We start from the raw sequence: 72,089 nt of genomic DNA on the forward strand, positions 1-72,089 counted from the left end.
ACAATCTCCGCTCGATGATGAGATAGCCAATCCATCCCAATAACAACGTCGAAACTACCCAGTGTGATAGGAATAAGATCGATAGAGAAAGTCTGACCAGCTAAGACGAGGTTACAACCTTTAACTACGTGTGTGGCTTCTAGACTTTTACCGTTAGCTAGTTCTACCGTGTGTTTGGTGTTCAGAAGTGTTGGAGTGCGCTTAAGCATTTGGCTAACTTTTACGGACACATAACTAGTATCGGCACCCGAATCGAACAAAACAGTAACAAAGAAGTCGTCCAGAAGAAACTTACCCATCACAACGTTGGGATCGTTCCTTGCTTCTCCCTGACCAATCACGAACACACGACCTTGGGCGCCATTTCCATTATTGTTACCTCTATTGTTGCCTCCGTTGTTGTTTCCATTGTGGTTCCCGTTTCTTTGGGTATTGTTCTGGTTTTGGTTCAGCTGGGGGCAGTTCCTCTTAAAGTGGCCCTCAGCGCCACACTGAAAGCATCCTTTATTGCCCTGTTGATGCTGCTGTTGGTGGTTCTGCGGAGCTTGTTGCTGTTGTTGGCGATTCTGATTCACAGGACGTGGGCTCCTGCAATCCTTTGCTTCATGACCCAGCTTGTGACACCTCTGACAACGACCCTTGTTGCACTGGCCGCTGTGGTGCAGATTACATCGATTGCACTTAGGGTGATTTCCCTTGTACCCACCCTGACCTTGATTTCCAGATGACTGCTGACTGGGGCTCTTGTACTCATCTGTCTTTCGTTGCTGAGATTGAGCTGAAGTAGAACCCTTGCCCAGATTTCCATCCCACTTGCGCTTATTGTCGTTGGGAGCATCAGAAGTAGTGGCGTTAATACGTTTGGGCAGCTTGTTCTGCTCAACCGCCTGGTCAGTGAGACGATGAGCTAACTTGACGATTTGCTGTATAGTGCCAAGGTTAGCTGAGGTTACGTGGCTTTGAACTTCCGGCACCAAGCCCTTAAGGTACAGCTCAATGCGTTTGTAAGGAGGGTCCACCATAGTAGGACACAGGATGGCCAGTTCGTTTGACCTCTTAGTATACGCCTCAATCTCAGACCCCGTCATCTTCAGGTTGAAAAATTCCACCTCTAGCTTGTGGATGTCGTCACGACTGCAATACTCTTCTCTAATCAGTTCTTTGAAGCCGTTCCATGGGGTGGCATTAGCAACCGCCAACCCAAGCAATTGGACCTGTGCTTTCCACCAGGTTAATGCAGCTCCTTCGAGTGTTCCAGTAGCATATTTCACCTTACGATCTTCCGGGCAATCACACATCTCGAAAACAGACTCAAGCTTCTCGAACCAGTGAAGAAGGCCTACAGCACCTTCTGTGCCGCTGAAAGTGCTTGGTCGGCAATCCATGAAGGTTTTGAACGTACACACAGGAGGCTGAGCATGTTGACCTATGGTGCGAGAATAAATGACAAGGTTAGGCACGAGGGTAGGTTTGCAAAGGTAAGATCTAAACTTCCTAAGATAGGTCGGAGTAGCAGGTTATACCTCCTGCAGGAACAGCTGCGAGTGCCTCAGCAACTCGTTTGTTGATCAGAGCCGTCAACTGGGCTTGAGTGAGGTTGATACGTCCTCCGCGTCCGCTCATGATCTTCATCACGAAGCAACGTAAGTGAGAAAAGTGTCGTGAAAGTGCGTAAGTGTGGGACGACAGTAGAGAGTAAGCACACAAGGTTCAAGTAGCAGTTATCACGTTAACTAATGCACAGTGTGGGCTATCTAACCGATAATCTAACATATATCATACCACTTATGGTGTCGAGTCTTGCACGTGGAGCGAAGCGTCGTTGTGGATCGTTGAGCACTGTACAGGTTATAGTCTGGTTTTATCAAAAATCTTTTCCCATTTTAAAACCAAGTTCACTATAACCAATGGCTCTGATACCAATCTGTCACACCCCCAAAATCCACCATGCGGAGTACCACCGCTTGGAGGCGTGATGTGACCAGGATCGAGCCACCAATCATATTGAACAATGTATTTAAGTAAATAAAACCAACCACAATACAATTGGTGACCAAAAGCCAGTTAACCAAGTTTTAAATTTAAACAGCGGAAGCATAATACGTGATACCAAAATATAAGTTCATAGACCATGGTTCATAAGTTTAAAGTCCAAAACGTAGGTTTAATAAGTTCATAAAGTTTATTTATTAAATACGGGACATATCAGTTCGCATCCCACAACGACCACCTCCATATGCAAGCTCCAAGCATTTAGCGACCTGTAAGGCATGTAACAACGAGTCAACAAAATGTGAAAACAAAAGTCATTAGAAAACAAGGAAACCCTAATACTCTCTCTAGCAATGGCGATTACTGATCTTCACGCAACTCTACCTCTTTCATCGTGATTTCTTAATCAGATTAGTCATTAGAGTCTTACATCTAATACGAATTCTGGTAAGGATCTGATCGATTTTGTCTAGGGTTTTTTTGTTCTCTTTATCGCCGCCCGCAATTCCCTTGTTTGAACTGTTGATTCGTTGGTATATCAGCCTGATTAACCAATTCGTATATCAGATTTATGAGATTCATGGGTTAGGGTTTCCTGCTAGTTTAGGGTTTCTGGTTTGCTTTTCGTTTTGTTGGTTGGTTTGGATTGTTTGGTGCTTTGCGGCTGACTTATCATAGTGTTAAAGAGAGTTTTGCACATCAGATTAGGGTTCATCAGATTCGGCTATATTCAGATTTGTTACGGCTGCTAGGGTTTTCAGCCGTCATATCTTCAATTTCTGTTGACTGTCACTAGGGATTGATCATATGGCTGTTGATAAGGATGAACAAACTGAGGATAATTCAAACGTTTTTGCGAGAAAGATCCGTAGTATCGATGGAAAACCTTTTGAGCCAAGACAGAATTCACAAATTCCTACGGTTTCAGAAGTGGGTAATAAGAAGGTTCGGTTCATGTTACCGCTGAATGATACTGACTACGTTCTTGGCTGTTCGGATTCACCAGATGAGGATTATGCAATGGTTTTTTATAGGCGAAAGGTATCATTTGTGCTCCCGCTAAATGATGTCAGCCCGTCTCGTGTCCGAAAGCAGGAACAGGGTGAAAATGCTCGAATTCAACAACATTTGTATGCTGATGTGGTTCTAAACAAACAGGTTGAGCAGAGTGGTCCTAAGTGGGTTGGTAATCCAAATCAGGCTCAAAGTGAAGAGGAAAGTGCTAGGAAGACCAATGATGTGGCTAACCAAGTTCTGAAAGTCAATTTTCGAAAGCTAATCTCAGATGCCTCTTTGGATGGTGTGGATGTAGTGCTTCCGATTGACTCTGTTCGTCAAGTTAACAACAGGTTAGCTAACACTCTTTATGGTTACTTCCTGGGGGATAGAATTGCATATCCGGTTGTTGATTATGTGACAACTCGAAATCTAGAACCTTTCGTTGTGTCTTGATGTAGCTTGCTTGTACGTTATGTGACTAGTTAACCGGTTAAACTTAATGATAAACGTGAACTTTTATGTGCTTTGTTATGTGTGCATTTGTATGTATATATGTATGTGTTATATGCGAGCCGAGAACCCAACACGAAACAACAAGGACCCGACTCGAGACCATGTGGTCTCGAGTGAACCGTAACCATTAGGCCGGTTTGGGCCTTTGGCCGGTTGGGCCATTTGGGCCGTAAACCCTTAACCGAACCCATTAAGGGTGCAACACTTGGAACTAGCATATATATAAACCACCCTTAGTCATTTTTACCATTCGTTGAACAAGAACACACACACACTCTCCTATCTTCTCTCTCACTAGAACTCTAGAACACAAACACACCTCCAAGCTCTCGGATCCAATCGGTTGGCACAAGAACTCTCGGGTTTGGAACTTTGGATCGGCACACACACACACTTCACCAACCGGTTAGTATTTCTTGATATGTTAGTAGTTCATGTTGTGTTTTGGTGCTTGGATTGATGATTATGACAATATGATTTATGCATGAATGTTTCTTATTAATTGTTGTCAAAAAGAATGATATCACATGAATGATGTTTTATGTGTGTTAAAAAGTTTTAATGATTGAATGTGTTGCTAAAGAACTCATGATATCTTGTGTTAAATAGAGTTTAAACTACTAGATTTTGATGATACATGAAATCGGGTTGCACTTGTCATGAAATCGGACTTATATGAAAACCGAGTTGTGTGTTATGCTAAGTGTTTTGATGCTTGTTCATAGTTTTGGTTGAATAAGTGTTAAATATGTTATGAACTTGATGAATATGTGTTTGAACATAGGAAGAACAATTTGAATGATAGTTGAAGATGTGAAAACCCTTGTGATTTTGATCCATTTTTTCTAATAGCCTGATTAGGAAAACTGTTAGTGGAATTCTATTGGTTGTTTCCTGATTTGGGCCTGATTACATTGTACCATTAAGCTGACCATACCTGAATCAACACTGAACGTGAAAATGACAGCATACCGACTCGCAATCACACGGTTGCGACTCGCAACCACAGCGTGACAACTCGAGACCACGCGGTTGCGACTCGCAACCATAACAGGACAAGCCGAGACTACAGGTTACGAGTCCCATTGCGACTCGAGACCTCAGCATGATTAGCCGAAACCATGGTCGCGACACCGGTTGCGACTCGCAACCATTTATGATCAAACAACATGACTCGAGACCATGCTTGCGAGTCCGGTTGCGACTCGAGACCACACTTATGGGCCTAAGTTGGTGGGCCGGCCTTGTGGACTTCTGTGTTGACTGATTAATACGTGTATTGGGCTTAGGTAGAACTTGTGGGCCAAATGTGATACTGTGCACTATTGTTAAACTGCCATGATAGAAACTGTATGCCGTAACTGCTACTTGTACGTGCACTGCTTGGTTTGAATCTGATTATAAGTGATATCCGTGTTAGGACATTATTGACTACTTGCGACTTGATTGATCTTTCTGTGATTAACTGCCGAGCAAACCAAGGTGAGTTCACACCCTCTACAAAGCATGGGATTCCCTGGGTTGGGAACGGGGTTAAGGAACGTGGATTCCTCGTCCTCCTTGGGTAGGACGTCAGTAGTTCAGGAATGTGATTCCTCGTCCGGACGGACGGATAAACGTACTAGACTAAAACTCTATCACGAAGTCCCTCCTTTTTGTATCGACTAATCGCCGGGCCAATGGCGAGCGGGTCATTAGTTAGATAGCGCTATTTAGGTCTGACAAGCCTCACACCGTGCCGCAGAGGACGGGCGTGAACTAATGGATCTGGGGCACGTCAATGATGATAGACATTGATGTTTTCAGGGCACATAAACATGACTACAGTCAGCAGTCGATATGGTAACGAGTCTAGTGTACGCATGGGGTAGCCCCCACGGCCGAAATGTCTGATAACTAACATGGGGTAGCCCCCACGGCTGGAATGCCGGAGTAACTGGGAATGAACATGTCACGTTTTCAAACTATGGGGTAACCCCCACGGCAGGATGCCAGTTAAAGGAAACTGTTTTCGGAATAACTAAAACAAACACCCAACCGTGAACTCACTCAACTAGTTGTTGACTCGTTACTACATGCTTTGCAGGACCATAGGTACTCAGCTGGAGCTTGCATGGAGGAGGATCGTTGTGGGACACGGATTGCTGCGTGCTATGTTAAACTTGAAACTTTTGAACTTATGTTATAACTTTAAACTTATGCTTCCGCTTGCAACTTAACTTGTCTGTTTTGAAACACCAATCGTATTGGTTAACTTTTATAACTGTTTATATGCTTGTTCAGTATGATTGGTGGCTGGATCCTGGTCAGTCACGCCTCCAAGCGGTAGTACTCCGCAGGTGGGATTTTGGGGGTGTGACAGATTGGTATCAGAGCCATTGGTTATAGTGAACTTGGTTTTAATAAAGGAGAAACGTTTTTGTTAAAACCAGACTATAACCGGTTTAGTGCTCAACGGTCCACAACGACACTTCGCTCCTCATGCAAGGCTCGACGTTCTAGGTAATATGATGTATGTATATTGCCTACTTGTTAGTTACGTAGTACATTGCTCATGGTATGCTTGATTAGTATAACTACTGTTGTTTGAACACGTGTGTGCTTACTCTGTCCTACTATCGTACTTTCGCGAACCTCTCTCACACGTATTACTCTTATTATGAAGAACCATGTCTGGACGCGTTAACATGACACAAGCCCAGTTGACGGCTTTGATCAACGAACGAGTTGCCGCAGCGCTTGCAGCTGCAAACGCAGGAGGTATATCCTGCAGTCCGAAATTGTTCTAGGGTCATTTGGATCCTACCCTCGTGAACCAACCTTTGTGTTAAACTCTGTCTTTCTTTCACCTACCTTAGGTCAATATGCTCAGGCACCGGTGTGCACTTTTAAGACCTTTATGGACTGTCGACCCACTACTTTTAGCGGCACTGAAGGAGCAGTAGGTCTCCTACACTGGTTTGAGAAACTGGAGTCTGTGTTCGAAATGTGCGAATGCCCTGAAGCGCGCAGGGTGAAGTATGCTACTGGTACTCTCGAGGGTTTGGCCCTCACGTGGTGGAATGCTCAAGTGCAGATGTTAGGGTTGGTTGCTGCCAACGCCACCCCATGGGAAACTTTCAAGGAAATGATCAGGGAGGAATACTGCAGTCGTGACGACATTCACAAGCTGGAAGATGAGTTCTACAATCTCAAGATGTCGGGGTCAGAGATTGAGGCATACACTAAGAGATCGCATGAGCTTGCCTTGTTGTGTCCTACTATGGTGGACCCTCCGTATAAGCGAATTGAACTCTATCTCAAGGGCTTGGTGCCAGAGATCCAAAGTCATGTGACTTCAGCAAACTTGACTACTCTCCAGCAGGTTGTACAGTTGGCTCACCGTCTTACTGACCAAGCGGTGGAGCAGAACAAGTTACCGAAGCGTATAGGTGCTGCAACTACTTCTGGTACTTCTAGTGGGGATAAACGGAAATGGGATGGAACTTCAAGCAGGGGTTCAACTTCTGTGCAATCTCAGTCTCAGCAGAGAAAGACGGACGATCACAAGAGCCCCAGTCAGCAATCGTCCGGTGGTCAAAGTCATGGTGGATACAAGGGGAATCACCCCAAATGCAATCGTTGCAACCTACACCACAGTGGACCATGCACCAGGGGCAACTGTCATCGGTGCAACAAGCCTGGTCATGTTGCAAAGGATTGCAGGAGCGCATACCCCGCCAATCAGAATCGTCAGCAACCTCAGCAGAACCAGCGACAGCAGCAGGGTAACAACAAAGGGTGCTTTCAGTGTGGAGCTGAAGGCCACTTCAAGAAGGATTGTCCCCAACTGAACCAAAACAACAACAACAACAACAATCAGGGGAATGGTAACAATGGGAACAACAACAACGGTGCTAGGGGACGAGTGTTCGTGATTGGTCAAGGTGAAGCAAGGAATGATCCCAACGTGGTGACGGGTAAGTTCCTTCTCGACGACTTTTATGTTACAGTCTTATTTGATTCGGGTGCCGATACTAGCTATGTGTCACTAGAAGTTAGTAAGATGCTTAAGCGTATTCCTACACCCCTGAGCGACAAGCACACAGTAGAGCTAGCTAATGGTAAGAGCTTGGAAGCCTCACACGTAGTCAAGGGTTGCCAGCTTATTCTCGCTAACCAGACCTTCTCTATCGATCTTATTCCTATTGTCTTGGGTAGTTTCGACGTTGTCATTGGGATGGATTGGTTGTCCCAACACCGAGCAGAGATTCTTTGCAACGAGAAGATCGTTCGTATTCCTGGTTTAGGTAGTGAACCTCTCATGATTCGTGGCGACAAGAGAAGTGCTGTTGAGAACATCATCTCTCTTCTTAAGGCCCAGAAGTGCTTACGAAAGGGCCACACTGCGATTTTGGCTCTAGTTACTGATACCACAGAGAAAGAGAAGAAGCTAGAAGATTTTCCCGTTGTACGCGACTATCCTGAGGTATTCCCTGAGGAATTACCTGGTCTTCCGCCTCATCGCCAAGTCGAGTTTCAGATTGAACTAGCTCCTGGAGCCGCGCCTGTAGCCCGTGCACCTTATCGTTTAGCGCCATCAGAGTTGGAAGAACTCTCCACGCAACTACAAGAACTCTTGGATAAGGGTTTTATTCGTCCTAGCTCATCGCCTTGGGGAGCTCCAGTACTTTTTGTGAAGAAGAAGGATGGTACCTTCAGAATGTGTATCGACTATCGCGAACTCAACAAGGTGACTGTGAAGAATCGTTATCCTCTACCGCGTATTGACGACTTGTTCGACCAGTTGCAGGGGTCGAGCTACTACTCAAAGATCGATCTGAGATCGGGATATCACCAGCTGAGAGTTCGAGAAGAGGATGTCTCTAAGACGGCCTTTAGGACTCGATATGGGCACTATGAGTTTTTGGTCATGCCGTTTGGGCTGACGAACGCACCGGCAGTTTTTATGGATTTGATGAACCGAGTTTGCAAACTGTACCTGGACAAGTTTGTTATAGTCTTCATCGACGACATCCTGATCTACTCTAAGAGCAAAGAGGAACACGAACAACATCTACGACTTATTTTGGAACTCCTTCGGAAGGAACAGCTTTACGCAAAATTCTCGAAATGCGACTTCTGGCTTCGAGAGGTCCATTTCCTAGGGCATGTGGTGAACAAGGATGGGATTCACGTTGATCCATCCAAAGTGGACTCTATTAAGAACTGGCCTGCGCCCCGCACACCTAAGGAAATTCGCCAATTTTTGGGATTGGCAGGTTACTACAGGAGATTCATTAAGGATTTTTCTAAGATTGCGCAGCCTCTGACCTTGCTAACATAGAAAGGCGTTGTCTATCATTGGGGAAATGCACAAGAGTTGGCTTTTCAGCATCTAAAGGATAGACTTTGTAGTGCACCTATCCTTTCACTGCCAGAGGGCACAGACGATTTTGTGGTTTACTGTGATGCATCAATTCAGGGTCTTGGTTGTGTATTGATGCAACGAGATAAAGTCATAGCCTACGCCTCACGACAACTCAAAGTTCACGAGAAGAACTACACGACGCATGATTTAGAGCTGGGAGCTGTTGTTTTCGCACTTAAGTTATGGCGGCATTACCTATACGGAACCAAGTGCGCCATCTACACCGACCACAGGAGCCTAGAGCACATATTCAAGCAGAAGGAACTGAATATGCGGCAGCGACGATGGGTCGAGCTGCTGAATGACTACGAGTGCTCTATCAGGTATCACCCGGGCAAGGCCAATGTTGTGGCCGACGCCCTGAGTCGGAAGGACACTGCGCCTAAGCGCGTAAGAGCTTTACAACTCACGATCCATTCTAGTCTACCTTCGCAGATACGAGCTGCTCAGATAGAAGCACTGAAACCAGAGAACGTTAGAGCTGAAGCCCTACGCGGGTCAAGGCAACGCTTAGAACAGAAGGAAGACGGTGCTTATTATGTAACAGGACGCATTTGGGTCCCACTCTATGGCGACTTACGAGAACTTGTGATGGATGAAGCGCACAAATCCCGCTACTCGGTACACCCTGGTTCGGATAAGATGTACCACGATATTAAAACTACGTATTGGTGGCCTAGCATGAAGGCCCACATAGCAACTTATGTCAGCAAGTGTTTGACTTGTGCGCGAGTCAAGACGGAATATCAGAAACCCTCAGGCCTACTTCAGCAACCAGAGATACCACAATGGAAATGGGAGCAAATTTCCATGGATTTCGTTACTGGCCTACCTAGATCACAGCGCAGAAACGATACTATCTGGGTGATCGTGGATCGACTCATGAAATCCGCACACTTCTTGGCAATTAAAGAAACAGATAAATTCTCCACTCTGGCGGAGATATACCTCAAGGAAGTTGTTTCGAGGCACGGGGTGCCCACTTCTATCATCTCTGATCGAGATGCACGTTTTACTTCGGAACTATGGCAAGCAATGCACAAGTCTTTTGGCTCACGTCTTGATATGAGCACAGCGTACCACCCACAGACGGACGGGCAGTCCGAACGAACTATTCAAACATTAGAAGACATGCTTCGCGCTTGTGTAATCGACTTTGGCAACAGCTGGGAAAGGCATCTGCCACTCGTGGAATTCTCGTATAATAACAGCTACCACACCAGCATTAAAGCTGCTCCGTTTGAGGCATTGTACGGACGTAAATGCCGGTCACCCCTCTGTTGGGCAGAGGTAGGAGATAGTCAAATCACTGGTCCAGAACATGTGGTAGACACTACTGAGCGGATTGCTCAAATACGACAACGCATGGCGGCCGCTCGTGACCGTCAGAAGGCCTACGCCGATAAGGGCAGGAAACCACTTGAGCTCCGGGTTGGGGAGCGGGTTCTACTCAAAGTTTCACCCTGGAAGGGTGTGGTTCGTTTTGGTAAACGAGGCAAACTCAACCCACGATACGTTGGACCTTTCGAAATCCTTGAGAAAATAGGCAAGGTGGCCTACAGACTGAACTTACCAGCAGAACTCGGTGCAGTTCACAACGTTTTCCATGTGTCAAATCTGAAGAAGTGTCTGTCAGATGAGACGCACGTAGTTCCTCTGAAGGAACTCACGATCGACGAACAGTTGAAATTCGTCGAGGAACCAGTCGAAATCACGGACCGGGATGTTAAGGTCCTCAAGAGCACTAGAATACCTCTCGTTCGAGTTCGTTGGAACTCACGTCGCGGCCCAGAGTTTACCTGGGAGCGCGAAGATCGGATGAAACAAAAGTATCCCCAACTGTTTGAGAACAGTACAAACGCTACTGAGGCTGAAGCTACGGAATTTCGGGACGAAATTCCAGATCAACGGGGGGGTGGATGTGACACCCCAGGAAAACCGGGAAAACCATGCAACTTGACTAGCTTCCTCAGTGAGTGCCATCAAATTTCGGGACGAAATTTCTTTCAACTTAGGGATGATGTGACAACTCGAAATCTAGAACCTTTCGTTGTGTCTTGATGTAGCTTGCTTGTACGTTATGTGACTAGTTAACCGGTTAAACTTAATGATAAACGTGAACTTTTATGTGCTTTGTTATGTGTGCATTTGTATGTATATATGTATGTGTTATATGCGAGCCGAGAACCCAACACGAAACAACAAGGACCCGACTCGAGACCATGTGGTCTCGAGTGAACCGTAACCATTAGGCCGGTTTGGGCCTTTGGCCGGTTGGGCCATTTGGGCCGTAAACCCTTAACCGAACCCATTAAGGGTGCAACACTTGGAACTAGCATATATATAAACCACCCTTAGTCATTTTTACCATTCGTTGAACAAGAACACACACACACTCTCCTATCTTCTCTCTCACTAGAACTCTAGAACACAAACACACCTCCAAGCTCTCGGATCCAATCGGTTGGCACAAGAACTCTCGGGTTTGGAACTTTGGATCGGCACACACACACACTTCACCAACCGGTTAGTATTTCTTGATATGTTAGTAGTTCATGTTGTGTTTTGGTGCTTGGATTGATGATTATGACAATATGATTTATGCATGAATGTTTCTTATTAATTGTTGTCAAAAAGAATGATATCACATGAATGATGTTTTATGTGTGTTAAAAAGTTTTAATGATTGAATGTGTTGCTAAAGAACTCATGATATCTTGTGTTAAATAGATTTTAAACTACTAGATTTTGATGATACATGAAATCGGGTTGCACTTGTCATGAAATCGGACTTATATGAAAACCGAGTTGTGTGTTATGCTAAGTGTTTTGATGCTTGTTCATAGTTTTGGTTGAATAAGTGTTAAATATGTTATGAACTTGATGAATATGTGTTTGAACATAGGAAGAACAATTTGAATGATAGTTGAAGATGTGAAAACCCTTGTGATTTTGATCCATTTTTTCTAATAGCCTGATTAGGAAAACTGTTAGTGGAATTCTATTGGTTGTTTCCTGATTTGGGCCTGATTACATTGTACCATTAAGCTGACCATACCTGAATCAACACTGAACGTGAAAATGACAGCATACCGACTCGCAATCACACGGTTGCGACTCGCAACCACAGCGTGACAACTCGAGACCACGCGGTTGCGACTCGCAACCATAACAGGACAAGCCGAGACTACAGGTTACGAGTCCCATTGCGACTCGAGACCTCAGCATGATTAGCCGAAACCATGGTTGCGACACCGGTTGCGACTCGCAACCATTTATGATCAAACAACATGACTCGAGACCATGCTTGCGAGTCCGGTTGCGACTCGAGACCACACTTATGGGCCTAAGTTGGTGGGCCGGCCTTGTGGACTTCTGTGTTGACTGATTAATACGTGTATTGGGCTTAGGTAGAACTTGTGGGCCAAATGTGATACTGTGCACTGTTGTTAAACTGCCATGATAGAAACTGTATGCCGTAACTGCTACTTGTACGTGCACTGCTTGGTTTGAATCTGATTATAAGTGATATCCGTGTTAGGACATTATTGACTACTTGCGACTTGATTGATCTTTCTGTGATTAACTGCCGAGCAAACCAAGGTGAGTTCACACCCTCTACAAAGCATGGGATTCCCTGGGTTGGGAACGGGGTTAAGGAACGTGGATTCCTCGTCCTCCTTGGGTAGGACGTCAGTAGTTCAGGAATGTGATTCCTCGTCCGGACGGACGGATAAACGTACTAGACTAAAACTCTATCACGAAGTCCCTCCTTTTTGTATCGACTAATCGCCGGGCCAATGGCGAGCGGGTCATTAGTTAGATAGCGCTATTTAGGTCTGACAAGCCTCACACCGTGCCGCAGAGGACGGGCGTGAACTAATGGATCTGGGGCACGTCAATGATGATAGACATTGATGTTTTCAGGGCACATAAACATGACTACAGTCAGCAGTCGATATGGTAACGAGTCTAGTGTACGCATGGGGTAGCCCCCACGGCCGAAATGCCTGATAACTAACATGGGGTAGCCCCCACGGCTGGAATGCCGGAGTAACTGGGAATGAACATGTCACGTTTTCAAACTATGGGGTAACCCCCACGGCAGGATGCCAGTTAAAGGAAACTGTTTTCGGAATAACTAAAACAAACACCCAACCGTGAACTCACTCAACTAGTTGTTGACTCGTTACTACATGCTTTGCAGGACCATAGGTACTCAGCTGGAGCTTGCATGGAGGAGGATCGTTGTGGGACACGGATTGCTGCGTGCTATGTTAAACTTGAAACTTTTGAACTTATGTTATAACTTTAAACTTATGCTTCCGCTTGCAACTTAACTTGTCTGTTTTGAAACACCAATCGTATTGGTTAACTTTTATAACTGTTTATATGCTTGTTCAGTATGATTGGTGGTTGGATCCTGGTCAGTCACGCCTCCAAGCGGTAGTACTCCGGAGGTGGGATTTTGGGGGTGTGACAGATTACTTTGTGAGAACAAATTGGAAGAAACATGGTCTTCAGAAATCGATGATGAATTCAAATGGGTTCTTTTTCTTTAAGTTTGAAGATAGAAAGGGAATGGACGCTGTTCTTGAAGGGGGTCCTTGGATGATCCGTAACAAACCCTTGTTTCTCAACATTTGGTCCCCTACAAACACCCTTAAAAAAGAAGAGTTGAAAAAGGTTGCAGTTTGGGTAAAGTTACATGACGTCCCTCTAGTGGCTTATTCTGATGATGGGTTAAGCATGCTGGCTTTAAAAATTGGATCTCCTGTGCGGCTGGATTCGTATACTGTTGATATGTGTAATGAGGCTTGGGGACGGAGCAGCTATGCTAGGGCTCTCACTGAAATATCAGCTGATCAGGATTTGAAAGACACTGTAACCATGGCTATTCCTGAATTGGATGGAAACAAATATGTTACCGAGACTATTCGGGTGGAGTATGAATGGGAACCTCCGAGATGTACTCACTGCTGTGTGTTTGGGCATGACTCTGAGGAATGTCCTACACGTATTGGCTCAACATCCAAAACTCCTATTAACAGGCCAATAGTAGACGAGGATGATTTTACTGAAGTTCCGGTTAAGAAGAGTGCAAAGAAGAATGGCTTTCAAGTTAATAACCAGAAGCCTAAATTTGAATACAGATCGGTGGATAGGAAGAAAAAGGCCGCTACTTCTCAACAGGTTTCTACTTCCCATAAAATCCAAACTCATAATCCGTTTCCTGCTCTTGAGTGTGTTGGGAGACGGGGTGTTTCAACTCAAGATAGAAATAAAGGGGGTAGACAGGTTCATGTGGATTTAGATGAGGACGGGGTTGAAGTTGTCTATGATGAAACCAAAGATTCGGGTACATATCCTTCGACTCCTAGTACAGGGGCAAGCACCTCTTCCACAAAGATCTCCAATGGTTAGTTTGTCTTTGGTTCGTCTAAAGGGGCTGCCGGTTCGTGGCAACTTCATCTTCGATGATGGAGGTTGAAGATTTTGGTTATGTATTGTTTTGTCTGCTAGATATCTTTGCATGATGTGTAGTAGGCTAGGTTTGATGTGATGTCATAGGTTCTTTTATGATTGTTGGCTTAGATATATGGGGTATGTCCTGTATATGAACTAGTGTGGAATTCATCCTCACTACTTGTACTTATTTGCGGTTTATAATAGATTCACCGGGGTAACCCTTTACCCAAAAAAAAACAACGAGTCAACAACAAAGTTGAGTGAGTTCACGTTTGGTTGTTTAGTTTTAAGTTGTTTTCCGAAAACGTGGTTTGTCTTTCGTTGGCGTAATTGCCGTGGGGGTTACCCCGTAGTTGAAAGAAAGTTTAACCAGTTCATTCTTTATTACCCATACCCTGTTCATGATTAGTGGGAGCTTCCCCATGTGAACCACTAGACTGTACCATATCGACTACTACGCAAATAAGTTGTGCCCTACATCAGTGTCTATCATCACTGACGGTTTGCCATAGTCCATTAGTACACGCCCGTCCGACTGGCACGGTGTGAGGTTTGTTAAACCTAATAGCGCTATTAACTAATGACCCGCTCGCCATTGGCCTCGGCGATTAAGTCGATATAAAAATGAGGGACTTATGATAGAGTTTTGTCTAGTAAGTTTTAAGGTTGTTGTCCTACCCAAGGAGGACGAACGTACGTAGTTCTACCCAAGGAGAATACGCAGGAATAATATTGGCATCCTACCCAAGGAGGATGGCCGTACATATCCTACCCAAGGAGAATATGTAGATTCAGTTTTAAATTCTTTAACCCATTCCCAAACCACCGGGAATCCCATGCCTTAGAAAGTGTGTGAACTCACCTCGGTTTGCTCGGTTAGATTCTCAAATATAGCTAACAGTCAAGGTCGGTCAATCACGTCCTAATATAATTTACCAGTTAGTCATTTAGTGGCTTTCAAATAGGACACAAAGTTCCTACATGTATCTATCACACAACATGCATCGTTTTAACGGTTTATGCCCATCCAAGTTTCCCATCCATTCCCCACTCAAAATCAAACATACGATAATGCACATAACATATATAACATGTTAGATCATTCACGGATAGCATACTCGACATTTAGACACGCAAGGTCACAACTTATATCAATTCAGCATTAATATTCAAAACCAGCAGTTTTCGGTCGTCTTAATAAAATAGTTAAATTATTCCAAAAATTCCCAAATTTTTACAAGATGTCTTAAACGCTCCATATTTTATTGTGTAAAAATATCGGGGTCCGGTTCACTACCAATATTTTATAAAAAATCATATTCCGGACTGAACTCAGGTTTATGAATTTCTGACCACAGTCCACGGAACAATTTATTAAAAATTCATCGAGTGTCCGATTTATGAAATTCCAGTGGGGTAATTACACATGCATCGGTTGTCATCTACTGTACAAATTTCATGGTCCGATTCATCACAAAACTCAGGTTATGACTGAAAGTACGACACCCATATATTGCTGTCAAAATCCAGCTTAAGTTGCTGTTACAAATTCATACTTTAAAAATAGTAAACGGAGTCCAAAAATTACGATTCCGGTGCCATTAGAACCGTATTTCCTAATATCACATTATAGAGTCAAAATATCAGTTTTTCGTTAGGTTTATGACCTGTTTACAGCCAACTGAAGTTGGCTGTAAAACTTGGACAGATTCTGATTTTTAGTGTTTAACCTTCTAAATCGTGTTCGATCGATACCGTTAACAAGTTTAGTATTCACAACAACATCAAACATTAATATTATCCAGCAATACTTCAGATCATCAACCAATAATCATAATCACACAAGATTTACATGCTTTACACTAATATTCATCCATTAACCACCTTGTTCATCATTTTAGTAGACTTTTAGATTTTGATCTTGTATGTTCATAATTTTTAACCGACTAATCTCTTATTAACCACATCAAACATGAACAAGAAGTTGATTAGAAGCACTTACAACTAGCACAAGGCTAGGGAAGAAACTATGCGAAAAAGAGGTGGATAAAAGCAAGATAGAGAGGTCCTTCGCCTTCCGTTAGCTCCAAGACTCCTTATGCGTGACCCGTAACACTTGTATAACTTTGGAATGAGGAGATCAAGAGCCGAAAATGGTGGTGTGTTCAAGGGGGGTCTCGGCCGTGAGCTAGGGAGGAGAGGAGAGAAAGAGAGTTTTGGTGGAATGGTGGTATTTATAAGATCTTCCATATAGCATATTCCTAGCATATTCCAAGCATATTCTTAGCATATTCCTAGCATATTCCTAGCATATTCCTAGCATATTCCTTAGGATATTCCTTAGCATATTCCTTAGCATATTCCTTAGCATATTCCTTAGCATATTCCTTAGCATATTAACAAATACGTGTAAGCATAACACAGATATCAGAAAGCAGTTAAGTAATTCCACACAGTCGTCAAACACTTTAATTATCATTAATAATTTGTACGGAATACATGGGATTTTGAGGGTTGTCACAGAGACCCCTTGGTCCGAGTTTCTGGCCTAGGAAGGTTGTCTGACCTTTTTGCTTGTGTGGTTGTGTCCAACTTGGTGATTTAAAACCTAATGCTATCTTGATTGTATAACAATTTGTCCGAATTTCACATATGATATATGTTGTCTGAACTTTACAAGTGATGTGTAGCCTGAGTTTATGACAAACACCAGTGTTAAAGCTTAATGTACGTTCTGTATATGTCTGTATGCCACTGAATGTTACTGCATGATCCTATATGTGTGAACAATCCTTATCATATCATTCTGTACACAACCCTCACACGGATCACAACTGTTTAGACATCAGTGACTTGTAAACCCTACTTGAATGTAAATACTTATCTCGAAACTATGTGCAATGTACCCTAGGTCGTGTGTAACAGACTTAAACATTATTTAACTCTAGAAGCAATAACATACCGAGCAAACTAAGGTGAGTTCACACTCTTTACCAAGGCATGGGATTCCCGGGGATAGGGAATGGGTTGAATGATGGAATTGAATAATTACTCGTACTTACACGGCTACTAGACTATCTACCATGGTCCTCGGGTTAAGCAGGACACTTACGTAAAACCTACGTAAACAGGAATATGCTACTGTCTTCCGGAGTCAGGAAGGACACTTACGTAAAACCTACGTAAACAATAACATACTACTGTCTTCCGGAGTCAGGAAGGACACTTACGTAAAACCTACGTAAACCCCACGCGTACCACTGTCCTCGGGTAAAGAAGGATACTTACGTAAAACCTACGTAATGCTTGTACGTACTACTGTTCTCGGTTGTGAAGAACACTTATGGTTACGAATAGTCTAGTGTATATACAACATGGGAAGCCCCTACCAATAGAACATACTATCGGCCCAGTAGAGCCACATGTTACGAACGAACTTACTATTACGCACTTACTTTCTGTGAACTCGCTCAACTAGTTGTTGATCCTCTGTTACATGCCTTGCAGGTCGTTAGGTACTTGGAGCTTGCACGGGGAGGCACGGTCGTTGTGGAACAAGGATCGTGAACGCTTTGATTGAACATTATGACATTTTATACATTACTTGTGAATGGGTTTTTATACATTTGCTTCCGCTAAACTTTGATATGATACTTATGTTTTGGAATACCTTTCATATGGATGGGTTTGGTTTGAATACAATTACTTTTACTATATACATTGTTCTATATGATTGGTGGCTTGATCCTGGTCAGTCACGCTCCCAAGCGGTGATATTCCGCAGGTGGATAATGGGGGTGTGACAAAACCTAAGTTTTAATCAAATGTTATGTTTTGCAGAAAAAACAATGCTTTATTGTGACAACTCGTAATTTGAACCTACTTTCTGTAACGTTGCGTGCTTACGTGAACTATGTTAATTGAATGTTATGTTTATTTATATGTGAATGTGTGTTTATACAAGTGACCCGACCGCACAACACTCACGAACGCACAACACAAACCTGAACGCACAAGGCCATTTGGGCCACATCTTAGTAATCGGATCTTAAGGGCGGCCCATTTAGGGGTCCGGTCCACCTCTCTTATACGTACAACACACATGAGGTAGTTGTCCTCTCATTTGTTACAAACACCCACACACTCACAAAACCCTAGCTTTTTCTCTCTCTCTCTCGTTCAAACCCGACGGCAAGGCAACCGAAGATCATCCCTTATTCGGATCAAAAGTCTTGTTCATCCTTTAATCGGTTAGTATGTAACTAGTTGCTTCCATGATTTTATGTTTTGTACACTCTCATGATGATGTATTATTATGATTTGCTTGAATGAAACACGATTGTTGATAATGTTCATATGATTGGATTGCATGACTTAGAATTAGAACCGAACGCATGGTAACCGGCTGTGATATGATGTTAATTAGCTATGATATGAATCGGTTTGATGTAGATGTTAATCTATTGTGATGTTCTATGATTCAGATTGTGGTTTGCTGATGGTGAATGGGGTTAGGTTGACAAAATTGGATACATGTTCATGTGAATCACTAGATTATTGTTCATGCTTTATTTAGGGTTCTTATGGATCAATTAATAATTGCCTGTTTGATTGATGTAGTGCTAATTGTATGGTTGAAAACGTGTTAATTGATAGAATGTAAAATAGGAAACTGATTAGTGATTGTAACCGATAAGCATGAAATCCGGAACTTGAAACTAGTCGCACAAGCCTCTTGATCGTACAAGAGGTCCTGGTCGCACAAGATCACACGTACGAGAGATCGCACAAGACATCTTGGTCAGTCGCACAAGATGTCTTCTGTCGCACAAAGCACCCACAGTCGCACAAGGTTACTGGACCGCACAAGTGTTATGTTTGCTAACTGTTGGGCCGGGTGTGTAGTTGGGCTGGGTTAGTCGGATCGCACAACCCAAGTTGGATCGCACAAGATACTTGTGTGTTATCTGATTGGGCCGAGAATGTTATTGGATTTGCTTGTGTTATTTTTATTTGGGCCAATAGGTTTTGGACTTGTGCGAGCCCAATTCGTGAATACGTTATAACTGTTGAACGTGTTAGTGTATGTTGCCATGATCCGTGTGTGTTCTTTATGTGTTAACTTGTGTGAAACCTATACGTGCTTACTTGAACCCAACCTAACTTGTATGGTAACCCTGTTAGGACGTGGTTGACCACCCTTAATTCAAGAACCTTTTGTGTATCTTACCGAGCAAACCAAGGTGAGTTCACTGCATTTCTCAAGCATGCGTCCCGGTGGTTTGGGACAACTAGTAAACATTGGAAGGGAACATTGGGTAAACATTTAAATTGGGTTTTGATTATTGAACATTGGGGTCTGGACACTTCCAGGTTATTAAGGGGCACACTCCCCGGATACATATGGGCACACTCCCTAGGGTATCTAGCATGTTATGAGCAACATCGTATCGCAACGTTGAATCGCATTAACATACATCTGGTAACAAAACACGTTAACAAACCTTTGAACTCACCAGCGTAGTCTGACACACTTGTCTGCATGCTTGCAGGTCGTTAGAATTTGTGGCATGGACTTGCTATCTGGGAGTGCTGGAGTGGTCATGGATCGAGACTCTCGGATTAATCTATATTTGATACATTGGTTTTAAGTATTATTATGAAACAATTGCTAAACGATTTATTACATGTTTCCGCTACACAACATTTGGAGAATTGATATCATGCTCAACATTTTATATTGGTAATTAATGTCATGACTTATTTAAATATTTATTGTTGGTTCAATGTGATTGGTGGCTCAGACTCTGATGCGTAACACGCCTCGCGGAGTTCCCGCAGGTGGTATTTTGGGGGTGTTACAGTTTGGTATCAGAGCCACTGGTTATAGTGAACTAGGTTTTAAAACGTTTTTGTAAAACCAGACTATAACCGAACACCTTCGAAAATCGATCATGACACTCAGCTCCAGATTGCAAGGTTCGTCTCTCTCACTTTATACATTACTTGCTTAGCAGTCACACACTCACAACATATATGAAATGAAACATTAAACACCATAGTGACTTGATAGTGTGACACTACTCTTCGACTCATAGACCTGTGATACCATCTGTTGTGTTGATTGAACGGGGGAAACTTCGAGCGCAAGCTAAGAGGCACTGAGATAAGTATGCAAATTACCTTATTATTATGGGTGCACACTTAATAATAACGTGGGGTGCATGCAAGTCCCAGTGAGGCTTATCGAGCGTGAGAAGGGTTCTGCCTTACTATGTGAGAACTTGGTAGTATGTAGATATCAGTATGGTACTTGACTTCCATCTCGTTTCGATTTCCTTACTTTTATATCGCGTACACGTCTTTTCACTTCTATAATGTGTTTCCTTTCATCCTTTAGGTCAGCAAGTGCAACCTCAACCCAACCAGCCTGTGTGTACGTTCAAAATGTTTATGGACTGTAAGCCACAGACCTTCACCGGGACTGAAGGGGCTGTGGGGCTTCTGAGATGGTTTGAGAAAGCAGAGTCTGTGTTTGCTATCTGTAACTGTGCCACTGGGGACAGGGTGAAATACGCTGCGGGTACCTTGGCGGACGGTGCCTTAATGTGGTGGAATGCCCAGGTGCAGTTGTTGGGCATTGAGGCAGCGAATGCCACAACCTGGGATGACTTTAAAGAACTAATCAGGGAAGAGTATTGTCCTCGGGACGAGGTCCAGAAGTTGGAAAACGAGTATTATGACTTGAAGATGGTAGGATCTGAAGTCGAGGCATATGTGAAGCGATCGTATGAATTGGCTGACATGTGTCCGAACTTGTCACGGCCCATGTCTCGGAGGATTGAGTTGTTTATCAAGGGGCTGCCTTCGCGCGTGAAAAGTCTGGTTACTGCAGCACATCTCAATGATTTGACACAGATTGTCCGTTTGACCCACAAGATTGTAGATCAAGAAGTAGAGAGTAACTCGTTACCACCGCGTGTTTCAACCACTACTACTGCTGCACCCACTGCCACTGCGTCCGCTAATGATAACAAGCGGAAGTGGAACGATTACGACAAAGCATCTAGTGCGGGTCAGACTCAGAAAAGGCCAGACCACTGTAGCAATCGCGGCACCAGCCAGTCGTCTTCTGTCAATCAAGGCCAAGGGGGTAGCCAAAGTCAGGGTCAGTATGCGGGGAGGAAGCCACGGTGTAACAAGTGTGGCTATCATCATTTCGGGCCGTGTGGTCGGACATGTAACAGGTGTGGTAAGGCGGGCCATGAGGCCAGGGATTGTAGGGCCCCACAGCCCAAACACCAGCAGCAACAGAACCAGCAGAACCAGAGACAGCAGGGACAACCACCCCAGCAGAATCAGGGCTTCAGGAAAGGGTGCTATCAGTGTGGTGACGAGGGTCACTTTAAGCGGGATTGCCCTCAACTAAACCAGAACGCTAACGACAACAACCGCCCGAATAATAACAATGCTGGGAACAACAATAACAACAACGACAACAATGGGGGAAATGGCGCTCGAGGCAGAGTGTTCCAGCTTGGAGCAGGGGATGCCAGGAATGACGGCAACGTTGTAACTGGTACGTTTCCTGTAAACCACCGTATTGCTTCTGTATTGTTTGATTCCGGTGCCGATTGGAGTTATGTGTCCCTAGAATTTAGTCGGCGACTAGGGATAACCCCAACACCCTTAGAAGTTAAGCAAGTAGTAGAACTAGCAGATGGTAAGACGATAGAAGCTTCGAATGTCCTTTTCGGGTGCAAACTAGATCTCGTGGGTCAAGTGTTTGATATTGATCTTCTTCCCATTACGCTCGGTAGTTTTGACATAGTGGTAGGCATGGATTGGTTGTCTAAGCACCAAGCAGAGATTTTATGTAAGGAGAAGATTGTGCGTATTCCTCTCCCTGGTGGAGAGTCATTATCAGTCCAAGGTCATCGTAGTGGGACGATGGTTGGGATTATCTCGGCCATGCGTGCACAGCAGTACCTACAAAAGGGGTACCCTGCAATGTTAGCGTTAGTTACTAATGCTAAGTCTGAGGAAAGGAGGATCGAGGATCTGCCTGTTGTGCGAGAATTCGCTGACGTGTTTCCTGAAGAACTACCAGGTTTACCCCCTCATCGCCAAGTAGAATTCCAGATTGATCTTGCGCCGGGAGCGGCTCCGATTGCTCGATCTCCATACCGGTTAGCACCTGGAGAGTTGCAGGAGCTGTCTAATCAGCTACAGGAATTGTTGGATAGAGGTTTCATTCGACCCAGCTCTTCGCCTTGGGGAGCCCCAGTTCTGTTTGTAAAGAAGAAAGACGGGTCATTCCGTATGTGTATCGATTATCGAGAGCTCAACAAGGTGACCATTAATGTCACACCCCCAAAATCCACCCGCGGAGTACCACCGCTTGGGAGCGTGACTGACCAGGATCAAGCCATCAATCATATCAAACATAGCATTTAATAATCAAAGCAATTAATGTAATTCATCATGACATGATTGATGTTTCAAAACCAAACATCGTTTAAGTAGCGGAAGCATAGAAATGTAAACTCAAAATAGTTATAAGTTCAAATATTGTTCATGATCCAGATCCCACAACGACCTGCTCCTCCCTGTGCAAGCTCCATAATGTACCTAAGGTCCTGCAAGGCATGCAGCAAATAATCAACAAACTAGTTGAGCGAGTTCACAGTAAGTTCATTGTATAGAGTGCATGTTTAACTAGTGGGGGTTTCCCATACAGAGTGTACTAAAGGTGGGGGCTTCCCAAACCTTGTGTTCTTATTACTGGTGGGGGCTTCCCATGTTTATCCTGGCTAAAGAGGGCTTCTCATTAACGGTACTTACTAGACTACTTCCAACCATGTGTTCTTCTTTACCGAGAACAGGAAAAACGTACAGGGTCACGTAGGCTTTACGTGACGTGCCCTTCCCCGAGGACATGGTACGCGTGGGGGCTACGTAGGCTTTACGCAGCGTGGCCTTCCGACCCGGAAGCCAGTGGATGGTATTGGGTTACGTAGGCTTTGCGTAACGTGTCCTCCCGACCCGGGAGACAAATGGCAATTATTCTGGGTTACGTAGGCTTTACGTAACGTGTCCTGACTACCTGAGGACGATGGTCTATAGTCTAGAGTATGCGTAAGTACGAGTAATCCTTTTCCAACATATCCAACCCAATTCCCAACCCGGGAATCCCATGCCTTGGCTGTGTGAACTCACCTTGGTTTGCTCGGCAGATACACAAAGAGTACGAGTAAGCTAGTAGATGGTCAACCACGTCCTATCATGGTTATTAATCAAGTCAGGTTTTGACTAAGGTAGTACACGTATGCATCACATAAACTAACACGTTACTATCACGTATGCACATGGACAGGTAAGAGCATAGCATTAACATTCATGTGCGATCCAATATCTAAGCCCGAAAAGTAATCCGCCCAAATAACATATCAGCCCAAATAACATATCAGCCCAAATAACATATCGGTCCAAACAAATAAGCAGTCCAATTAGCAGTCAATCGAATTGGGCCCGTGACAAGGTAGGCCCAAAACAGTGTACGAGCAGCTAGTCTCGAGTCGCAACCGGCGATCTCGAGTCGCAACCGGGATTACGAGTCACAATAGCTGATTACGAGTCGCAACAGGAGGTTGCGAGTCGCAATGGTGATTTCGGCTTATCATGGTCCGGTTACGAGTCGCAACGGGACTCGCAACCATGGTCTCGGCTTGTGCTGTTGTGGTCTCGAGTCGTGATTGTGGGTTCCCGACTCGCAATCTGAGTCGCAACCAAGCGTGCAACAGCTTTCCTGATTTCATGCAATTCAGTTACAACATTTATGCAATTCAATTATCGTTGTTAGTTTCCAAAAATCAATTAACAACTAACAGTTTACCATACAAGCAATCATCGATCAAACAGGGTTTTTAACACTAAATCCGTATGAACCCTAACTCACAACCACATGAACAACATATCAAAACCTTGAATAATTATCCTGATTTAACAACATGAAGCCGGTTTAAAACATCACCACAATCAAACATCATATCTAATTCACGTGACAGAAGCATATTAGCCGATTAACATCTATTCGGTACAAATCATCTAGTCTAAATCATCCCAGCCGAGAACATATACATTCGGTTCTAGTCATACAATCTGAATTACAACAAGATCAATAACAAGGATAGTAACATCAATCCGTTTATCATGTACACGCATATCATACACATATCAACCGAATACTATCATAATCCTAACCGATCATATAGTCCGATTACTAACAACATCAAGTATGATACTAGCCATTAGTGAGATACTTACCGGATTGTAGGATGAAAAGGTCTCGGCCGGTTCTAAGAGGAGACGAGGGAGAGAATGAGAGCTCTTAGGGTTCTTGTGTGTGTGATGTGAATTGTAACAATTGAGAAAAGAACCAAGTCCCTAAGTGTTTTGTTGTTTGCGCATAGTGGGAGTGGGCCGAGCCCACTCGGTTGCCTAATGGGTCCGTGAACAAAGTGTGGCCCAAAGGGCTTGTGTGACCGGTTATAATGTGCAATCGGGTTTGGCTCGATTAACGTGCAACACGTAAAACACTAAGCACATAACGACATTCAATAAATCACATAATATCCATTAGTTCAAAATGTCACATAAGCACGTAACGTTACATCAAAGCAAGTCTAAAGTTCGAGTTGTCACATTATCCCCAACTAATTGGAAATTTCGTCCCGAAATTTGGTATGCACTCACTGAGGAAGCTAGGTAAACTGTATTGTTCACTGATTTTCCTGGGGTGTCACATCCTCCCCCCGTTGATCTGGAATTTCGTCCCGAAATTCCGAAGTAGTAGCTTCAGCCTCAGTAGTGGTTGCATTGGTTTCAAATAACTGGGGGTACTTTTCTGTCATCCTGTCTTCACGTTCCCAGGTGTACTCTGGGCCACGTGTGGAGTTCCAACGAACTCGAACAAGAGGGATTCTCTTGTGTTTGAGGACCTTCATGTCACACCCCCAAAATCCACACACGGAGTACCACCGCTTGGGAGCGTGACGTGACCAGGATCAAGCCATCAATCATATCAAACATAGCATTTAGTAATAATAAAAGTTATAAAAGTAGTTCATCATGACATGATCGATGATTCAAAACCAAGCATTGTTTAAGTAGCGAAAGCATTGTTATAAACCCAAATTAAATATACTGAAATGTCATAAGTGTCCAACAAAGTATTACGATCCTTGTCCACAACGACCGGCTCCTCTTTGTGCAAGCTCCATGTACCTAACGATCTGCAAGGCATGTAACAGAATGATCAACAAACTAGTTGAGCGAGTTCACAGTAAGTAAATGCGTAACAGTAAGTAAAGGGTGGCTCTACTGGGCCGATAGTAAGTTGTATAGGTGGGGGCTTCCCATGTTATGTGACCACTAGACTATTCGTATCAACTACTCGTATCATCCCTGATCTTCTTCCGAGAACAGTAGCGCGTATGGGGTGTACGTAGGTCTTACGTACGTATCCTTCACAACCGAGGATAGGAGACGCGGGGGTGTACGTGGGTTTCACGTACGTATCCTTTGTACCGAGGATAGAAGTAAGTAATGCGTACACGTAGGTTTTACGTGCGTGCCTGACATCCGAGGCAGTAATTGGCATATGACCACGTAGGTGTTATCCTAACCTACGGAACCGTCCTGACATCCGAGGATCATGGTAGGTGATAGTCTAGGAAAAGCATATGTTCGTTCTTAGTCAAGTGTAACCTTTATCCCATTCCCACTACCCGGGAATCCCATGCCTTAGTAGGAGTGTGAACTCACCTGGGTTTGCTCGGCAGACAGTATAATGCTCAAGTATACAAGTAAGGAATCAACCACGTCCTATCATGGTTACTATGCAAGTTAGGTTCGTATGTAGCACGTTGGTATCACGTATGGTATCAAGTATGATCATGGCAAATCACATAACAGTATCAGCAATTCATATCAAGTAACGAGTCCAAGTAGTCGGCCCAATTAACATAAGCAGTCCAATTAGCATAACAGTTATAAGATTGGGCCCGTGACAGTGTAGGCCCACAACAGTGTACGTGCAAAGAAGGTCTCGAGTCGCAACGGGGATCTCGAGTCGCAACCGGAGATTACGAGTCGCAACAGCTGGTTGCGAGTCGCAATGGTGATCTCGGTTCATCATGGTCTGGTTACGAGTCGCAACGGGACTCGCAACCGTGGTCTCGGCTGGTGCTGTTTGTGGTCTCGAGTGGGGTTCCGACTCGCAACGAGTGATACCGAGTCGCAACCGTGTGTGTAACTGGTTTTCCTGATTTCATGCAGATCGGTTACAATCACATAATAGTTTCCAATTATACTCAACTCAATTAACAGATTTCTAACAATTCGTTTAGCATGATATCGATCAAACAAGGTATTTTATCAAGAACTCTCATGAACCCTAACAATCATATGAACAATTCTTAACAATTCACATGAACATATATCATAACATTTAATCCGAATCGTCTAACACATCGACTGATTACAAGCATTCCGATTACCGTTTAACTTATATCATACCATCCGATTTCTTGTGACCCTTGACTATATACATGAGTCGATTAACATCATACAAAACAGATATATCCGATTTCATGAGCAAGCCAATTATATGAACATTATTTATCATCAACCCAATCTAATAATATCATACACAACAAGTTTCGGTATCAAGCAATCATGCAAATCGTAACACACAATCAATCAATACATAATCACTAACCGGATTGGAGAAGGAACAAGGGTGATCCGAATAGAATTCTTGTGCCGTCGGGTTCCAAGTAAGCGAGAGAGAGCAAAGGCTTCTAGGGTTTGTGTGTGTGTGATGTTTTTGCAAAACAATCAAAATCAAACCCTCACAAGGGGTTTTGTGTTTGCGAATGGGGAGTGGGCCGAGCCCACTCGGTTATCTCATGGGGTCCGATTTCAAAGTGTGGCCCAAAGGGCTTGTGTGGCCGGTTTGTGTAGTTTGGCTCGTGCAACACATAACATACATACGCACATAACAAATATTCACTTAAAATCATATAATTCAGTTCTCGTAAGCACGTAACGTTACATCACAGTAAGTCTAAAGTTCGAGTTGTCACATTATCCCCAACTAATTGGAAATTTCGTCCCGAAATTTGGTATGCACTCACTGAGGAAGCTAGGTAGGTTATAGCATTCACTGGTTTTCCTGGGGTGTCACATCCTCCCCCCGTTGATCTGGAATTTCGTCCCGAAATTCCGAAGTAGTAGCTTCGGCCTCAGTAGTGGTTGCATTGGTTTCAAATAACTGGGGGTACTTTTCTGTCATTCTGTCTTCGCGTTCCCAGGTGTACTCTGGGCCACGTTTGGAGTTCCAGCGAACTCGAACAAGAGGGATTCTCTTGCTTTTGAGGACCGTCACATCCCGGTCCGTGATTTCTACTGGTTCCTCGACGAACTGCAGCCGCTCATCGATAGTGAGTTCCTTAAAAGGAATGATGAGGTTTTCATCTGATAGGCACTTCTTTAAGTTCGATACGTGAAAGACATTGTGAACTGCTCCGAGTTCAGCTGGTAGGTTCAACTTGTAGGCTACCTTGCCAATCTTTTCTAAGATTTCGAATGGTCCGACGTACCGCAGATTCAGTTTGCCCCGTTTGCCAAAACGTACCACACCCTTCCAGGGTGAAACTTTCAATAAAACCCGGTCTCCGACCTCAAATTCCAAAGGCTTTCTACGCTTGTCCGCGTAGGCTTTCTGACGGTCGCGTGCTGCCGCCATGCGTTGACGTATCTGTGCTATCTTTTCTGTGGCGTCCACTACAATCTCTGGACCCGTAATCTGACTATCCCCCACCTCTGCCCAACAGAGAGGTGACCGGCATTTACGTCCGTATAATGCCTCGAATGGAGCGGCTTGGATGCTGGTGTGATAACTGTTATTATACGAGAACTCCACCAAAGGGAGGTGTTTTTCCCAGCCGTTGCCGAAGTCTATAACGCATGCCCTAAGCATGTCTTCAAGAGTTTGGATCGTTCGCTCAGACTGCCCATCCGTCTGAGGATGATATGCTGTGCTCATGTCCAATCGTGAGCCGAAAGATTTATGCATTGCTTGCCAAAGCTCTGACGTGAATCGTGCATCGCGATCCGAAATAATAGAGGTGGGCACTCCGTGCCTCGAAACAACTTCTTTAAGATAGACGTCTGCGAGAGTGGAGAACTTGTCCGTTTCCTTAATCGGCAGGAAGTGTGCAGACTTGGTGAGTCGATCAACTATGACCCATATTGTATCGTTCCCACGCTGGGATCTGGGTAGGCCTGTAACAAAATCCATGGAAATTTCCTCCCATTTCCACTGAGGTATCTTAGGCAGCTGAAGTAGACCAGCTGGTTTCTGATATTCAACCTTGACTCTCGCACAGGTCAAACATTTTCCAACGTACGTAGCGATGTGGGCCTTCATACTAGGCCACCAATAAGTAGTGCTGATGTCGTGGTACATTTTATCTGACCCTGGATGTACCGAATAGCGAGACTTGTGAGCTTCATCCATTACAAGTTCGCGTAAACCGCCATAGAGAGGGACCCATATCCGGCCCGTTACATAGTAGGCGCCGTCTTCCTTTTGTTCCATTTGCTGTCGTGAACCGCGTAAGGCTTCAGCCTTGACGTTTTCGGGCTTCAATGCTTCTACCTGAGCATTTCGTATCTGTGCAGGAAGGCTAGACTGAATCGTAAGCTGTAGCGCTCGCACGCGCCGTGGTAGAGTGTCTTTTCGACTCAGAGCGTCAGCCACAACATTGGCTTTGCCTGGATGGTACTTGATGGCGCATTCGTAGTCGTTAAGTAACTCGACCCATCGTCGTTGACGCATGTTCAAATCCTTCTGCTTAAGGATATGCTCGAGACTCCTGTGATCGGTGTATATCGTGCATCTGGTACCGTACAGGTAGTGTCGCCATATCTTAAGCGCGAAAACAACTGCTCCCAGCTCTAGATCGTGCGTCGTGTAGTTGCGTTCATGAACCTTTAGTTGACGAGAAGCGTAGGCTATCACTTTATCACGTTGCATCAATACACAACCCAGACCCTGTATTGATGCGTCACAGTATACCACGAAGTCATCTGTGCCCTCTGGCAATGAAAGAATAGGTGCGCTGCAGAGCCTATCCTTTAGATACTGAAAAGCAGTCTCCTGTGTGTTGCCCCAACGGTAGGTGACACCCTTCTGTGTCAGTAGCGTAAGTGGTTGTGCGATCTTTGAAAAACCCTTGATAAACCGTCTGTAGTAACCTGCCAAACCCAAGAATTGGCGTATTTCTGTCGGTGTACGCGGTGCAGGCCAGTTCCTGATCGAATCTACCTTGGATGGATCGACGTGAATCCCATCCTTGTTTACCACGTGGCCTAAGAAGTGGACTTCACGTAGCCAGAAGTCGCATTTAGAAAGCTTAGCGTACAGCTGTTCCTTCCGAAGGAGTTCCAATATAAGGCGGAGATGCTGCTCGTGCTCCTCCTGACTCTTGGTGTAAATCAGGATGTCGTCGATGAATACAATGACGAACTTGTCGAGATAGGGTTTGCACACCCTGTTCATAAGATCCATAAATACTGCAGGCGCGTTTGTAAGTCCGAACGGCATAACCAAGAACTCGTAGTGACCATAGCGAGTTCTGAATGCTGTCTTAGAGACATCCTCCTCGCGGACTCTCAGTTGATGGTAACCTGACCGTAGGTCGATCTTGGAATAGTAACACGACCCTTGCAACTGGTCGAATAAGTCGTCTATGCGTGGAAGAGGATAACGGTTCTTCACCGTCACCTTGTTCAGTTCCCTGTAGTCTATGCACATCCTGAACGTACCGTCTTTCTTTTTCACGAAAAGCACTGGAGCTCCCCAAGGCGAAGAGCTTGGACGAATGAAGCCCTTTTCCAAGAGTTCTTGTAGCTGCTTTGACAATTCTTCCAATTCTGATGGAGCTAGACGATATGGTGCGCGAGCTATGGGTGCTGCTCCTGGAGCGAGCTCGATCTGAAATTCAACCTGACGATGAGGCGGTAAGCCAGGTAAATCTTCAGGAAACACCTGAGGGTAATCACGTACAATTGGAATATCCTCCAATTTCTTTTCCTTTACTGATGCGTCTGAAACGAGAGCCAAAATGGCTGTGTGACCTTTACGTAAGCACTTCTGAGCCTTCAAGAATGAGATGATGCCAACCACAGCACCACTCTTGTCGCCTTGAACTTCAAGAGGTTCTTGACCAGTACGAGGAATGCGAATAATCTTTTCACTGCATAAGATTTCTGCCTGGTGTTGGGATAACCAATCCATCCCAATTACGACGTCGAAACTTCCCAAAACTATGGGAATGAGATCAATAGAAAAGGCTTGACCAGCTAGAATAAGGTTACAACCCTGAACTACGTGCGTGGCTTCTAGACTTTTACCGTTAGCTAACTCTACTACATGTTTGGTGGGTAAAAGTGTTGGTGCACGTTTTAGCAGTTGACACATTTTCACAGACATATAGCTTGTATCCGCACCCGAATCAAATAAGACAGTAACATAAATATTGTCGAGGAGAAACTTACCCATAACAACGTTGGGATCGTTCACTGCGTCGCCACGACCTAGTACGAATGCACGGCCCCTTGCCTCGTTGCCGTTGTTGTTTCCCCCATTGTTGTTGTTGCCATTGCCCTGATTGTTGTTGTTGTTGTTCTGGTTCCTGTTGAGCTGCGGGCAGTGTCTCTTGATGTGGCCTTCAGCACCACAATTGTAGCATCCCTTGTTGCCCTGTTGTTGGTTAGGCTGAGCGTGAGGCTGCTGCTGATTCTGGTTCGCAGGACGAAGGCTTCTACAGTCTTTGGCCTCGTGACCCATGTTGAGGCATCTTTGACAACGACCCTTGTTACACTGACCGTTGTGGTGTTTGTTGCAGTTGTTGCACTTTGGAAGATTTCCGCGATATCCACCCTGCCTGTGGCTACCTGACGACTGCTGGTTGGGGCTTTGATAGTTGTCAGTCTTTCGCTGCTGATTCTGGGACTGAACCGAAACTGATGCTTTGCTTGAATCCCCCTCCCATTTCCTCTTGTTGTCACTGAGGGTAACGGGAGTAGCTGAAGGAGTGACTGTAGTAGTAGCACTGACACGCTTAGGCAGTTTATTCTGTTCCACTGCCTGATCGGTGATGCGATGAGCGAGGCGTTGGATTTCCTGGATGTTTTCGAGGTTAGCCGACGTCACGTGGCTCTGAATTTCTGGCGCCAATCCCTTGAGATACAACTCAATGCGCTTGTATGGAGGGTCTACCATAGTTGGGCACAGCACGGCCAGCTCGTTCGATCGTTTAGTATACGCTTCGATTTCTGATCCAACCATTTTCAGATTATATAGCTCGTCTTCCAGCTTGTGAATGTCTTCACGCGTGCAATACTCACGCTTAATGAGTTCCTTAAAATCGTTCCATGGGGTGGCGTTAGCAGCTGCCAACCCAAGAATCTGCACCTGCGCGTTCCACCAGGTTAGCGCGATTCCTTCCAAGGTGCCAGTAGCAAACTTGACCTTGCGAGCCTCAGGGCACTCGCACATCTCGAATACTGATTCTAGCTTCTCGAACCAGTGGAGGAGTCCAACCGCTCCTTCTGTGCCGCTGAAAGAGTTGGGACGACAGTCCATGAAGTTCTTGAAAGTGCAGACAGGCTGCTGCGCGTGTTGACCTGCTTGAGCTGCTGCAACTGCCGCAGCAACTTGGGCTTGAACAAGAGCCTCTAACTGGGCTTGTGTCATGTTAATTCTTCCAGCCATTGATCTTCATGTCAAAGGCGAAATAGGTGAGAAAAGTTCGCGAATAGTGCGATGACAGAAAAGCGTAAACACGTAAGGGTTCTTAGGCAGTAGCAAATAGTGAGCATTGTAGTCTAAGCATACCACGAGCAAAGTTCTAAGTAATTCTAGCAAGTAGGCAATAAACATAACCTTATTACCTAGGATGTCGAGTCTTGCACGTGGAGCGAAGCGTCGTTGTGGATCGTTGAGAGCACTGTTCTGGTTATAGTCTGGTTTTAATAAAAACGTTTTCCCATATTAAAACCAAGTTCTCTATAACCAATGGCTCTGATACCAATCTGTCACACCCCCAAAATCCACACACGGAGTACCACCGCTTGGGAGCGTGACGTGACCAGGATCAAGCCATCAATCATATCAAACATAGCATTTAGTAATAATAAAAGTTATAAAAGTAGTTCATCATGACATGATCGATGATTCAAAACCAAGCATTGTTTAAGTAGCGGAAGCATTGTTATAAACCCAAATTAAATATACTGAAATGTCATAAGTGTCCAACAAAGTATTACGATCCTTGTCCACAACGACCGGCTCCTCTTTGTGCAAGCTCCATGTACCTAACGATCTGCAAGGCATGTAACAGAATGATCAACAAACTAGTTGAGCGAGTTCACAGTAAGTAAATGCGTAACAGTAAGTAAAGGGTGGCTCTACTGGGCCGATAGTAAGTTGTATAGGTGGGGGCTTCCCATGTTATGTGACCACTAGACTATTCGTATCAACTACTCGTATCATCCCTGATCTTCTTCCGAGAACAGTAGCGCGTATGGGGTGTACGTAGGTCTTACGTACGTATCCTTCACAACCGAGGATAGGAGACGCGGGGGTGTACGTGGGTTTCACGTACGTATCCTTTGTACCGAGGATAGAAGTAAGTAATGCGTACACGTAGGTTTTACGTGCGTGCCTGACATCCGAGGCAGTAATTGGCATATGACCACGTAGGTGTTATCCTAACCTACGGAACCGTCCTGACATCCGAGGATCATGGTAGGTGATAGTCTAGGAAAAGCATATGTTCGTTCTTAGTCAAGTGTAACCTTTATCCCATTCCCACTACCCGGGAATCCCATGCCTTAGTAGGAGTGTGAACTCACCTGGGTTTGCTCGGCAGACAGTATAATGCTCAAGTATACAAGTAAGGAATCAACCACGTCCTATCATGGTTACTATGCAAGTTAGGTTCGTATGTAGCACGTTGGTATCACGTATGGTATCAAGTATGATCATGGCAAATCACATAACAGTATCAGCAATTCATATCAAGTAACGAGTCCAAGTAGTCGGCCCAATTAACATAAGCAGTCCAATTAGCATAACAGTTATAAGATTGGGCCCGTGACAGTGTAGGCCCGCAACAGTGTACGTGCAAAGAAGGTCTCGAGTCGCAACGGGGATCTCGAGTCGCAACCGGAGATTACGAGTCGCAACAGCTGGTTGCGAGTCGCAATGGTGATCTCGGTTCATCATGGTCTGGTTACGAGTCGCAACGGGACTCGCAACCGTGGTCTCGGCTGGTGCTGTTTGTGGTCTCGAGTGGGGTTCCGACTCGCAACGAGTGATACCGAGTCGCAACCGTGTGTGTAACTGGTTTTCCTGATTTCATGCAGATCGGTTACAATCACATAATAGTTTCCAATTATACTCAACTCAATTAACAGATTTCTAACAATTCGTTTAGCATGATATCGATCAAACAAGGTATTTTATCAAGAACTCTCATGAACCCTAACAATCATATGAACAATTCTTAACAATTCACATGAACATATATCATAACATTTAATCCGAATCGTCTAACACATCGACTCATTACAAGCATTCCGATTACCGTTTAACTTATATCATACCATCCGATTTCTTGTGACCCTTGACTATATACATGAGTCGATTAACATCATACAAAACACATATATCCGATTTCATGAGCAAGCCAATTATATGAACATTATTTATCATCAACCCAATCTAATAATATCATACACAACAAGTTTCGGTATCAAGCAATCATGCAAATCGTAACACACAATCAATCAATACATAATCACTAACCGGATTGGAGAAGGAACAAGGGTGATCCGAATAGAATTCTTGTGCCGTCGGGTTCCAAGTAAGCGAGAGAGAGCAAAGGCTTCTAGGGTTTGTGTGTGTGTGATGTTTTTGCAAAACAATCAAAATCAAACCCTCACAAGGGGTTTTGTGTTTGCGAATGGGGAGTGGGCCGAGCCCACTCGGTTATCTCATGGGGTCCGATTTCAAAGTGTGGCCCAAAGGGCTTGTGTGGCTGGTTTGTGTAGTTTGGCTCATGCAACACATAACATACATACGCACATAACAAATATTCACTTAAAATCATATAATTCAGTTCTCGTAAGCACGTAACGTTACATCACAGTAAGTCTAAAGTTCGAGTTGTCACACTTCACATCCCGGTCCGTGATTTCAACTGGTTCCTCGACGAACTGCAACCGCTCGTCGATAGTGAGTTCCTTAAAAGGAATGATGAGGTTTTCATCTGATAGGCACTTCTTTAAGTTCGATACATGAAAGACATTGTGAACTGCCCCGAGTTCAGCTGGTAGGTTCAACTTGTATGCTACTTTGCCAATCTTTTCTATGATTTCGAATGGTCCGACGTATCGCGGATTCAGTTTGCCCCGTTTGCCAAAACGTACCACACCCTTCCAGGGTGAGACTTTCAATAAAACCCGGTCCCCGACCTGAAATTCCAATGGCTTTCTACGCTTGTCCGCGTAGGCTTTCTGACGGTCGCGTGTTGCCGCCATGCGTTGTCGTATCTGTGCTATCTTTTCGGTGGCGTCCACTACAATCTCTGGACCCGTGATCTGACTATCCCCCACCTCTGCCCAGCAGAGGGGTGACCGGCATTTACGCCCGTACAATGCCTCGAATGGAGCGGCTTGAATGCTGGTGTGATAACTGTTATTGTACGAAAACTCCACCAAAGGGAGGTGCTTTGTGACAACTCGAACTTTAGACCTATCGTTGTGTAATATACGTGAACGTGTTATGATTTTACAAACTTTGGTGCCAATGAATGTTATGATGTTATGTGCATTATGTGTGTATGTTATGTCTTGCACGAGCCCAAACCACACACACTAAAACCCGATCCACAAGGCTAACCGGTCACACAAGCCCGTTTGGGCCACACTTGAAATCGGACTTCATTTGGTAACCGGATGGGCTCGGCCCAATCCCCCACTCGCAACACAAAACCGAGTTTAAGGGTTTTGTTTATTGTTTTGCAAACACAAACACACACAACCCTACTTGCTCTCTATCTCCCTCTCGTTTGCTTGGAACCCGACGGCAAGAGCCTCCACAATTCGGATCACCCTCTCTTCTTCTCTAATTCGGTTAGTACTTGTCATGTTTGAAATTGTTTGTGTGTATGTTGATGTTTCCGAATATGATTGCTTGGTACCGAATGAGTCTTGTTAACCGGTTGAGTATGATAATATTAGATTGGATCAATGATAGTTGGTGTTCATATAATTGGCTTGCTCATGAATCGGATATAGGTGATTGTATGATTGTAATCGGCCATATGTATACGTGATTTAATCAGATTGTAACTGGTTATTATGCTAACTAAATCGGATTAGTTGATGCTCATTGATTGGCTTCGTGAATGTCAGATTCGGATGTGTTTATGTGTTTAGATAGATGTTCTTGATTTTGGATTATTAATGCTCATATGAAATTCATGATAAAAGTCCTGTTTGATCGATGATATGTTGTTTGAATTTGGTTGATTTTGGAATTGAAACTGATTTGATTCGAATCATGAAACTGCCTAATTGTTTGCTGATATCACGGAGTGTTTGTTGCTAAGATTTATGGAAATAAGTTACACAGCCTGTTGCGACTCAGATTGCGACTCGAAACCTCACCGTCTCGACTCGAGACCACAAACAGCACAAGCCGAGACCATGGTTGCGAGTCCCGTTGCGACTCGTAACCGGGCCATGATGAACCGAGACCAGCCATTTCGACTCGCAACCTACTGTTGCGACTCGTAATCTCCTGATATGACTCGCAATCCTCGGTTGCGACTCGAGATCGCCGGTTGCGACTCGAGACCACCATTTACACGCACACTGTTTGGGCCTTCACTGTCACGGGCCCAATGATTTGATTTGTGGACTGTTTGCTACTGGACTGTTTATCTGTTTGGGCCGATATGTCTTTGGGCCGGATTATGTTGGGCTGGGATTAAAACACACAGTATGCTCCTACCTGTTTACATGCATACGTGATATTAACGTGTTAACATATGTGATGCACACGTGTTTAACCTTAGTCAAGACCTGACTTGTATAATAACCATGATAGGACGTGGTTGACCATTTACTTGCTACCTGTACTCTTTGTGTATCTGCCGAGCAAACCAAGGTGAGTTCACACAGCCAAGGCATGGGATTCCCGGGTTGGGAATTGGGTTGGATATGTTATCGTTAAAAGAGTTACTCGTACTTACGCATTCTCTAGACTATAGACCATCGTCCTCAGGTTAGTCAGGACACGTTACGTAAAGCCTACGTAACCCAGTACAATTGCCATATGTCTCCCGGGTCGGGAGGACACGTTACGTAAAGCCTACGTAACCCAATACCATCTACTGGCTTCCAGGTCGGAAGGCCACGCTGCGTAAAGCCTACGTAGCCCCCACGCGTACCACTGTCCTCGGGGAAGGGCACGTCACGTAAAGCCTACGTGACCCTGTACGTTTTCCTGTTCTCGGTAAAGAAGAACACATGGTCGGAAGTTAGTCTAGTAAGTACCGTTAATGAGAAGCCCTCATTTGCCAGGATAAACATGGGAAGCCCCCACCAGTATTATGAACACAAGGTTTGGGAAGCCCCCACCTTTAGTACACACTAGTATGGGAAGCCCCCACTAGCTATATTTACGCATTATGTTATGAACTTACTTTCTGTGAACTCGCTCAACTAGTTTGTTGATTATTTGCTGCATGCCTTGCAGGACCTTAGGTACTTTATGGAGCTTGCACAGGGAGGAGCAGGTCGTTGTGGGATACGGATCATGAACTTATTCTGAACTTATAATTATTTTGAGATTACGTACTATGCTTCCGCTACTTAAACAATGTTGGTTTTGAAACATCAATCATGTCATGATGATTTACATTATTTACTTTTATATTAAATGCTATGTTTGATATGATTGATGGCTTGATCCTGGTCAGTCACGCTCCCAAGCGGTGGTACTCCGCGGGTGGATTTTGGGGGTGTGACAGATTGGTATCAGAGCCATTGGTTATAGAGAACTTGGTTTTAATATGGGAAAACGTTTTTATTAAAACCGGACTATAACCAGAACAGTGCTCTCAACGATCCACAACGACGCTTCGCTCCACGTGCAAGACTCGACATCCTAGGTAATAAGGTTATGTTTATTGCCTGTTTGCTAGAACTGCTTAGAACTTTGCTCGCATTACACTTAGATACACATGATACTATAGCATGAGAATTCCTACGTGCTTACACTTTTCTGTCATCGCCCTACTCGCGAACCATTCTTACGTATGCTACTTGTTACAATGAAGATCATGTCTGGACGAATCAACATGACACAAGCCCAGCTAGAGGCTCTCGTTCAAGCTCAAGTTGCTGCGGCAGTTGCAGCAGCTCAAGCAGGTAGTATATCCTGCAGTATAGGCACACACTAGGATCTTTAGATCCTACATTAACTCTCGTATTTAACTTCGTCCTATTCGTACACAATAGGTCAACCAGCGCAGCAAGTTTGCACTTTTAAGAACTTCATGGACTGTCGTCCAAACTCTTTCAGTGGCACAGAGGGGGCAGTGGGACTCCTCCATTGGTTTGAAAAGCTAGAATCAGTATTCGAAATGTGCGAGTGCCCTGAGGCTCGCAAGGTCAAGTTTGCCACCGGCACCTTGGAAGGGATAGCACTGACTTGGTGGAACGCCCAAGTTCAGATCTTAGGGTTGGCAGCTGCAAACGCCACCCCATGGAACGATTTCAAGGAACTCATCAAGCGTGAGTACTGTACGCGTGAAGATATTCACAAGCTGGAAGACGAGCTGTATAACCTGAAAATGGTTGGATCAGAAATTGAAGCGTATACTAAACGGTCGAACGAGCTGGCCGTTCTGTGTCCTACAATGGTGGACCCTCCATACAAGCGCATTGAGTTGTATCTCAAGGGATTGGCGCCAGAAATTCAGAGCCACGTGACGTCGGCTAACCTCGAAAACATCCAGGAAATTCAGCGCCTCGCTCATCGTATCACCGATCAGGCAGTAGATCAGAATAAACTGCCCAAGCGTGTTAATGCTACTGCTAACGTCACCACCTCGGTTACTCCTGCTACATCTGGTGACAGTAAAAGAAAGTGGGATGGAGATTCCAGCAGAGGCTCAGCATCCGTTCAGTCTCAAGCACAGCAACAGAAGACTGACCACTACCAGAGCCCCAGTCAGCAATCCTCTGGTGGTCACAGACAGAGGAGATATCAGGGTAGTCAACCTAGATGCCACAATTGCAACAGGCATCACCACGGCCCATGTAACAAGGGTCGTTGTCAAAGGTGTCTTAAAATGGGTCACGAGGCCAAAGACTGTAGGAGCCCTCGCCCTGCGAATCAGAACCAGCAGCCTCAGCAACCAGCTCCACAGAACCAGCAGCAGCAGCAACAGCAGCCACAACGTGGAAACCGGGGATGTTTCCAGTGTGGGGCTGAAGGTCATTTCAAACGCGATTGTCCTCAGTTGAACCAGAACCGCAACAACAACAACAACCAGGGCAACGGCAACAACAACGGCGGGAACAACAACAATAATGGCAACGAGGCAAGAGGTCGAGCTTTCGTTTTGGGAAGAGGAGACGCAGTGAACGATCCCAACGTTGTTATGGGTAAGTTTCTCCTCGACAATATTTACGTTACTGTTTTGTTTGATTCGGGTGCGGATACAAGCTATATGTCTGTGAAAATGTGTCAACTGCTAAAACGTGCACCAACACTTTTACCCACCAAACATGTAGTAGAGTTAGCTAACGGTAAAAGTCTAGAAGCCACGCACGTAGTTCAGGGTTGTAATCTTATCTTAGCTGGCCAAGCTTTCTCTATTGATCTCATTCCCATAGTTCTGGGTAGCTTCGACGTCGTGATTGGGATGGACTGGTTATCCCAACACCAGGCAGAAATCTTATGCAGCGAGAAGGTTATTCGCATTCCTCGTTCTGGTCAGGAACCTCTAGAAGTTCAAGGCGACAAGAGTGGTGCAGTGGTTGGCATCATCTCTTTCTTGAAGGCTCAGAAATGCTTACGTAAGGGTCACACTGCCATTCTGGCACTAGTTACAGACGCATCAGTAAAGGAAAAGAAATTGGAGGATATTCCAATTGTACGTGATTACCCTCAGGTGTTTCCTGAAGACTTACCTGGCTTACCGCCTCATCGTCAGTTCGAATTTCAGATCGAGCTCGCTCCAGGAGCAGCACCCATCGCTCGCGCACCATATCGTCTAGCTCCATCAGAATTGGAGGAACTGTCAAAACAGCTGCAAGAACTCTTGGAAAAGGGTTTCATACGACCAAGCTCTTCGCCTTGGGGAGCTCCAGTACTTTTCGTGAAAAAGAAGGACGGTACGTTCATGATGTGCATCGACTACCGTGAACTCAACAAGGTGACGGTGAAGAACCGTTATCCTCTTCCGCGTATCGACGACTTATTCGACCAGTTGCAAGAGTCGTGTTACTATTCGAAGATAGACTTGAGGTCGGGGTACCATCAGTTGAGAGTCCGGGATGAGGACGTCTCCAAGACAGCCTTCAGAACTCGTTATGGTCACTACGAGTTTCTTGTCATGCCGTTCGGGTTAACGAACGCGCCTGCTGTATTTATGGATCTTATGAACAGGGTGTGCAAACCCTATCTCGACAAGTTCGTCATTGTTTTTATCGACGACATTCTGATTTACTCCAAGAGTCAGGAGGAACACGAGCAGCATCTTCGTCTTATTTTGGAACTCCTTCGGAAGGAACAGTTGTACGCCAAGCTTTCTAAATGCGACTTCTGGCTTCGTGAAGTCCACTTCTTAGGCCATGTAGTGAACAAGGATGGGATCGATGTCGATCCATCCAAGGTAGATTCGATCAGGAACTGGCCTGCACCGCGTACGCCGACAGAAATACGCCAATTCTTGGGTCTGGCAGGTTATTACAGACGGTTTATTAGAGACTTTTCGAAGATTGCTCAGCCGCTTACGTTACTGACACAGAAGGGTGTTACCTATCGCTGGGGAGAGCCCCAGGAGACTGCTTTTCAGCACCTAAAGGATAGACTTTGCAGTGCACCTATCCTCTCATTGCCAGAGGGCACAGACGACTTCGTGGTTTATTGTGATGCATCCATTCGGGGACTTGGATGTGTGTTGATGCAGCGCGACAAGGTTATCGCTTATGCCTCTCGTCAACTCAAGGTTCATGAACGGAACTACACGACGCACGATTTAGAGCTGGGAGATGTTGTTTTCGCGCTTAAGATATGGCGACACTACCTGTACGGTACCAGGTGCACGATTTACACCGATCACAGGAGTCTCGAGCATATTCTTAAGCAAAAGGATTTGAATATGCGTCAACGACGATGGGTCGAGTTACTGAACGATTATGAATGCGCCATCAAGTACCATCCAGGCAAAGCCAATGTTGTGGCTGATGCCCTTAGTAGAAAAGACACTCTACCACGGCGCGTGCGAGCGCTACAGCTTACGATTCAGTCTAGCCTTCCTGCTCAGATACGAGCTGCTCAGACAGAAGCACTGAAGCCCGAAAACGTCAAGGCTGAAGCCTTACGCGGCTCACGACAACAGATGGAACAGAAGGCAGACGGCGCCTACTATGTAACGGGCCGGATTTGGGTCCCTCTTTATGGCGGTCTACGCGAACTTGTGATGGATGAAGCTCACAAGTCTCGCTATTCGGTACATCCAGGGTCGGATAAAATGTACCACGACATCAGCACTACTTATTGGTGGCCTAGTATGAAGGCACACATCGCTACGTACGTTGGAAAATGCTTGACCTGTGCGAGAGTCAAGGTCGAATATCAGAAACCAGCTGGCCTACTTCAACAGCCTAAGATCCCTCAATGGAAATGGGAAGAAATTTCCATGGATTTCGTTACAGGCCTACCTAGATCCCAGCGTGGGAACGACACAATATGGGTCATAGTTGATCGACTCACCAAGTCTGCACACTTCCTACCTATAAAGGAAACGGACAAGTTCTCCACTCTCGCGGACGTCTATCTTAAAGAAGTTGTCTCGAGGCACGGGGTGCCCACATCTATCATTTCGGATCGCGATGCACGATTCACGTCAGAGCTATGGCAAGCGATGCATAAATCTTTCGGCTCACGATTAGACATGAGCACAGCTTATCACCCTCAGACGGATGGGCAGTCTGAGCGAACGATTCAAACTCTCGAAGACATGCTTCGAGCATGCGTTATCGATTTCGGCAACGGCTGGGAAAAGCACCTCCCTTTGGTGGAGTTTTCTTACAATAACAGTTATCACACCAGCATTCAAGCCGCTCCATTCGAGGCATTGTACGGGCGTAAATGCCGGTCACCTCTCTGTTGGGCAGAGGTGGGGGATAGTCAGATTACGGGTCCAGAGATTGTAGTGGACGCCACAGAAAAGATTGCACAGATACGACAACGCATGGCGGCAGCACGCGACCGTCAGAAAGCCTACGCGGACAAGCGTAGAAAGCCATTGGAATTTGAGGTCGGGGACCGGGTTTTATTGAAAGTTTCACCCTGGAAGGGTGTGGTTCGTTTTTGCAAACGGGGCAAACTAAATCCGCGGTACGTCGGACCATTCGAAATCATAGAAAAGATTGGCAAAGTAGCATACAAGTTGAACCTACCAGCTGAACTCGGGGCAGTTCACAATGTCTTTCATGTATCGAACTTAAAGAAGTGCCTATCAGATGAAAACCTCATCATTCCTTTTAAGGAACTCACTATCGACGAGCGGTTGCAGTTCGTCGAGGAACCAGTGGAAATCACGGACCGGGATGTGAAGGTCCTCAAACACAAGAGAATCCCTCTTGTTCGAGTTCGTTGGAACTCCAAACGTGGCCCAGAGTACACCTGGGAACGCGAAGACAGGATGACAGAAAAGTACCCCCAGTTATTCGGGAACAATGCAACCACTACTGAGGCTGAAGCTACTACTTCGGAATTTCGGGACGAAATTCCAGATCAACGGGGGGAGGATGTGACACCCCAGGAAAATCAGTGAACAGTACAGTTTACCTAGCTTCCTCAGTGAGTGCACACCAAATTTCGGGACGAAATTTCCAATTAGTTGGGGATAATGTGACAACTCGAACTTTAGACCTATCGTTGTGTAATATACGTGAACGTGTTATGATTTTACAAACTTTGGTGCCAATGAATGTTATGATGTTATGTGCATTATGTGTGTATGTTATGTCTTGCACGAGCCCAAACCACACACACTAAAACCCGATCCACAAGGCTAACCGGTCACACAAGCCCGTTTGGGCCACACTTGAAATCGGACTCCATTTGGTAACCGGATGGGCTCGGCCCAATCCCCCACTCGCAACACAAAACCGAGTTTAAGGGTTTTGTTTATTGTTTTGCAAACACAAACACACACAACCCTACTTGCTCTCTATCTCCCTCTCGTTTGCTTGGAACCCGACGGAAAGAGCCTCCACAATTCGGATCACCCTCTCTTCTTCTCTAATTCGGTTAGTACTTGTCATGTTTGAAATTGTTTGTGTGTATGTTGATGTTTCCGAATATGATTGCTTGGTACCGAATGAGTCTTGTTAACCGGTTGAGTATGATAATATTAGATTGGATCAATGATAGTTGGTCTTCATATAATTGGCTTGCTCATGAATCGGATATAGGTGATTGTATGATTGTAATCGGCCATATGTATACGTGATTTAATCAGATTGTAACTGGTTATTATGCTAACTAAATCGGATTAGTTGATGCTCATTGATTGGCTTCGTGAATGTCAGATTCGGATGTGTTTATGTGTTTAGATAGATGTTCTTGATTTTGGATTATTAATGCTCATATGAAATTCATGATAAAAGTCCTGTTTGATCGATGATATGTTGTTTGAATTTGGTTGATTTTGGAATTGAAACTGATTTGATTCGAATCATGAAACTGCCTAATTGTTTGCTGATATCACGGAGTGTTTGTTGCTAAGATTTATGGAAATAAGTTACACAGCCTGTTGCGACTCAGATTGCGACTCGAAACCTCACCGTCTCGACTCGAGACCACAAACAGCACAAGCCGAGACCATGGTTGCGAGTCCCGTTGCGACTCGTAACCGGGCCATGATGAACCGAGACCAGCCATTTCGACTCGCAACCTACTGTTGCGACTCGTAATCTCCTGATATGACTCGCAATCCTCGGTTGCGACTCGAGATCGCCGGTTGCGACTCGAGACCACCATTTACACGCACACTGTTTGGGCCTTCACTGTCACGGGCCCAATGATTTGATTTGTGGACTGTTTGCTACTGGACTGTTTATCTGTTTGGGCCGATATGTCTTTGGGCCGGATTATGTTGGGCTGGGATTAAAACACACAGTATGCTCCTACCTGTTTACATGCATACGTGATATTAACGTGTTAACATATGTGATGCACACGTGTTTAACCTTAGTCAAGACCTGACTTGTATAATAACCATGATAGGACGTGGTTGACCATTTACTTGCTACCTGTACTCTTTGTGTATCTGCCGAGCAAACCAAGGTGAGTTCACACAGCCAAGGCATGGGATTCCCGGGTTGGGAATTGGGTTGGATATGTTATCGTTAAAAGAGTTACTCGTACTTACGCATTCTCTAGACTATAGACCATCGTCCTCAGGTTAGTCAGCACACGTTACGTAAAGCCTACGTAACCCAGTACAATTGCCATATGTCTCCCGGGTCGGGAGGACACGTTACGTAAAGCCTACGTAACCCAATACCATCTACTGGCTTCCAGGTCGGAAGGCCACGCTGCGTAAAGCCTACGTAGCCCCCACGCGTACCACTGTCCTCGGGGAAGGGCACGTCACGTAAAGCCTACGTGACCCTGTACGTTTTCCTGTTCTCGGTAAAGAAGAACACATGGTCGGAAGTTAGTCTAGTAAGTACCGTTAATGAGAAGCCCTCATTTGCCAGGATAAACATGGGAAGCCCCCACCAGTATTATGAACACAAGGTTTGGGAAGCCCCCACCTTTAGTACACACTAGTATGGGAAGCCCCCACTAGCTATATTTACGCATTATGTTATGAACTTACTTTCTGTGAACTCGCTCAACTAGTTTGTTGATTATTTGCTGCATGCCTTGCAGGACCTTAGGTACTTTATGGAGCTTGCACAGGGAGGAGCAGGTCGTTGTGGGATACGGATCATGAACTTATTCTGAACTTATAATTATTTTGAGATTACGTACTATGCTTCCGCTACTTAAACAATGTTGGTTTTGAAACATCAATCATGTCATGATGATTTACATTATTTACTTTTATATTAAATGCTATGTTTGATATGATTGATGGCTTGATCCTGGTCAGTCACGCTCCCAAGCGGTGGTACTCCGCGGGTGGATTTTGGGGGTGTGACATGCTTTTCCCAGCCGTTGCCGAAATCGATAACGCACGCCCGAAGCATGTCTTCTAGAGTTTGGATCGTTCGCTCAGACTGCCCATCCGTCTGAGGGTGATATGCTGTGCTCATGTCTAATCGTGAGCCAAAGGATTTATGCATCGCTTGCCATAGCTCTGATGTGAATCGTGCATCGCGATCCGAAATGATAGATGTGGGCACCCCGTGCCTCGAAACAACTTCTTTTAGATAAACGTCTGCAAGAATGGAGAACTTATCCGTTTCCTTTATCGGTAGGAAGTGTGCAGACTTGGTGAGTCGATCCACGATCACCCATATAGTGTCGTTTCCCCGCTGAGATCTAGGTAAGCCTGTAACGAAATCCATGGAAATTTCTTCCCATTTCCACTGTGGTATCTTAGGCTGCTGAAGTAGGCCAGCTGGTTTCTGATATTCAACCTTGACTCTCGCACAGGTCAAGCATTTTCCAACGTACGTAGCGATGTGGGCCTTCATGCTAGGCCACCAATAGGTAGTGCTGATGTCGTGGTACATTTTATCCGACCCTGGATGTACCGAGTAGCGAGACTTGTGATCTTCATTCATTACAAGTTCGCGTAAACCGCCATAGAGTGGGACCCAAATCCGCCCCGTTACATAGTAGGCGCCGTCTGCCTTCTGTTCCATTCGTTATCGTGAGCCGCGTAAGGCTTCAGCCTTGACGTTTTCTGGTTTCAATGCTTCTACCTGAGCATCTCGTATCTGAGCAGGGAGGCTAGACTGAATCGTCAGCTGTAGCGCTCGCACGCGCCGTGGTAAAGTGTCTTTCCGACTGAGGGCATCAGCCACAACATTGGCTTTGCCAGGATGATACTTGATAGCGCATTCGTAATCGTTAAGTAACTCAACCCATCTTCGTTGACGCATGTTCAAATCCTTCTGCTTAAGGATATGCTCGAGACTCCTGTGATCGGTGTAAATCGTGCACCTGGTACCGTACAGGTAGTGTCGCCATATCTTAAGCGCGAAAACAACAGCTCCCAGCTCTAAATCGTGCGTCGTATAGTTCCGTTCATGAACCTTGAGTTGACGAGAGGCGTAAGCGATAACCTTGTCGCGCTGCATTAACACACATCCAAGTCCCCGAATGGATGCATCACAATAAACCACGAAGTCATCTGTGCCCTCTGGCAAGGAGAGAATAGGTGCACTGCAAAGTCTATCCTTTAGGTGCTGAAAAGCAGTCTCCTGAGGCTCTCCCCAGCGATAGGTAACCCCCTTCTGTGTCAGTAACGTAAGCGGCTGAGCAATCTTCGAAAAGTCTTTAATAAACCGTCTGTAGTAACCTGCCAGACCCAAGAATTGACGTATTTCCGTTGGCGTACGCGGTGCAGGCCAGTTTCTGATCGAGTCTACCTTGGATGGATCGACATGGATCCCATCCCTGTTTACCACATGGCCTAAGAAGTGGACTTCGCGAAGCCAGAAGTCGCATTTAGAAAGCTTGGCGTACAGCTGTTCCTTCCGAAGGAGTTCCAAAATGAGACGAAGATGCTGCTCGTGTTCTTCCTGACTCTTGGAGTAGATCAGAATGTCGTCGATGAATACTATGACAAACTTGTCGAGATAGGGTTTGCACACCCTGTTCATAAGATCCATAAATACAGCAGGCGCGTTCGTTAACCCAAACGGCATGACAAGAAACTCGTAGTGACCATAACGAGTTCTGAAGGCTGTCTTGGAGACGTCCTCATCCCGGACTCTCAGCTGATGATAACCAGACCTCAAATCTATCTTCGAATAGTAGCACGACCCTTGCAACTGGTCGAATAAGTCGTCGATGCGCGGAAGAGGATAACGGTTCTTCACCGTCACCTTGTTGAGTTCACGGTAGTCTATACACATCCTGAACGTACCGTCTTTCTTTTTCACGAAAAGTACTGGAGCTCCCCAAGGCGAAGAGCTTGGACGAATGAAACCCTTTTCCAAGAGTTCTTGTAGCTGCTTTGACAGTTCCTCCAATTCTGATGGAGCTAGACGATATGGCGCGCGAGCTATAGGTGCTGCTCCTGGAGCGAGCTCAATCTGAAATTCGACCTGACGATGAGGCGGTAAGCCAGGTAAGTCTTCAGGAAACACCTGAGGGTAATCGCGTACAATTGGAATATCCTCCAATTTCTTTTCCTTAGTCGATGCATCTGTAACGAGTGCCAGAATGGCAGTGTGCCCCTTACGTAAGCATTTCTGAGCCTTCAAGAAAGAGATGATGCCAACCACTGCACCACTCTTGTCGCCTTGAACTTCTAGAGGTTCTTGACCAGAACGTGGAATACGAATAATCTTCTCGCTGCATAAGATTTCTGCCTGGTGTTGGGATAACCAATCCATCCCAATCACGACGTCGAAACTACCCAAAACTATGGGAATGAGATCGATAGAGAAGGCTTGACCAGCTAGGATAAGATTACAACCCTGAACTACGTGCGTGGCTTCTAGACTTTTACCGTTAGCTAACTCTACTACATGTTTGGTGGGTAAAAGTGTTGGTGCACGTTTTAGCAGTTGACACATTTTCACAGACATATAGCTTGTATCCGCACCCGAATCAAACAAAACAGTAACGTAAATATTGTCGAGGAGAAACTTACCCATAACAACGTTGGGATCGTTCACTGCGTCTCCTCTTCCCAAAACGAAAGCTCGACCTCTTGCCTCGTTGCCATTATTGTTGTTGTTCCCACCGTTGTTGTTCCCGTTGCCCTGGTTATTGTTGTTGCGATTCTGGTTCAACTGAGGGCAGTCGCGTTTGAAATGACCTTCAGCCCCACACTGGAAACATCCCCGGTTTCCACGCTGTGGCTGCTGCTGCTGCTGCTGCTGGTTCTGTGGAGCTGGTTGCTGAGTCTGCTGATTCTGATTCGCAGGCCGTGGACTCCTACAGTCTTTGGCCTCGTGACCCATCTTAAGACATCTTTGACAACGACCCTTGTTACACGGGCCGTGGTGATGCCTGTTGCAGTTGTGGCACCTAGGTTGACTACCCTGATATCTCCTCTGTCTGTGACTACCAGAGGATTGCTGACTAGGACTCTGGTAATGGTCAGTCTTCTGTTGCTGAGCTTGAGACTGAACGGATGCTGAGCCTCTACTGGAATCTCCATCCCACTTTCTTTTACTATCACCAGATGTAGCAGGAGTAACTGAGGTGGTGACGTTAGCAGTAGCATTAACACGCTTGGGCAGTTTATTCTGATCCACTGCCTGATCGGTGATGCGATGAGCGAGGCGCTGAATTTCCTGGATGTTGTCGAGATTAGCCGACGTCACGTGGCTCTGAATTTCCGGCGCCAATCCCTTGAGATACATCTCAATGCGCTTGTATGGGGGGTCCACCATAGTGGGACACAGAACGGCCAGCTCATTCGACCGTTTAGTATACGCTTCAATCTCTGATCCAACCATTTTCAGGTTATACAGCTCGTCTTCCAGCTTGTGAATATCTTCACGCGTGCAATACTCACGCTTGATGAGTTCCTTAAAATCGTTCCATGGGGTGGCGTTAGCAGCTGCCAACCCAAGAATTTGCACCTGCGCGTTCCACCAGGTTAGCGCGATTCCTTCCAAAGTGCCGGTGGCAAACTTGACCTTGCGAGCCTCAGGGCACTCGCACATTTCGAATACTGATTCTAGCTTTTCAAACCAATGGAGGAGTCCCACTGCCCCCTCGGTGCCGCTGAAAGAATTTGGACGACAGTCCATGAAGTTCTTGAATGTGCAGACAGGCTGCTGCGCGTGTTGACCTGCTTGAGCTGCTGCAACTGCCGCAGCAACTTGAGCTTGAACGAGAGCCTCTAGCTGGGCTTGTGTCATGTTGATTCTTCCAGACATGATCTTCATTGTAACAAGTAGCATAGGTAAGAATGGTTCGCGAATAGGGCGATGACAGAAAAGTGTAAGCACGTAGGGTTTCTCATGCTATAGTATCATGTGTATCTAAACGTAATGCGAGCAAAGTTCTAAGCAGTTCTAGCAAACAGGCAATAAACATAAACCTTATTACCTAGGATGTCGAGTCTTGCACGTGGAGCGAAGCGTCGTTGTGGATCGTTGAGAGCACTGTTCTGGTTATAGTCCGGTTTTAATAAAAACGTTTTCCCATATTAAAACCAAGTTCTCTATAACCAATGGCTCTGATACCAATCTGTCACATCCCCAAAATCCACCCGCGGAGTACCACCGCTTGGGAGCGTGACTGACCAGGATCAAGCCATCAATCATATCAAACATAGCATTTAATAATCAAAGGAATTAACGTAATTCATCATGACATGATTGATGTTTCAAAACCAAACATCGTTTAAGTAGCGGAAGCATAGAAATGTAAACTCAAAATAGTTATAAGTTCAAATATTGTTCATGATCCAGATCCCACAACGACCTGCTCCTCCCTGTGCAAGCTCCATAATGTACCTAAGGTCCTGCAAGGCATGCAGCAAATAATCAACAAACTAGTTGAGCGAGTTCACAGTAAGTTCATAGTATAGAGTGCATGTTTAACTAGTGGGGGTTTCCCATACTAGAGTGTACTAAAGGTGGGGGCTTCCCAAACCTTGTGTTCTTATTACTGGTGGGGGCTTCCCATGTTTATCCTGGCTAAAGAGGGCTTCTCATTAACGGTACTTACTAGACTACTTCCAACCATGTGTTCTTCTTTACCGAGAACAGGAAAAACGTACAGGGTCACGTAGGCTTTACGTGACGTGCCCTTCCCCGAGGACATGGTACGCGTGGGGGCTACGTAGGCTTTACGCAGCGTGGCCTTCCGACCCGGAAGCCAGTGGATGGTATTGGGTTACGTAGGCTTTGCGTAACGTGTCCTCCCGACCCGGGAAACAAATGGCAATTATTCTGGGTTACGTAGGCTTTACGTAACGTGTCCTGACTACCTGAGGACGATGGTCTATAGTCTAGAGTATGCGTAAGTACGAGTAATCCTTTTCCAACATATCCAACCCAATTCCCAACCCGGGAATCCCATGCCTTGGCTGTGTGAACTCACCTTGGTTTGCTCGGCAGATACACAAAGAGTACGAGTAAGCTAGTAGATGGTCAACCACGTCCTATCATGGTTATTAATCAAGTCAGGTTTTGACTAAGGTAGTACACGTATGCATCACATAAACTAACACGTTACTATCACGTATGCACGTGGACAGGTTAGAGCATAGCATTAACATTCATGTGCGATCCAATATCTAAGCCCGAAAAGTAATCCGCCCAAATAACATATCAGCCCAAATAACATATCAGCCCAAATAACATATCGGTCCAAACAGATAAGCAGTCCAATTAGCAGTCAATCGAATTGGGCCCGTGACAAGGTAGGCCCAAAACAGTGTACGAGCAGCTAGTCTCGAGTCGCAACCGGCGATCTCGAGTCGCAACCGGGATTACGAGTCACAATAGCTGATTACGAGTCGCAACAGGAGGTTGCGAGTCGCAATGGTGATTTCGGCTTATCATGGTCCGGTTACGAGTCGCAACGGGACTCGCAACCATGGTCTCGGCTTGTGCTGTTGTGGTCTCGAGTCGTGATTGTGGGTTCCCGACTCGCAATCTGAGTCGCAACCAAGCGTGCAACAGCTTTCCTGATTTCATGCAATTCAGTTACAATATTTATGCAATTCAATTATCGTTGTTAGTTTCCAAAAATCAATTAACAACTAACAGTTTACCATACAAGCAATCATCGATCAAACAGGGTTTTTAACACTAAATCCGTATGAACCCTAACTCACAACCACATGAACAACATATCAAAACCTTGAATAATTATCCTGATTTAACAACATGAAGCCGGTTTAAAACATCACCACAATCAAACATCATATCTAATTCACGTGACAGAAGCATATTAGCCGATTAACATCTATTCGGTACAAATCATCTAGTCTAAATCATCCCAGCCGAGAACATATACATTCGGTTCTAGTCATACAATCTGAATTACAACAAGATCAATAACAAGGATAGTAACATCAATCCGTTTATCATGTACACGCATATCATACACATATCAACCGAATACTATCATAATCCTAACCGATCATATAGTCCGATTACTAACAACATCAAGTATGATACTAGCCATTAGTGAGATACTTACCGGATTGTAGGATGAAAAGGTCTCGGCCGGTTCTAAGAGGAGACGAGGGAGAGAATGAGAGCTCTTAGGGTTCTTGTGTGTGTGATGTGAATTGTAACAATTTAGAAAAGAACCAAGTCCCTAAGTGTTTTGTTGTTTGCGCATAGTGGGAGTGGGCCGAGCCCACTCGGTTGCCTAATGGGTCCGTGAACAAAGTGTGGCCCAAAGGGCTTGTGTGACCGGTTATAATGTGCAATCGGGTTTGGCTCGATTAACGTGCAACACGTAAAATACTAAGCACATAACGACATTCAATAAATCACATAATATCCATCAGTTCAAAATGTCACATAAGCACGTAACGTTACATCAAAGCAAGTCTAAAGTTCGAGTTGTCACAATTAAGAACCGCTATCCATTACCACGCATCGACGACTTGTTTGACCAGTTGCAAAGGTCAAGTTTCTATTCAAAGATTGACTTAAGATCGGGTTATCACCAGGTAAGGGTTAGAGAAGAAGATGTTCCCAAGACGACTTTTCGTACGCGCTACGGACACTACGAGTTCTTGGTTATGCCGTTTGGATTGACAAATGCACCAGCGGTCTTCATGGATCTCATGAACCGCGTATGTAAGCCATATCTCGATGAGTTTGTTATAGTGTTTATTGACGACATCTTAGTCTATTCCAAGAACAAGGAAGATCACGAGCGTCACCTACGCCTCATCTTGGAACTTTTGAGAAGGGAACAGTTGTATGCAAAATTTTCTAAGTGCGACTTTTGGATTCGAGAAGTGCATTTCCTTGGCCACGTTGTTAACGAGAAAGGGATACATGTGGATCCTGCGAAGGTGGATGCAGTTAAGAATTGGGCGGCACCAAAGACTCCGTCTGAGGTGCGACAATTTCTTGGTCTCGCAGGGTATTATCGAAGGTTCATTAAAGATTTCTCGAAAATCGCGCAACCCCTCACCTCGCTGACACAGAAGAACACGGCGTACTTTTGGGGAACGAAGCAGGAAGAGGCTTTCCAAGTTCTAAAGCAGAAACTTTGCAGTGCACCGATCTTGTCTTTACCAGAGGGTACAGAAGATTTTGTGGTCTATTGTGATGCATCGATTCAGGGCCTCGGATGTGTGTTAATGCAACGCGAGAAGGTGATAGCCTATGCCTCGCGGCAGTTGAAGATTCATGAGAAAAACTACACGACACATGACTTGGAGTTAGGAGCGGTGGTATTTTCATTGAAGATCTGGAGGCACTATCTGTACGGTACCAAATGCACCATCTACACCGACCATAGGAGTCTTCAGCATATCTTCGACCAGAAAGAATTGAATATGCGACAACGACGATGGGTTGAGCTACTGAATGACTATGAATGTGCCATCAAGTATCATCCGGGCAAGGCGAACGTTGTAGCTGACGCCCTCAGCAGAAAGGATAATGCACCTAGGCGTGTACGAGCATTGCAACTCACGATCCAGTCCAACCTTCCTTCCCAGATACGAGACGCTCAGTTAGAAGCGTTGAAACCAGAGAACGTTCGAGCTGAAGCTTTACGTGGCTCAAGGCAACGACTAGAACGAAAGGGAGACGGTGCTTACTACGTAACTGGACGCATTTGGGTTCCACTCTATGGCAGCTTACGAGAACTTGTAATGGAGGAGGCACATAAGTCACGTTACTCCGTACATCCTGGATCAGATAAGATGTACCACGACTTGAAAACTACGTACTGGTGGCCTAGCATGAAAGCTCATATAGCAACTTACGTCAGCAAATGTTTGACTTGTGCTAAAGTCAAAGCGGAACATCAAAAGCCCTCGGGTCTACTGCAGCAACTAGAGATACCCACATGGAAGTGGGAACAGATCGCTATGGATTTTGTGACAGGATTACCCAGAACTCAGGCTGGAAACGATACCATTTGGGTGATTGTTGATCGCCTCACGAAATCAGCACATTTCTTAGCAATCAAGGAGACAGACAAGTTTTCGCATTTGGCAGCAATCTACCTTAAGGAAGTAGTTTCTAGGCATGGGGTGCCAACTTCTATCATCTCAGATCGAGATCCACGTTTCACTTCTGATCTTTGGCAATCAATGCATAAGTCGTTCGGTTCACGACTTGACATGAGTACCGCTTATCACCCGCAGACTGATGGTCAAAGCGAGCGCACCATCCAGACACTTGAAGATATGCTTCGGGCATGCGTACTCGATTTTGGGAAAGGGTGGGAGAAACACTTGCCGTTGATAGAATTCTCCTACAACAACAGCTACCACACTAGTATAAAGGCCGCTCCGTTCGAAGCACTGTATGGACGGAAATGCCGTTCACCTCTCTGTTGGCTTGAGGTGGGTGATAGTCAGATCACAGGTCCTGAACTTGTGCTTGAAACATCAGAAAATATTGTTCAGATACGAAACCGTATGGCCGCAGCTCGCGACCGCCAGAAAAGCTACGCTGACAAGCGTAGTAAACCGTTGGAATTCGAAGTTAATGATAGAGTCATGTTAAAGGTCTCACCCTGGAAGGGTGTGGTGCATTTTGGGAAACGCGGCAAACTAAACCCTCGTTATGTGGGGCCATTCAAAATTTTGGAACGAATTGGAAAGGTGGCCTACAGGTTGGAATTACCTGCTGAGTTGGGTAATGTTCATGATGTGTTTCACGTATCGCAGTTAAAGAAGTGTTTGGTTGATGAAACACTAGTTGTACCATTTCAAGAGCTGAAGATAGACGACAAATTGCAGTTTGTCGAGGAACCAATTGAGATTATGGATCGGGAAGTTAAAGTTCGTAAACACAGCCGGAAACCAATTGTGAGAGTTCGTTGGAACTCAAGACGTGGCCCAGAGTTCACGTGGGAACGCGAGGATCAGATGGAACTTAAGTATCCACATTTGTTCCCCAAAGACAAGTCAAAACCTAGCAAACCTAATGATGATGCAACTAGTGAATTTCGGGACGAAATTCCCATTCAAGTTGGGGAGGATGTGACACCCCAGGAAAACCAGTGAACGATATAACTTACCTAGCTTTAACTTATCTAGCTTTCTCAGTGAGTGCGTACCAAATTTCGGGACGAAATTTCTTTTTAGTTGGGGATACTGTGACAACTCGTAATTTGAACCTACTTTCTGTAACGTTGCGTGCTTACGTGAACTATGTTAATTGAATGTTATGTTTATTTATATGTGAATGTGTGTTTATACAAGTGACCCGACCGCACAAGACTCACGAACGCACAACACAAACCTGAACGCACAAGGCCATTTGGGCCACATCTTAGTAATCGGATCTTAAGGGCGGCCCATTGAGGGGTCCGGTCCACCTCTCTTATACGTACAACACACATGAGGTAGTTGTCCTCTCATTTGTTACAAACACCCACACACTCACAAAACCCTAGCTTTTTCTCTCTCTCTCTCGTTCAAACCCGGCGGCAAGGCAACCGAAGATCATCCCTTATTCGGATCAAAAGTCTTGTTCATCCTTTAATCGGTTAGTATGTAACTAGTTGCTTCCATGATTTTATGTTTTGTACACTCTCATGATGATGTATTATTATGATTTGCTTGAATGAAACACGATTGTTGATAATGTTCATATGATTGGATTGCATGACTTAGAATTAGAACCGAACGCATGGTAATCGGCTGTGATATGATGTTAATTACCTATGATATGAATCGGTTTGATGTAGATGTTAATCTATTGTGATGTTCTATGATCCAGATTGTGGTTTGCTGATGGTGAATGGGGTAAGGTTGACAAAATTGGATACATGTTCATGTGAATCACTAGATTATTGTTCATGCTTTATTTAGGGTTCTTATGGATCAATTAATAATTGCCTGCTTGATTGATGTAGTGCTAATTGTATGGTTGAAAACGTGTTAATTGATAGAATGTAAAATAGGAAACTGATTAGTGATTGTAACCGATAAGCATGAAATCCGGAACTTGAAACTAGTCGCACAAGCCTCTTGATCGTACAAGAGGTCCTGGTCGCACAAGATCACACGTACGAGAGATCGCACAAGACATCTTGGTCAGTCGCACAAGATGTCTTCTGTCGCACAAAGCACCCACAGTCGCACAAGGTTACTGGACCGCACAAGTGTTATGTTTGCTAACTGTTGGGCCGGGTGTGTAGTTGGGCTGGGTTAGTCGGATCGCACAACCCAAGTTGGATCGCACAAGATACTTGTGTGTTATCTGATTGGGCCGAGAATGTTATTGGATTTGCTTGTGTTATTTTTATTTGGGCCAATAGGTTTTGGACTTGTGCGAGCCCAATTCGTGAATACGTTATAACTGTTGAACGTGTTAGTGTATGTTGCCATGATCCGTGTGTGTTCTTTATGTGTTAACTTGTGTGAAACCTATACGTGCTTACTTGAACCCAACCTGACTTGTATGGTAACCCTGTTAGGATGTGGTTGACCACCCTTAATTCAAGAACCTTTTGTGTATCTTACCGAGCAAACCAAGGTGAGTTCACTGCATTTCTCAAGCATGCGTCCCGGTGGTTTGGGACAACTAGTAAACATTGGAAGGGAACATTGGGTAAACATTTAAATTGGGTTTTGATTATTGAACATTGGGGTCTGGACACTTCCAGGTTATTAAGGGGCACACTCCCCGGATACATATGGGCACACTCCCTAGGGTATCTAGCATGTTATGAGCAACATCGTATCGCAACGTTGAATCGCATTAACATACATCTGGTAACAAAACACGTTAACAAAACTTTGAACTCACCAGCGTAGTCTGACACACTTGTCTGCATGCTTGCAGGTCGTTAGAATTTGTGACATGGACTTGCTATCTGGGAGTGCTGGAGTGGTCATGGATCGAGACTCTCGGATTAATCTATATTTGATACATTGGTTTTAAGTATTATTATGAAACAATTGCTAAATGATTTATTACATGCTTCCGCTACACAACATTTGGAGAATTGATATCATGCTCAATGTCACACCCCCAAAATCCACCCGCGGAGTACCACCGCTTGGGAGCGTGACTGACCAGGATCAAGCCATCAATCATATCAAACATAGCATTTAATATAAAAGTAAATAATGTAAATCATCATGACATGATTGATGTTTCAAAACCAACATTGTTTAAGTAGCGGAAGCATAGTACGTAATCTCAAAATAATTATAAGTTCATAATAAGTTCATGATCCGTATCCCACAACGACCTGCTCCTCCCTGTGCAAGCTCCATATGGTACCTAAGGTCCTGCAAGGCATGCAGCAAATAATCAACAAACTAGTTGAGCGAGTTCACAGAAAGTAAGTTCATAATGTATAAGTATAGCTAGTGGGGGCTTCCCATACTAGTGTGTGCTAAAGGTGGGGGCTTCCCAAACCTTGTGTTCATAATACTGGTGGGGGCTTCCCCTGTTGATCCTGGCTAATGAGGGCTTCTCATTAACGGTACTTACTAGACTAACTTCCGACCATGTGTTCTTCTTTACTGAGAACAGGAAAACGTACAGGGTCACGTAGGCTTTACGTGACGTGCCCTTCCCCGAGGACAGTGGTACGCGTGGGGGCTACGTAGGCTTTACGCAGCATGGCCTTCCGACCTGGAAGCCAGTGGATGGTATTGGGTTACGTACGCTTTACGTAACGTGTCCTCCCGACCCGGGAGACATATGGCAATTGTACTGGGTTACGTAGGCTTTACGTAACGTGTCCTGACTAACCTGAGGACGATGGTCTATAGTCTAGAGAATGCGTAAGTACGAGTAATCATTCCATATTCAACATATCCAACCCAATTCCCAACCCGGGAATCCCATGCCTTGGCTGTGTGAACTCACCTTGGTTTGCTCGGCAGATACACAAAAGAGTACAGGTAGCAAGTAAATGGTCAACCACGTCCTATCATGGTTATTATGCAAGTCAGGTTCGTATATAGCACGTTTGTATCACGTATGGTATCGAGTATGATCATAGCAATTCTCATAAACGTATCAGCAGTTCATATCAAGTAACGAGTCCAAGTAGTCGGCCCAATTAACATAAGCAGCCCAATAAGCAACTATGTAAACAAGTCCAACAACATAACAGTCATAGGATTGGGCCCGTGACAGTGTAGGCCCAAAACAGTGTACGTGCAAAGAAGGTCTCGAGTCGCAACCAGCGATCTCGAGTCGCAACCGGTGGTCTCGGTTCATCATGGCCTGGTTACGAGTCACAGCCGGAGATTACGAGTCGCAACAGGAGGTTGCGAGTCGCAACTGGTGATCTCGACTCATCATGGGCTGGTTACGAGTCGCAACGGGACTCGCAACCGTGATCTCGGCTTGTGCTGTTTGTGGTCTCGAGTGGGGTTCCGACTCGCAATCTGAGTCGCAACCGTGTGTAACAGTTTTTCCTGATTTCAAGCAGATCGGTTACATCATTCAATTGTTACCAGAATTATCATTAAATCAATTAACACAATTTCTATTATTCAACTAGCAAATCATCGATTAAACAGGATTTTTAACACTAAATCCGTATGAACCCTAATTCATAACATCATGAACAATGACAATATTCGTACCACTTAATCATATGATCATCATAAATCAAACCGAAGAACATCATACGTGAACCCTAATCGAAACAAGCATCAACAAGAACATCATTAACATTCGTACTCAATCTAACATCCCAAACCAATACATGGCAGCCGATTAGTATCATTACACCATCCGAATTACATATCATAACCACAGATTTATCCGATTTATTATGAGGTGCACATGTGAGCCGATTCACAATCATTACTAACCATTATCACAAACAACATGTCAACAAGAATCCTCGGACATCAAGCAAACATACTCGAAACATCAACACACACACAAACAATTACAAACATGACAAGTACTAACCGAATTAGAGAAGAAGAGAGGGTAATCCGAATTGTGGAGGCTCTTGCCGTCGAGTTCCAAGCAAACGAGAGGGATAGAGAGCAAGTAGGGTTGTGTGTGTTTGTGTTTTTGCAAAACAATAGAACAAAACCCTTAAACTCGGTTTTGTGTTGCGAGTGGGGGAGTGGGCCGAGCCCAACTCGGTTATCTCATGGGGTCCGATTTCAAAGTGTGGCCCAAAGGGCTTGTGTGACCGGTTATAATGTGTAATCGGGTTTTAGTGTGTGGTTTGGGTCCGTGTACACACAACATACATACACACATAATGCACATAAACATAACATACCAAGTATTCGTTCGATTAATAACGTTCTCGTAAACACGTATCGTTACATCACAGTAAGTCTAAAGTTCGAGTTGTCACACTCAACATTTTATATTGGTAATTAATGTCATGACTTATTTAAATATTTATTGTTGGTTCAATGTGATTGGTGGCTCAGACTCTGATGCGTAACATGTCTCGCGGAGTTCCCGCAGGTGGTATTTTGGGGGTGTTACATTTATGATTACAAACATTTATGCAGTAATGTTAATCGCATACATTCAAGCCTTGCGACTGTGGCGACAAACCCTTAAACGAATTAAAGGTTCATCTAAAGTTATGTAGTGGATTCTGTCATTCCCAACTTCTAAACAAACCTAGGAAGTCGGAAACGGGAGTTGTTAATTCCTATGGTACCATTACATAAGTCCGAGCGGCGTGATCAATGTTAATGAATGTATTATTGTCCCGATTTAACATACCAAATTTCATAACCAATGTAGCATGTGAAAACCATGTACTAGGAATGCTAAGTAAACATGCCTAGTAGAAATGTCCATGTAAAACAATGTGCTAGCATGTTTTTTTTTGGGTAAAGGGTTACCCCGGTGATTCTATTAAAATGCAACCGCAAATAAGTACAAGTAGTGAGGATGTGTTCCACACTAGTTCATATACAGGACATGCCCCATATATGTAAATCAAAAACAAAAACCAAAGACCTATAATACCCCATAGCCTAGTCTACTATACATCATGACACGACATCTAGTAGACAAACAATGCAAGACATAAAACAAAATCCTCAACCGCCATCATCAAAGATAAAGTAGCCACAAAACCGCAGCCCCTTCAGACGAAAAGCAGATAGCCTATCCATTAGAGAACTTGGTAGAAGAGGTGCTTGCCCCTGCTTTCGAAGAGAAAGGATGAGTACCCGATGTCATAAATGCACTAGTTTCATTGTAGATTTCTTCAACCTCCTCCTCATCCAACACCTGCCTGTCATTCGACTGTTTCTTCTCCACTCGACCCACAGTTGTACCTCCCTGATTACCAGTATCATCCTTCAGAATGTCAAACGGGTTAGACGTTGAAACCTGATTCTGCATCGGACTCTTTGAGGACGATTTTGGTTTAGGGTTGACGACTGGCCTGTAGACTACCTTAGGCTTCTGATTTTTCATATGGATGCCTTGGTTGTTCACTTTCTTCTTCTTGGCCCCTACAACCTGAAATTCATCATTGTTCTTTTCAGCAACTCCACTAGAAGATACCTGAGGGTTCTTCGGGCACGAGCTGTCATCATGACCAAACACACAACAAGAGGAGCACCTTAGAGGCTCCCAATCATATTCAATCTTGACCTCCACCTTTGAATACCCACTACCATCCATCGATGGGATAGCAACTGTAACACTCCTTTTTAACTCAGCCCCCGCTTGCACTTCAATGAGCGCCCTAGCATAGTTGCTCCTTCCCCAAGATTCAGCACACATCGAGGCAGTATACGTATCCAACATCTTTGGTATCCCAATCATAGAGGCAACCAAGCTAAGCCCATCCTCAGTAAATGCCTCTAAAGGCACATCATGCATCTTGACACAAACTGGGACCACTTTAATGTCCTCTTTTTCCATCTTGATAGAGGGCGACCACTCCTTCAAAATTATGGGAACACTTCTGATTAGCCAAGGCCCATCCTCTAGCATTTGATTCATCCCTTCCTTAGAAGTAAACTTAAAGAAAAATAACCCGTTTGCATTCATCATGAGCCGGGAAAGCCCATATTTAGCCCAGTTGTTCTTAGCAAAGTAATCAACCATAGGAAATGCCAACCGTTTACCCAGAAAATATCCAAACAAAGTGTTAGCATACCTATCAGTAACTTGTTGAACCGATGACAAAGGAATAACAACATCAGCACCGTCAACTCTCTCGGCAGATTCCATCGCCCGAAAATTCACTTTAACCTTCTCCTTTGTATTCTTATCAATGTGAGCAAAAGAAACAGGATCAGCAGGCCCCGAATTACCTTGAGCAGCCGTGTTTTCAGCCGAGAAGGATACACCAAAAAAATCTGATTTTGGTGTATACTTGCTAGGGTAATCCCAAAAGTTGTCTGACTTTCGGACATCCCGTTTTTCCAAGCGAACCGGAACTGTGACCCTTGTTAGATCATCGACGATGTTTGAAGACTTAGGGTCATTTTGTGTTCCAATCGTTACACCACGCTTTGGCTGCAAAGTGTTCCCATCAACATCAAGAAACCGTGCAGCTATTTGATCAAACGATAATCTCGGCTTCCTACTAGTATCCTGTTGGTTTCCACCAGAATTGTTACCTTCATCCATACCAATAATGAGAAACCCTAGTTGCCGTTAAAAGAAATTCAGCAAAAGGATTGCCGGCTGAAACAAAGGCAGCCGTGACAACCCTAGCCGAAACCAATGAGAAACCCTAATCGTATGAGTTAGCAGCCGCAAATCCCTAATCAGATTCGTTGCTGAAGTCTTGTTGCCGACAATAACCCTAATCAGATTTTCAGACTCAAATCAGATAACAAGACTGATTATCAACCTACAATCGATTATTACCTCTTGAAACAAACTGAACGAAGAAAAACCTCTTGATAATACCGCACCTGACGAAAACCCTAATCTGATTTTGGATGATTAGCACCTATGAACGAGTAAATGATGCCTTACCAGAAAAGAAATCTAATTCGTAGACACTAATCGAAGAATTGAAACCAGGATTGAAAGAAATCGCCTAGGGTTTCCCTTTACCCAAAAGAAATCGCCTAGGGTTTCTTGGTCGCCATTTTCGCCCAGAGCCTAAGAAAATGAAACCCTACACTAATGTGCTAGCATGTTAAGTAAACATACATAGCAGAAATGTCATGTAAAACAATGTGTTCCATATGCTAAGTAAACATATGCAACAAATGTGTAACAAATCAATGTGCTAGCATGCTTGACATACATAGCAAAACACAATTGAAAGCATGTACTATAAGTGTACTAGGTGAAACTAGCATATTTATGTCATAAAAGCATGAAATGCACGAAAGTAATACGTATGTACATGTGTATCCCCCCAAAATATTTGAAAATGGTAAAAGAGGGGAACTATGTACTCACTTGGGATTGCTAATTAGTCTTGAGAATAAGACCAATTTAAGCTCCAAGGGTCACGGAATCAACCGGCACCTAGTATAGGTAACTATGTTAATAAATCGGCTCCTAAATCGGGAGATAGGATAGAATGAGGTTCTATAAATCAAACGAGTAATTGAACTCATATGGTATGATTTAATAGTCCCAACATTCTGATTGGAAAGTCTACCTATGTGCTTTTGACCCGTTTCGACCCATTATGGTAACATAAGCCACTATAATGCGTCGTTAGCATAAAACTATGTTCGGATGGTAATCTATGTGCTATGTCAAGTCTTACATGCCCAATTATCCCTAAACATGTTACTAAATCAGATTACATGTTAAAAATATGTTCTCATAGTCAAAATACGGATTTTAGCTTCAAAAGGGCATTTTGGTCATTTCCTATGGGCATACAAGCTAACTAGTAAATGACTAACCAATCCTATGTGATCATAAGGTATAACCTCAGTGGTTATTCTCTATGCAACTATGATCACTAACTAAGCTTGGTCGGATCCTAAAGATCGACCAAACGGGTCGGGTTCGGAAGTATAAGCGGTTGTTTAGACCGCTTACCTTACGACCCTAAACAAGCACTAAACTAATAGTGTCGAGTTAAACATGTCAAACATGTTTAACCTACTGATTTGGTATCAAGACAAAGTGTTTTGATACCCCAAAGTAGTTCCGTTGCAAAATGCGTGCTAAAACGCATTTTGACCGAAACTTTGACTCGACACTACATCTAGTTAACGTGGTAATCAGCGGCTATAATCACGAAGGATTATAACTATCGTGATTACAATCACGTTTCAAAGTTCAATTGAACTTTGACTTGACCAATTGATGGTCAAAACCGAAAGTCAAACTGTTGGCCAAACGTTTGACTTTCTGCACTACATAAGGAAAAAGCAAATAAAAGAATGAAAGAATCTCACTTAGGGTCCTTGCTATCTTTTCAACAAAGAAGACAAAGTCCCAATTTAGCTTAGGAGAGCTCCCAAGCAGTGTAGAGAGGAGATAATGAGAAAGCGCAAGGAATGAGGGAGTTTGGCATGCTATTTATAGTAGATCATGAAGAACAAGATCATTCCAAGTGTTTTGTTTAGCCATTAAGTAATGAAATCTGACCATACAAGTGTTAGGGACAGCTGGTATTACTTGGAGAGCACATAAACTTGCCCATCACACAAGGAATTTACACTAGCAGCCCCTGAATTATGAAACAGCAGCAAAAACAAACTTTCTGGTCGCTGGGCTGCTCAGGCACCCCACGTAAGAGATGGGGAAGGGCTTACGCGCCCCGCCTGAGTCCCCCAGATCAGCAAAGTTTCAAATTTGGCAGCTTTGGTCCCTGCATGAAATCGAGTCCATTTCAGGCCTTTTTGACCCCCGTTAAGCCATTTTCAAGGCTCTACAAGGTCAATGAAGTTTAGAGGACTCAAAATATGCTCAGAGAAGCCTCGGATGTCGGCTCGTTTGATCGACGGTCGTGTTGTTCGTTAATTTACGACGAAACTCAAATGAACGCGAAAGTGAACCAAATTAAGCTCACGAATGGAATTTTTGCATGCCGATCACTAAAATAAAAATATTTTAGTGTGTACAAAAAAATTTTGGATGTCCAGATGTGTCTAGAACGTAAGATATGCGCGAAAATGCAAACTTGCGCCGTTTTTGACACTTTTAGTCCCTGTAAGATCATGTAAGCATGTTTTCGCACACCGAACCTATCAAAGCTTATTTCTAAGCCATGTTTAGGTTATATATGGTATGTTTAACTTATGATCAAGTTCCGGACTATACGTTGCCTTACGAAATGGCAGACTTTTGCAAGTTGACGCAATTAGTCCCTAAGAGCGAATAAACTTGTTTTTGCCATACCAAAGCCTTCAAAACTTATTTCTAAGTTATGTAAAGGTTATTTAAGGTATGTTAAGTTTATGATGATGTTTCGGAGTGTTTGTCGGGTTAAACTGACTGCGTTTATGCATCAGTTTGCGTATAACTTCCCAGTAAGCGATATAGAGTTTGAAATCGATCAAAAATCAACATGAGCATCATATCAAACATAAATGACAAACATTTGGGATTAAAACACACTTTTTTATTAATATCGTATTGTTCAGAGTTTGTAAAATGATATCACAAGCACAGATGTCACAAAAAGAATCTCGCGCAAGGGAAGAGGAGTCCCGCGCAAGAGAAAAACTAACTTGTAATAAAGAAGAGATAGTTGAAGAGGTAAAATGGAAGAACAAATAAGTGAAAAACCGACACATGAGTTAAACAACGAAAAAGGTGAATCCGACAACGTTAAAATCCAAGAAGAGTCTAATTTTGAAGAAATTAATCTCTTGTCACCTTGTTTTGAAAATCATTGTTTAGTACCCACTCATGCTAAGTTCTTAAAAGAGTTAAACATTAACACTAAAATTGACGAAACGGTAAGTATTAAGTTAACTAATGATCAAACTTCGCTAATAAAAGAAGATCCATTTGAAATCAACATTACACCGGTTCCATGTTTTTTTCAAAATTCCTTTATTAGTAATGTCACGATTGATAAAGATCTTTGTGTTAACATAATGCCTAATTACATTTTCGAAAAATTAAGTATTAGTGATTTTTCTCCACTTCAAATACCCATTTTTCTATCCAATTGGAAAGTAATAAAATCAATCGGTGTAGCTGAGGATGTTTTGGTTCAAACAAATCAATTGGTGATCCCAACCGACTTCGTCATCCCCGATGACGCTCCTCTAGTGTTGGGCCGACGTTTTGTATAAACCCAAGAAGCTTTGAAAAACCGAAAGTACAACAATCTATCTCTTCAATTAGGGGCATTCAAAAGGAGCATAGATCTTGAGCGTTCAATGAAATATCTTTTTGGCAATAATGACCCCCTAATTGAAGATGAACATGAACCACCCGATACAAGTGAAAAGATTGACCACTTTGTTGAAGAAGAGGTCGCCATAGAACAAACTTTTAAAGTTCTTGATCAAAATAAGCAACCAAAGAAGGAGTCTCCTAAAGACCCACCTCTTGAGCTCAAAGAACTTCCGTAAGGTTTGGAATATGCTTTTTCTAGACAAGGATGTTAAATCACCTGTAATTATTTCGTCTAAATTAAGTAACGTAGAAAAAGAAAAATTAATTAAACTTCTGAAAAAACACAAAAATGCGATCGCTTGGAAGCTTGTAGATATTAAAGGAATAAGTCCTTCCATGTGCACGCACAAAATTTTAATGAATGATGACTACAAATCGGTAATACAACCACAACGTAGAGTAAATCCAAATGTCCAAGAAGTGGTTAAAAACGAGGTCATCAAATTACTTGATGCCGGACTTATCTACTCTATCTCCGATAGTCCTTAGGTAAGTCCCGTCCAAGTAGTTCCAAAGAAAGGAGGTATGACGGTAATTACTAACGAAAAGAATGAATTAATACCAACAAGAACCGTCACCGGATGGAGGGTATGTATAGATTATAGAAGGTTAAATGAAGCAACAAGGAAAGATCACTTTCCTTTGCCCTTTATTGACCAAATGTTAGAAAGATTATCCGGTCATAAATTTTATTGTTTCTTGGATGGTTTTTCAGGTTACTTTCAAATCCCGATAGCACCCGAAGACCAAGAAAAGACAACATTCACATGTCCCTATGGAACTTTTGCTTATCGACGCATGCCATTCGGTCTATGTAATGCCCCCGCAACCTTCCAACGTTGGCCATCTTCCATGATATGATAGAAAAGACAATGGAAGTCTTCATGGACGACTTTTCTATCTTTGGAGATTCATACGACCAATGTCACGATAACCTTGAACGAGTGCTGTCCCGATGTGAGGAAACTAACATCGCCCTTAACTGGGAAAAATGCCATTTCATGGTAACGGAGGGAATAGTACTCGGTCACAAAATCTCGAGCGAAGGAATGGAGGTTGATCGAGCAAAAATAGACACTATTTCTTAATTACCGTTGTTGGTGCCGTTGTCTGTCGACTTCATCTTCTTTCGAGTCTTGCATTGCTCAGGGCACGAAGTTCGAGGAAAATGATCAAAAAGCTAATTCCGCATGAAAAGCTTAATTCCGCTTGAAGAGTCAACAAGTAATTCCGCACGGAATTACTTAATATCGTTTGAACTTGTAATTTCGCATGTATGTAATATCGTGTGAAGCATATTTCATGCGAAATTAGGTAGGCTATATATAGTGGTGATTTCGTGTCATTTCATACGAAATTATTTTAGTGTTTTCCGATGGCGAAGCTCTGGTGAAGTGTCTTCAGATCTGTAATCGTTTCAGAATACAAAGACAGTTATTAGTGTAAATCTAGCTGAATTCAACTCATCATGTTTGTTTCCGCCTTTCATATTGAGTAGAATGCCTCTGATTGACTCATCTCGGGTCCGACAACGATCCTACAGCTGGTATCAGAGCACAGGAGGAGGAGGTCTGCAGATTTCAGCTTGATTTCATCTCATTTTCTTACTTCTACACCTTCTTTTCTCAATTGAACAAGTTTTCACGGTTAAAATGATCTGAATTTCACATATATCAAGCAAAACAGTGTTTTAATGAATCCTTGAGAGAATTGGACCATAATTCAATCAAAAACTGACAAAATTCTTAATTTCGCATGAAATTCTGTTCGAAAATTATGACATCATCTTAATTCCGTTTGAAATTGCATTTTAATTTCACACGGAATCACAAGGTTTGGTTAATTTCGTTTGAATCAGTAGCTAATCCCGCACGGAATTAGTATTTCCGCTTGAAGTCATTCAAACGAAATTATAATTTCGTTTCTAAGGTGTAATTTCGTTTGAAATCTGAGTAATTCCGCACGGAATTACCTGATTTCGTTTGAAAAAGTTTAATTCTGTTTGAAAGTTGATTGTTTCAGGTAATTTCGCTTGGACCTAATATTGATTGGGAGTAATTTCGTTTGAAGGATATAATCTCGTTTGAAAATGTCTGACAAAGAATTTTATAACGCGTTTGCTTCATCTCCGACTACTCCGGCTGCTATTGCTCAAAGCATGAACATGGAGATCGAAACCGGAACTTTACAAAAGCCCCCGAAGCTTATGGGAATCGAGGAGTATTATGGATGGAAAGATCGATTCAAAAACTAGGTGCAAGCTAATCATTTGAGATCTTGGGAATGCATTGAGAAGAAGTATGTTCGACCGCGTACAGATTTGGGTGTTACAAAAGCAATTTCTGAACTGAATGACAAAGAAAGAGACATGTATAAAGCAGAAAAGATGATGATCAGTCTTCTACAGCAAGCTGTAAAGGAAGACATTTTTATTCTGCTTCAACATGATAACACTGTGCGTTCAATCTGGGATGCATTGAAGATTACATTCGAGGGTAGTGAGAAAATGATCAAGAGCAAGAAAGCACTGCTAAAGAAAGAATTCGATTTGTTTTCAAGCATGGCAGGAGAAACATCAAAGAAGTTGATTGAAAGATATTGCCACTTAGTGCGATCTATGTCTCTGTTGGGAATTGAGAAAAGCCAAGATGAGTGGGTAGACAAATTGGCTGATGCTTTACCTCAGAAAGAGTGGGGTACATTCTTGATGATCTTGAAAAACACCGGGGAATATGATGGATTGACTATTTCACAGTTCATTGAAAAGATTGAAAGTCATGATCTTGAACAGCAAAAGATTGCGAGGATGAATAATCCAAGTGGTCAACAAGATGTTAAAATGTATTTCAAAGGTGGTATTCAAGATGTTGAAATGAGTCCTAAAATCCAAACTGCTTTTAGTGCTGGAAATTCATTTGATTCAGTCAATCAAAGTCCAAACAGCAGCAGTGGAATTTCTTCATATCCAAGTGTGAATCCAAAGAGTTCAGCATCAAGCTTTCACTCTCAAAGTTCAAAAAGTGGAAATGGTTGTTTGATACAATGCAACATTGCATTGAATCTCCCAAATGGTCAGAGCTTGTCTGAAGAAGTTGCACGAGATCACATGACATTACTTGCTACAGTTTTGGAGACCTATGAGGGATTGGTTGCAGGAAGGATCGGAAATCCTATGCTAACGAAAGAGGATTACGATCAGATTGATGCTGAAGAGATGGAGCTCATGGACATCAAATGGTGTTTAGCTAGTGTCTTGAGGAGAGCAGAAAAATTTAAAATGATTATAGGAAGAAATGATTTCTTAGATGCACATGCTTCTACCTTGGGTTTTGATAAATCTAAAGTTACTTGTTTTCGATGCAGGGAGAAAGGTCATTTCAAAAGAGAATGCAAAAATCAAGAAGCTAGTGGAGCAAAGAATCCGTTTGGTAAAGATGATTACTATCGGAAAGCAATATAACAACAAGTTGCTCATCAACCACAACAACAACAAAAAGAGCCACAAACTGCACATGCTAGAATGATCGAAGATGCAAATAAGAAAGCTTATTATGACATCATTGATCAAGATGATGAAAAAGTGGCAGAAGGTTTCAGCTGGGATAAATACATTCCACCTGACTCAAAAGTTGTTGCTCTAGTTGCAAAAGTCATTCAAGAACCTGAATTGTTTACAGAATGGATGAATATGATTGGTGTTAAGGCTAAGAATCAAGATGAAGAGTCTATTTCATCAGAAGAAAATTCAGAACAAACAACAGTTGTGGATCAATCATCATCAGATTCTAGTTCTTCAGATGATAATTCAGAAAAGACGATAGAGTTTGATCAATCACCAGCTGATGACAGTGGTGATGATGAAGAAGAAAAACATATTAATATTGCTAAAACTCAGTTATCTCCTGAAAGTTTTCAATTTTATTTTGCAGATCGCTTGGAAAAACTGAAGGAGAGACGAGCAGCAAAAGAGCAAAAAAAGAAGAAATGTGAAAGTGTTGATCTAGAAAGAAATTCTGAACATAGTGACAGAGTTAAATTTGCTGAAGAAGTGTTTCAAGTAATAAAAAAGGTGGTTGAAGCAAATGAAAAAGTTGTTGAAGTTGAGAAAATTGTTGAAGTCGAAAAGATTATTGAAGTAGAAAAGATTGTGGAAGTCATTAAGCCTTGCTTAAAGTGTTCAGAATCTTGCAAAAAGTGTGCAGAAAAAGATGGAAAACTAAGTGAGAAAGACAAGATGATTGAAAAGTTACTGTTTGATCTCAATTATGTAAAGGAATCATACGATGTATTGAACAGAACGGTAACTGGTCTGCAAAAGACTAATTCTGAACGAGAAGATGCACTGACGATGCTGAATGCTGTGATGATGCCGAAGCAGAAAGCTATAAATTTCTACATTGAAGAAAGTGCAAAGTGGAAGAAAGAGTTGGAAACTGAAAAGATAGAAAATGAGATAATCAGACGATTATTACAGAGTTATTCTAGTTCTGATTATCTTATTGATCGAATTTATCTAACTGTTGCAGGTATGGAAGCTTTTCAAGATGATAAGTCGAAGAAGAAGGATACTGGTAAGAAACAGAGTGTTAGTTACAACAAGTGTCCGCCTTCGATCTGGGAAGGTTATTCTCCCAGAAAACCAAATGAGGAGCAAGTCCAAAAGGCAGTCAATATAAAACTGAAGTGTGATATAACCGATGAGTTACCAGAAAACATTGACATCACTTTTACTTCGTCTGACACTGATCATGAGTCTGAGTTAATAAAAAAGGTGGTCGATCAGGTGTTGGATACAGATGAAGAGTCGGAGTCAAAGTCTGAGTCTGGGAATTCGAATTCGTCGGTCAACAGTCCAAAGACGTTGGTTAAACGGGCTTATAGTAAAGAGTTTTTGTTATCAAAATCAAATTTGGATGATGAAACATTTGAAGTTGCATATACTTTGAATGATTCTGACAAATTATATTCTGATAAAGAATTTCCAATAAGAAGTGTTAAATTTGAAATGATCAAAAAGGTTTTCAAAATGATAGAAATTAATATTTCTGAAATAAAAGATTTAAATCTTACTGAAAAACCTAAAAAATACACTTCAAGAGTTCAACAACGGTTAAACAAGAAAAAAAGGTTACAATTATGGTTCTGGTTTTCAAAAGAAACCAAACCATAATGGTAATTTCAAAAAGAAAGGTTTAGGTTTTATTACACCTGAAAATTATAAACATGAGAAAATTTCTAAAACAAATACAACATTTGTTTCAGAAGGAAGTGCTGAAGAAGAACAGAAGAAACCATTCTTGAGACAATCAAACCAGGAGTTTCTTGCTGAGAAGAAGAGAATAGGGACTGGATTTTTTCATCGAAAAGAAACTACAACCTGTTTTAAATGCAATGAAGCTGGTCACATTGCATTGAATTGTTAGTTGGATACAAAGATAAAATAGGGAGTTTCTGAAAAACTTAAAGGAAAAGTTGTTGATAAAGATGAACCATCAACTGAAAATTTTAAAATTTTTAAAAATTCAACTTATGAAGTTGGTGAGTGTTCAAAGAAGAATTTTTACAAAAAAAGAGCCAAAGACACCCAAATGTGGGTGATTAAGAAGTTTTCTGAAAAATTCGGCGATGAATCTGATTCCACAAAGTCAGATGAGCCACAGGTTAAGGTTAAAGATGAAAATTCAGTACCGACAATGGATGATGAGAATTTTCCACCATTGAAGGCTGAGAATTTTAAATCAAAGGTTGGTAAGGTTGAGATCTTGAATCAATTCTATTCAGAGAAGAAAGAATTTGATGTCGAGAAACCATTTAATGGCAATGTGAAAAAGATTTTTGGAAAAATGGTTGAGAGAAAAGTTCAAGGGGTTAAAGATTTTTATGCAACAAAGAAGGCAACTTATAACCCTACTGAACAAGAGTTAAAATCACTCAAGGCTGGTCAGGCTTGGGTGGGCATTTTCTTTACTTGAAAAATCTGACTTGCCGGAGCTCCCAAGTTTGTAATCGTGGAGCAGGAATCGGCATCATTCTTGATAAAATTGATTTTGTGAAAAATCTTAAAATGGTTAAATTTTACAGGTTGTGACTTGCCGGAGCTTCCAGGTTGGTAAGTGTGAAGCAGGAATCGGCATTTTTATTGGTAAAATGAATTTGTGTAGATGTTTTATTCCTACATGTGGTACAGATGGTAATTTTACAAGTGATTAGTCAAGGTCATTAGGTTGAACTTGATGTAATCTTCATACAAGTGGTTGAAAGAACAAGACGATGAACCCTAACCTACAAATGGTTCTAACAAAACTTATTTTCCTGAAAAACTGTTTTGATTAAAACAAACTTAAGTGTTTTGAAATCTTAATGGGAAAATAGTTTGTTGAAAGGGGGAGTTCTGACTGTTTATGCTAAGTGGATGGCGAATTAAAGCGTTTCGATATCGGTTGTCTCTTTACTTGTACAGTTTGTTTTCAAAGTTCTTTAATTGTGTTTGTATTTTAGGGGGAGTAAAAATTTCAGAAAATCCAAAAACATTAGAAAATTTGAAAAAGCCAAAAACATGATAAAATTAAAAAATGAGTTTTGTTGTATAAAAGAGGAAATGATAGTACATCAGTGGACTATCACAACATGCTAAAGAATTTGAAAATAAAAATGTTATAAACAATCTCACTGCGGATATGCCGGTAGGTTTTTACACATTTAGTAGACTGTGACGAGATATAAACATAAAAATTTCAAACTTGCTTATTTCATGGGGAATATTTCTTGGATGTATGGGTAACCCCCGAAATCTTGTTTGAAAGGTCCCTCTTTCTGAGATACTAGGTCTTTATACTCAGTGATATCTGGGGTATTATCCCGGGACTTCTGATTTTGCGGAAGCAATGGCCTAGTCCCCGTATAATACTTTTTTTTGGGGTAAAGGGTTACCCCGGTGAATTTTATTAAAAAGAATAAAGAATCACGCAAGTGTACCAAAAGTAGCACACTAGAGCTAGACTTGGCATACCAAGACTAGCACAACCAAAACAACCACAAACAAAACGACCAACCTACAAAACCAAAAAACACACCAACCAAACACAAAAACAACCCGAAGCCAAACATTGGCAACTAGCAAAAAACTCTAAATCAAAAGAACTCTAGCCCGGATCAATACTTAAAGCCTTCACTTGGAACTTCCATCTCTCCAGCATCAGCGGGTGTTTCAGACCTTTCCCAGCCTTGAATGTCATCAGCTTTAGGCGAACTGTATGAAGAATAATGTTTGCAATCATTATAGCAGTTCGCTGTGTTGAAGAAAACAGCCTGTTGTTTTGCATATGCTTTGAAATATAAGCTCACCCTCAGCATAAAAAATGAGAAAACATTGAAAAATGCTAATTATGTGCTGTTGAAGAAAAGATTCTCTAAAGGGAACACACCAAAAGTCGAACCATCATCTCTCTGCTGAACGGAAGTTCTGACCTGAGCTCTCACGGTTTCGCATCTAACCCTTTAACAGATATCATCTAGGTATACTCACCTGTAAGACTGAATATTGGGATCTGGATACGAGAGTATATTCAAGAGGTAGGACACATGAATAAGTTTAAGTGATTAAAACATTAATCTCGTATCTCGAAACAGTTGAAATTTGTGTGAAAATTTAAGTGGATCAATATACTGACAATCTAGGTGAATTGTTTAGAACTTAAAATGTTAA

General features: G+C 43.5%; 1 protein-coding gene across 1 annotated transcript; it reads left to right on the forward strand.

Moving 5' to 3' along the window:
- The first annotated feature begins 13,447 nt into the window (after window positions 1-13,447).
- LOC110870632 lies at window positions 13,448-14,338 on the forward strand. Its single transcript, XM_022119813.1, has one exon. The coding sequence runs from the start codon at window positions 13,448-13,450 to the stop codon at window positions 14,336-14,338; it is 891 nt and encodes a 296-aa protein (XP_021975505.1).
- Window positions 14,339-72,089: the final 57,751 nt, after the last annotated feature.

This window comes from Helianthus annuus, chromosome 8, assembly GCF_002127325.2.
Source record: "Helianthus annuus cultivar XRQ/B chromosome 8, HanXRQr2.0-SUNRISE, whole genome shotgun sequence".
Classification (NCBI taxonomy): Eukaryota; Viridiplantae; Streptophyta; class Magnoliopsida; order Asterales; family Asteraceae; genus Helianthus; species Helianthus annuus.

What these genes read in the sequence shown, in the direction of transcription:
- LOC110870632 (XM_022119813.1), top strand. Translation starts at nt 13,448, where the DNA reads ATGAATTCAAATGGGTTCTTTTTCTTTAAGTTTGAAGATAGAAAGGGA.